Source organism: Lagenorhynchus albirostris, chromosome 4, assembly GCF_949774975.1.
Source record: "Lagenorhynchus albirostris chromosome 4, mLagAlb1.1, whole genome shotgun sequence".
Lineage (NCBI taxonomy): Eukaryota > Metazoa > Chordata > Mammalia > Artiodactyla > Delphinidae > Lagenorhynchus > Lagenorhynchus albirostris.
The window spans coordinates 50,285,557-50,357,645 of NC_083098.1; positions in this window are offsets into that span (position 1 = coordinate 50,285,557).

A 72,089-nucleotide genomic window follows, 5' to 3' on the forward strand; every position below is an offset into this window, starting at 1 on the left:
TCTGTTTCTCATGCCTTGTCTCAAAGCAAATACTGTCTTAGCAGAGTGGTAAAACATTAAATTTCCCCTTTTTCCTTAAGTGTTATTTCCAAAGAATGAGATTTTGCTAAATGACAGGATTGTAATAAGAAAGGAGAATGTACTTGAAATCTGGGGGAAGGGGTTAAACTGAGGTTAAAGATAAACCTGTATTATAGTGTTATTAAGGGATAATCTTACTGTTACAAAATATGGATAAAAGGAATTCAAATAAAAAGCATGCAACCAAAGGGCATATTTACACAAACAATAATGATAATTGCATTGTTATTTTTAAATTGGCATTAGAAACTTCTGACATTACACTAAATTTCATTTTGAATTTAACTTAATATTTAAACATTCTTATATTTGACCATGATCAGATCTGTCAATATAGATGAAAACAGAAAGCTCAGTTCACAGTGGCTCATTTATTCAGCATATTTCCTTACAGTGCTGTTGAAACTGCTCTTGAGCCATTCCAGATTAAAAATTAGCTAAGATCACCAAATCTAGTGATGTGATATGTTTGTACAACAAAGTTTATAAAGTCAATATATTAGTTTCTTGGGTTTAATATTAATTTTTCCTGTATTTTATCAACACCTATTATTCCATTTTTCTTTACCTTACCAGAACAAATAGGTAACAATGTGATCTTATTATAATTTTTAAATCATGGTTTCTTTGGAAAAACAAGTATCAAACACATGTTAAAAAGAAAAAACAGTTCTGTCAATGGACTTAAAATATGCTTTAGTTAATATTCCCAAATAATTTAGCATATATCTTTTATTATAACTTGTCTATACTTTTCTATGTTATTTTAGAAGTACATTTCTTTACAAACATAAATTTTCATATATGAAACATGAAAATAATATTTAATATAAAGATAAATTCAGGAGTGGGGTTTTCTCAAAACCTTTTGGTTTGGTGAACTACTTGTTGTGATTGCATTTAATATTTTTCTTATTTTAAAATAGAGGGAATATTTTCAATAAATATAGGCAATTTAGTTAAGGCCAAAATGTGATTCAGTTATAAACAATGAAAAATCTCATTGCTTTAGAATATGATCATTTGTATATGAATAGATATAAAATGCTCCTAGATGGTAAGCTTTGAAGTCACAAATAAAACCAATCCTTTGTACATTAATTCAATATAAAATTTTCCCTAAAAAAAAAAAATGATCATTTGAAATAGATTTTCCTTCATATATACGATGGTTAATTTTATGTGTCAATTTGATTGGACCACAAGGTGCCCAGATATTTGGCCAAACATTATTCTCAGTATATCTGTAAGGGTGATTCAGGTTGAGATTAACATTTGAATCAGTAGACTCAGTAAAACAGCTTGTACTTTTTATCATGTGAATGGGCCTTATCCAATCATTCAAGACTTAAATAGAACAAAAAGGTTGAATAAGAGGGAACTCGTCTCTGATTGGTTTAGCTGGGACATTGCTCTTTTCCAGCTATTAGTCCCAGAGTGAGACATTGGCTTTTCTTGGTATTTGAGTCTGCAGGCTTTTTATTGGAACTTAAACCATTGGTTCTCTTGATTCTCAGGCCTTAGGATTCAGACTGGAACTACATATTGAATCTCCTGGGTCTCCACTTGGCCAACTGCAGATCTTGGACCTTCTCAGCCTCCGTAATTGCATGAGCCAATTCCTTACAGTGTGTGGGGGGGGTGTGGGTGTTAACTTTTAAATTTATTTAATTCTGTTGGATAAAGAACAATGATTAATACAATATGTAAGGGACTTCCCTGGTGGTCCAGTAGTTAAGACTTCACCTTCCAATCCAGGGGGTGTGGGTTCAATCCCTGGTTGGGGAGCTAAGATCCCACATGCCTTGCAGCCAAAAAACCAAAACATAAAACAGAAGCAATATTGTAACAAATTAAATAAAGACTTTAAAAATGGTCCACATCAAAAAAAAACTTTAAAAAAGTATAGGGCTTCCCTGGTGGTGCAGTGGTTGAGAGTCCGCCTGCCAATGCAGGGGACACAGGTTCATGCCCCGGTCCGGGAAGATCCCACATGCCGCGGAGTGGCTAGACCCGTAAGCCATGGCCGCTGAGCCTGCATGTCCGGAGCCTGTGCTCCGCAATGGGAGAGGCCACAACAGTGAGAGGTCCGCGTACCGGAAAAAAAAAAAGTATAATACGTAACATAATGTAGGCAACCACATATTTCAAATAAATTTTATTTTTGTGAAACTATAAGAGAATGTTAAATGAGAGAGTCAAACTGAAAATTTTAGTTAACAGTTTGATATTCTAAACTCATGATGCCAAATATCAGGTATTTGAAAGACCTGACCTAAATTCTGCATTTTCAACTTATCATTTGGCAATATGAAAAATGGTGAACATAAAATACTGGAGATATTTTTTCTTGCTTGCTCATTTTGCACTGACTTTGATTTGTGAGATTTTCAAGGCATAAATTTTGGTAGTTTAGAGTGGATTGTTGGGGAGTAGGGTAAAGTGACCATCTATGCTTTAATTTAACCAGAAAAAAATTTTACAACATGTTTTATTTGACTGAGTGTTGCCTACTTTAAGTGATCCGCTTATGAGGGTAAAATGTCGGTATGGTGATGCTTTTTAGATACAATACCAAAGACACAATCCGTGAAAGAAATAATTGGTAAGCTAGACTTCATTAAAATCTAAAATTTCTACACTGTGAAAGACAATGTCAAGACAATGAGAAGACAAGCCACAGACTGGGAGACAATTTTTGCAAAAGTCATATCTAATAAAGAACTGTTACCCAAAATACACAAAGAACTCTTAAAACTCAACAATAAGAAGAAAAAAGAATCCAGTTTTTTTAAAAGGGTCAAAAACCTTAAGGACAACTCTCCAAAGAAGATATACAGATGGCAAATCAACATGTTATGGAAAGATGGTCCATAAACATGTTATCAGCAAAATGTAAATTAATACACCAATGAGATACCACTATACACTTACTAGAATGGCTGAAATTCAGAATACTGACAACACCAAATGCTAACAAGGATGTGGAGCAACAGGAACTCTCATTCATTGCTGGGGAAAATGCAACAATGGCACAGCCTCTCTGACAGTTTGGTGGTTTCTTACAAAACTAAACATTCTCACCACATAATCCAACAATCACACTCCTAGGTATTAGTCAAGGAGGTGAAAACTTATATACACTCAAAACCCTGAACATAAATATTTATAGCAGATTTATTCATAATTGCCAAAACTTGCAGGCAACAAGAATGTCCGTCAGTAAGTGAATGGATAAATAAGCTGTGATATATTCAGACAACAGAATATTATTCGGTGCTGAAGAAAGGAGCTATCCAGTTACGAAAAGACATGGAGGTACCTTAAATGCATATTACTGAGTGAAAGAACCCAGTCTGGAAAGGCCATACACTGAATGGTTCCAACTCTATGAAATTCTGAAAATGGTAAAACCATGGAGACAATAAAAAGATCAGTGTTTGCCAGGTGTGGGAGTGGGTGGGAAGCACGAATAGGAAGAACACAGAGGAATTTTAAGGCTGTGAGAATACTCTGCTTTATATTATCATAATAGGTCATTATACATTTGCCCAAACCCATAGAATGTACAACACCAAGAGTGAACCCTAAGACATACTATGAACTTTGGGTCATTATGATATGTCAGTGTAGATTTATCCTTAGTAACGAGTGTACCATTCTGGTAAGTGATGTTGATTATGGGAGAGGCTAAGCATATGAGGCAGTTGGGGGTACATGGGAAATCTCTGTCCCTTCCTGTCCATTACATTCTAAGCCTAAAACTGCTCTAAAAAATTATCTTTAATAATTTTTTAAATCAATTCATTGGACTTCAGTTTTCAGCTTTGACAGGTAAAGAGTTAAAAGTTGTCATTCTTGTCTTTACAACAAGAAAATACTGAACAACAACTTTTCTTGGACCTGTCACAAAGTTGAAGGTGCCTAGCAACTGCCACCCTAGAATATAGAAAGGGGAAGTCAGAAGCTCACAGGTGAGATCAGCTTATCTAGAACAGAAGCCACTGGAGCCATAATATAGGAACACTTAAGTGGTAATGTTAATTAATAGTTAGATGCAGAGTGTGGATTAGCATGCAAATGAAAAACTCTGGGTTCCACAATCTTGGGAGAGGGACATATTTTGATGGTTTTTACCTTCAGAAATCCCACCAGGTTCTCACAGTGAATAGACAAGATAATCTTATGTGTTTGGCAAGGGGAGAAGGTAATCATTTTCAAATACACCCTGAGCCTTCTCCATGATAAAGACCTCCTTCTCCAGGAGGAGAGCTCACTGTAACATCTTCCCCTAATCCCTGCAATTTTAGCACTCTTTCTCACTTCCTTTCTACCCACTCTGAGCTGTCGGTCTCAAAGTTTCTTTCAGGCAGACTGAAGACAAATTCCATTGTACTTCTATATGTATTCATATCTGTGGCTTCCTCAACTCAGTGTATCTAATTTTTGGAATAAATTTTCGTATTTTCCACCTTTCATAAACTGGTTAAAATCCTTCCATAACTCAAAGGCTTTAATCCCATTTTTACCGTGGGTTATTTTTCAATGTGTTTTCAAAATGATTATATGGATATATAGAATAGCACTGATTTTTATATAGGTATTTAACAAATGACTACCTTAAAAGCTTGAATAGTTTCCCTATTGCCTATATTTGCTTCTCTAGATAAACATATGCTGTGAAAATATTTTTCAAAATCTATTCATTATTTTTCTTGTAATATTGAAGAAACAGTACTTCCAAAGTATAAAAACTTTTGATGAAAGCAGATATCCAAGTCTTTTTATTAACTTTAATGGGAAGATCTTTTTTTATTTTAATATATTCATAAGGCTAACTTTTGCTTTGAGATGGTATTTTTATCGTATAAAGTATGTCACTTCTATTCCACATAACTGAGGTTTTTTTAAACAAATGGATGTTGAATGTTGCCTAACATTCTTAAAAGGATCTAGTGAGATGTTTATATTTTTTTCTCCTTTAAATATATTTCTTTGATTTATATGTATTTTCTTATATTTCCTAATTTTGAACTTTTTTCATTCCTTGAATCAACATTTTGAATTTCAATATGTTGCTGTTTTTATACTCTCATTTTGAAATAAACACAATGTTCAAGGATAATACAAAGAACATCACCGAAATTCCACAGTTGTTTACTGTATTTACTTTCTGTCTTTCCATTATGGTAATTTTCACATTCCATCATTGCTTTATTTGTTCATTTATTGATTGATATAAGTATATAAACTCATGACTTTTTATTTATTCAATGGATTTTAATCCATTACTAGCAGTTCTTTATTTCAAAGCTTAAATTGTCCTAGCTTTGGCCAGTGTGAGCCTCTTCAAGCTGCCTCCTCTGTCCTATTTAAAAGTCCCTGGTTTTTGAGCACTTGTTTATTTTGTGGCACAAAATATTCCAAATACATAACAATGACAGATATGTGTAATTTTTTTGAAAAATCACTACGTTCAAATCAAGCTAAACACCTCTTTGGACTAGAAATACAGACCAATAAATTGAGACTGATGTCAAAGCCTTGATAGACCTAGGCCATAAAACCAGTAGAGGCAGGTGTGAGTTTGTATAATATAATTAATAGAGACTATCACGGAGGTCAAATTAAGTGTCACTCCATGAATGTAAGGATTGTGGCAGAATTTCCTGACTCATATAATAAGTGAAAAATGTTTGATACCTACTCAGGGCTGAATTGTATATCATCTGCCAGGAGGAAACAAAGATAACTTCAATCAGGACTGGGCATAAATGCCAGCTGACTCACTTGCTGGATCTAGAAAATAACTGTGGAATGGAAGTGCTGAGCCACTTATGTAAGACCTGCTTCTAGACTGGAGCCTCAGAGGCCTTGTGAAAACAGCCACAGAACTGCCAGACAAGGAAGGGTGAACATAAAGTCAAATAGACAAGCAGACAACCTCCCACTCAAGACCAAACTGCAATTCTAAATCATGTAAAGAAATCCGATGTCTAGGCAAAAAACAATTGGCGCTAACAAATTTAAAGTAATAGATAACAAGAAGGACTTTAAAATACGTATGCCTAAAATTTGCAGAGATCAATGTGGAATATTGTGGTTTTGCTTCAAAGACCTGTTCCAAACAGAAAACAGTGTTGGCTAAATGAGATAAAAAAGAAAACCATAGCAACACAGCTTGGGAGGAGCTCATCTGTGGGTTTACTAGAGTGTTAGTACAGAAGCAGGCAGTAGGAATTTGGCTCCTAGAGGGTAAAGGGGACCAAAATTTTACAGTAGGAAATGGTGGGCCCAAAGCAAGATCACTGCTTGAAGCTAGAGCTAGCAAGCCCCACGACATGTCAAAGACGACTGAAAAATCTCTGCAAATCTCTGTGCCTACTAGCTGGGGCTAGATAGGCAGACAACAGTCTCCCTTCTAGGAATTAAGCCAAACCACCTGCTGTCTCATGACTGCATCTGTCAGAGCCCCAAATTCCCACAGAGCCAGAACTCTAAGCCATGATTATTTGGCCTGGTTGTATCTTATAAAGGGGAGTTTACTAATCAATATCCTAGTAGGATTTTTTTTTTTTTTTTTTTTTGCGGTACGCGGGCCTCTCACTGTTGTGGCCTCTCCTGTTGCGGAGCACAGGCTCCGGACGCGCAGGATCAGCGGCCATGGCTCACGGGCCCAGCTGCTCTGCTACATGTGGGATCTTCCAGGACCAGGGCACGAACCAGTGTCCCCTGCATGGGCAGGCGGACTCTCAACCACTGCGCCACCAGGGAAGCCCTAGTAGGATATTTTATTTAATATTTTTAGTTGATTGGTTGATCAAGCAGCAATAAATTAGTAGTGTCACACAAACAAGGGCAAAAGACTACATGGCAGGTACATAAGGCTTGCTAGACTGGCATTCATTGGGGGAAACTCAAGAAGACAGGATCAGTAGCAGGCTTGCATGGCCCCCATTGCCTGTCACAAGATGGCAGCCCAGAGCAATCTGGCAGGGCCAGACATCAGAGGGAACCTGCTGATTGGGCCATGGGGCTTCAAGCTGGCTCATTAAAAAAGTTCTAATTATTCCTCTGGTATTATCATGGGTTATGATATAACAGCAATACAGTGTGAGAGAATGTGGATCCAGCTCTTCCTCCTGACATCCCCACATAAGAGGTTGGAAGGATAATCAACCCACCTCTGGCATGATCAGAGGCTAGCATCTAAGACTAGCGATACTGCCACACATGATGGAAACAAGTTGCAGGATTCACCACACTGGTGTTCACGGCCAGGCATGCACGAGCCTCCTTCCTCTTGGCACTATCAGGGAGCTGGGGCCCGTGTTTTGTGGTTAGCTAGGATCTGTTGCCTTAAGCAGCTGGCTTTACTTGGTTTATGAGGAGCCTTGCAGGAGGTATAATCCTCCTCCAGTAGGCTAGCTGAACGAAATCAGTCTTGGAAAATTTGACTCTCACTTCTCGGAAAGGACAGAGAAAATTTGAACAATACCATTTATAAGTTTGATCTAATGAACATCTGTAAAACACTACTCCAAAGAATCAGAATATATGCAGTATTTTTAAAAACACAGGAAATGTTTTCTAAATGGCCAAGTTTTTAAATGTTACATACAATTCATTTTCTGCTCAACTGCAACTTATTTTAAAGATCACGAACAAAACAATGACTTTAAAAGCCATAGATGCAGAAATTTTGAAAATATTCTTATAAAATATAAAATAAATTTAAGTCAAAATTTAAAAAGTGAATTTGGAAGAAAAATGAAACACATGGCCCTGTGTATCTAGTTGGTAGCATAATCACAGAGAAAAATATCTCAAGTTAGTTTAAAACTGTATATCTCCAGTGTGACATACCTTGAGGACAAGGAGATCTGCAAGAAAATCTTAAGTTGTGTTCGATAATCATATTGTTAAAAACAATACTTGTACTGTTAATCTGAAAATATTTTGTGTGTGTGTGTCTGTGTTATGTGTTCCAAGAGAGGAGACTCTCTTGGCCAAAGATGAGGCAATTTAAATATCAAAAAGAATAATACTGGTATGAATACTTTGGAAAACTTTAGCAATATGTAGTATGACTGAAATATAAATATACACACACATATATGTATATACACACATATATATCCACTATACTACACTATATATACCTTATAACTCATAAATTCCACTCCTAGGTATGTCTCCAATGAGTACATATGTTCATCAAAAGACATGTACAAAAGTGTCCATAGCAGCACTATTCTTACAGCCTAAACCTGAGGATGACCCAATACTCATCAACATAGAATGGATAAAGAGTGGCATATCCATACATGGAATATTATACAAAAATGATTTTTGGCCACATGGAGCAACAGAGATGAACAACACAAAATTAATGTGTAATGAAGGAAAACAAGTACAAAAGGGTACATACAACATGAAGCCACTCTATTAATATAAAAATGGTCAACAGTAAGCTATGGAGAAATAAGTACAGGTTGCTCTTGGAACACTACTGAATGTAAGAGGTACTGCTTGAAGTTACTGAATTGTGTACTGATAACTTGTAGACTTATATACCTATGTTATTTTTCAATGTAAAATTGACATTAGAAAAGAATCATAGGGCTTCCCTGGTGGCGCAGTGGTTGAGAGTCCGCCTGCCGATGCGGGGGACACGGGTTCATGCCCCGGTCCGGGAGGATCCCGCATGCCGCAGAGCGGCTGGGCCCGTGAGCCATGGCCGCTGGGCCTGCGTGGCCAGAGCCTATGCTCCGCAACGGGAGAGGCCACAGCAGTGAGAGGCCCACATACCACCAAAAAAAGAATCATAACTTTCACTACTAGGTGAAATGAAATAGCTAGCAACAGAGCAGCACTTTCACCAAAATCAACTAGGAAAAAACAGAATAACTGCAGTGAATTGTAGCATATCAGATATGCTAAAATTCAAAAATTCATAATGAAACTTATTTTTAAGTTTATTGTTCATATTTAGGGATGCCAAAGAATCAAATTATTATTCTGAAACTGATATATAAAAGGAAAATATTAAGCATTTATGCTGCCTTTCCTACACAAAGTATACCATAACCAAATAGTTAATGACAGAAAGTTCATCTCCATAGAAATATCGCAGCTAATAAGAAGCTATAGAATTAGAATATTAAAAGTACTAGAAGGCTAGAAAAAGAAGTGCTAGAAAGTGCTGAAAGAATTGCTAGAATTAGAATATTATCACTTTGTAAGATCTAACGAAATAGAGGACCTACGTAATGATGGTTAGTGGGTGCTAAAAACACAGAAGAGCAGACTTTATAATAACAGATCACACTGAAAATACCTGAATTCTCTGATCAATTTTAACATTTTAAAAAGAGATAATCATACATTATACACCTCCTGATATGATGAAATATGAAATATACACCACCATAGTTGATATACTCTGAAGAAAATCAAACCTTATAAAGCCTCAAGATCTAATTATCAGTTTACAGGAAATACCAGACACAGAGCAACATGCAATCAGCAAAATCCATAACATGGGAGATTACACTGGACAAATGACTAGTTTCTTCATTACAAATAAGTTGAAAGGAAGAAAAAGGGGAGGGAGCATATAGGTTAAGAGATATGCGTCACATCAACAAAATGCAACATGTGAACTATGTTTGAATATTGAGTCAAGCAACGCACTTGATAAGGAAAAATGTGAGACAATAGGAAAGATTTGAGCACTGACTATTTGATAATATTAAGGTACTTTGGTTAAACTTTTAGCTATGATAATGATATTGTGATTACATTATAAAAAAGTATCTTTTGAACTTCATACTTAAGTATTTAAGAATGAAATAATTTGAAATCTTAGATTTGCTTCAGAATAATTAAGTAGAAGGGAAATAATGAGTAGGGGTATTTGAAATGTCATTGACAAAGTTGATAATTATTGAATCTGATTGATGGTCCATGGAGATTCATTATACTATTCTTCTATTTCATGCATGTTGAAAAGATAATACCACTAAATAAATCTTAAGAGAACTACAAATTTTTAGAACTGAATGATAAAAATACATCATTTATAAATTAATAGGATGGCTGAAAGCACCTAAGGAACAAATTATTACTTTTTATTCATAAATTAGAAAAGGAAAGCAAAATAATTTGAAAATAAATCTCTAAAATACATGAATAAAGAAACTATGGGGGGTTTCCCTGGTGGCGCAGTGGTTGAGAGTCCGCCTGCCGATGCAGGGGACACGGGTTCATGTCCCGGTCCGGGAAGATCCCACATGCCGCAGAGCGGCTGGGCCCATGAGCCATGGCCGCTGATCCTGCGCGTCCGGAGCCTGTGCTCCGCAACAGGAGAGGCCACAACAGTGAGAGGCTCACGTACCACCAAAAACACTAAAACACAAAAAAAGAAACTATGGGTACGAGCAGAAATTGTTGCAACAGAAAACAAAGATGCAGTGAAGATATTCAATAAACACACAAAAAAATTAAATCATTAATAAAATTGGCAAACATTTAGAAAAATTGATCAAGAAAAAATATTTCAATTGAGATAGGACACATAACTAGAGCTGTTAGAACAGAGATAAAGAGAAAATAATAGGAGTTTCTGCCTGTATGAATTAAAGACCAGATAATTTAGACTCCTTTTCTGCTGAATGGTATACGAAATGCTTCCTTTCCAATTGTTAAGAAGATTGTAAACAATTAACAGGCTAAAATCTAGGAGAAAATATATTCAGAGAGGTAAACATGGCTCCAAGCTTCATTTGCATATACAGAAACTGAGCTACATTTTTGTGAAGGATCAGGGAATCCATCAAAGTCCAGTGTCAACTTAAAGAGGAAATTTTGATAAACCACCAGCCATTTTAGCCAGGACTCTGAACCCTAGAGGGTGATGATGAACTGAAAGTAAAACAGCCTCTAAAGGACTTTCAGCCCACTTGTAATCATTAAGTGGTCCAAGGAACCTCAAGACTACAATGTTATTTAAAGTAGATATGGTGGATATGGATATATAGCATCTCCAGTACCTGGCAATAGCCAATAAAAATCTTAGGCTTTAAATTATTTTTACATTTTTTCAAAAAATATAAGGTTTAACACACAGAGACGTATTGGAATGCAAGGAACCACGACATGATAAGAAAATAAAAGCATAGACATCAGAAAAGAAACCAGAGATATAAAAGTTTGGCAGGAAATTAGAAAATATAAAAAATGACAAATATTAAAAAAATAATACAAATTATAGGACTGAGGACTACAGTGATTAAATTAATGCAAATTTTAACAACTGAAGAGAATTAGTCGTACAAGTACAGAAACAGACATATTGATCAATGGAACAGAATAGAGAGCCCAGAAATAAACCCAAACACCTATGGTCACTTAATCTTCAACAAAGGAAGCAAGAATATGCAATGGAGGAAAGACAGTCTCTTCAGCAAGTGGTGTTGGAAAAGCTGGACAGCAACATGTAAAGCAATGAAATTAGAGTACTCCCTCACACCATATACAAAAATAAACTCAAGATAGTTTAAAGGCCTAAATATAACACATGACACCATAAAACTCCTACAAGAGAACAAAGGCAAAACATTCTTGGACATAAATCATAGCAATATATTCTTATTCAGTCTTCCAAGGCAAAAGAATAGTAAAAATAAGCAAATGGGACCTAATCAAACTTAAAAGCTTTTGCACAGCAAATGAAACCATCAACAAAATGAAAAAAGAATGTATGGAATGGGAGAAAATATTTGCAAATTATGCAACTGACAAGCAGTTAATGTACAAACAGCTCATACAACTCAATCTCAAAAACAAACAACCCAATCAAAAAATGGGCAGAAGACCTAAATTGACATTTCTCCAAAGAAGACATACAGATGCCCAATAGGCACAAGAAAAGATGCTCAATATCAATAATTATTAGAGAAATGAAAATCAAAATTACAATGAGATACCACCTCACACCTGTCAGAATAGTAAATGCTGGAAAGGATGTGGAGAAAAGGGAACTCTCATACACTGTTGGTGGGAATGTAAATTGGTACAGCCATTATGGAAAACAGTATGGAGGTTCCTTAAGAACCTAAAAATAGAACTACCATATGATCCAGCAATTCCACTCCTGGGTATATGTCTAGAAAAAGTGAAAACAATAATTCAAAAAGATACATGCACCCCAGTGTTTATAGCAGCATTATTTTATAATAGCCAAGACACAGAAGCAACCTAAGTGTCCATCAGCAGATGAATGGATAAAGAAAATGTATATACACACACACATATACACACAAAATGGAATATTATCAGCCAATAAAAAGAGTGAAATATTGCCTTTTGCAGCAACATGGATGGACCTAGAGAATATCATACTAAGTGAAGTCAGAGAAAGACAAATATATGATATTTGATACATGTAGAATCTAAAAAATGATACAAATGAACTTATTTACAAAACAGAAACAGACACACAGACATAGAAAACTAATTTATGGTTACGAAAGGGAAAAGGGAGGTGAGGAGGGATAAATTAGGAATATGGTATCAACAGATAAAAGCTACTGTACATAAAATAGATAAGCAGCACAGGGAACTGTATTCAATATCTTCTAATTACCTATAATGGAAAATAATCTGAAAAAATATGTATAACTGCATCACTTCACTTTACAGCTGAAACTAACACAATATTGTAAATCAACTACACTTCAATTTTTTTTGAAGTGACAAATATTAAGAAAAATAATATAAATTGTAGCACTGAGAAATATGATTGAAATTAATTACTCAATGCAAGGCTTGACACCTGAAGAGGGTTAGTGAACTTGAAATTAAGAACTAGAGCAATGGAAAATAAAATGCAGAAAACTGTGTAAGAGACATAAAATTAAATTGAAGGTCTATAATGCTTTAGTTTGAATGCTAGGAAAAAAAAGAAAAAAAATAGAACATATTTGGAGATAGCAATTTTGAGAATTTTTTAGAATGATGAAAGATATCAATACAGGATTCTAGAACTCACAACATAAATAACAAGAAATTTAAACATAGAAACATCACAGTGAAACTACAGAAAACAAAAGATGACAAAAAGCTGCAAAAATAAAGGAAAAGTTAATTTTAAAAATGTGACAGATTGCAATTCACTTCTCAACAGTAACAAAACAAACCAGAAAATAGTGAAATTATATCACCATATTTGCTGCAACAAAGTAACTGCCAACCTAGAATTATATGCATAGCAAAAAAAAAACCCTTCAATAGTTAAGTAAAAGACATTTTCTAACAAAATTTGGATTTGCCACCAGCAAACACAGTCTAGAGTAACTTCTAGAGGATTCTACAAGCAAGAGAAAAAAATGCCAACTGGAAATTCTGAGATGCAGGAGGTAATAAAAAGCCTCCAACATGGTGGTATATGTGGCTAATTTCAAAGGACACCGACTGTAAACAATAATACTGATGACATATTTGGAGGTTTATAAAATACATTGAAATAAAATACAAGTCAAAAATAATTATGTAAGTCAGTAGAGGAATAAATGGAATTAAGTATGCTATGATTCCTTCATTCTTTAATAGAGTAAAAGTATTAATATTAGATTATTGACAAGTAAATGATTTGCTTTAGAATTTCTAGGTTAGCCTGTAATGAATAGAAAGAGTGCATAATGCCCAAAATAGCAGAGAAAAAAAATTGATAAACAGTAAATGTATAAAGGAGATGAAGAAGAAATAGAAAAGTTAGGATAAGAAAAAACAAAATTTGAAAGTATATTGAAATCCCAATGTATCAATAATTACAATAAATGTAAATTATATATACTCAAATTACAAGTTAAAATTGTTAAATTGGATTTGTTAAAACTGTATGCTATTAATAAGAAATATCTAAAATAGAACAGAAAATTTGAAAAAAGTAAAATGATTAATCAAGCAAATATTGTCTGAGAGAATGCTAGTATTTTCTATTAATATCAAACAAAATAATCTTGAAGGCAAAAGGTATTACTAGAGATAAAGGTGGTTAATTAAAGATGTTCCATTTTATGGACCAGGAATATTTAACTATTTTAAATTTGTATGCATCTAATCAAATTTATTCTAAATAAGTCATGGAAAATTTTATAAAAACGGACAAAAAATCAGAATCACAGAATGCAAGGAGAAATAAATAAATCTATAATTAAACTGGGGAGATTTTAACAAACCCTTTTCAGTTATTGATAGTTGTTAGAATAGGTTTTAATAACAAGATTTTTGAAATATGATTTATTAACATTATATGTATACATATAATTTCATCAAGAGCTGAAGAATACACATTCTTTTCAACTATAAAAGGAACTTTTCTAAAAATTGACTATAAACAGGACATAAGACAAAGTAACAAATTTAAAATGGTGAAATTAATGTAAGATGTTAATAATAGAAGAAAATGGGTGTGGGGTATATGGGAATTCTGTACTGGCTTCACAATTTTTTGTAAATCAAAAACTGTTCTAAAATAAGTTTAGATAGATATAGAGAGTACATTCATAGACCTAAGAGATAAATCAATAACAATAAAAAAATATAGGAAAATTTAGAACGTATTTCCTATCAGATTGAGTTCCAGAGAAGTTTAGGATAAAAATTATATGGTGTTGAAAACTTACCAATAAGTTTACAAGCGAATTATGAGTACTATAAGGTCAAAGGAACAAAGTTACAAATGCATAAACTTCTGGTGACTTCAAAGATACAAGTAACATGAATAAGAACAGACAGTAGTCAGATACCCCTTAGAAATGGAGATTTACTTTTCTCCAACTATATTTTGTAGAGAAGACAAAAATAACCCCAAACTATATTTACAGTTACAGTATTTACTACTAACTACTTAGAACACAGATTTTAATGGAAACAAACTCTATACAAACAAGCTATGGGAAAGCTATGGGAAATCATATCATTAGTATGTATGTTTCAAGGTGCATGGTAAAGCTATGGGAAATCATATCATTAGTATGGGAAAGCTATGGGAAATGGTAAAGCTATGGGAAATGGTAAAGCTATGGGAAATCATATCATTAGTATGTATGTTTTAATATTCAATGAAAATGGTAGCAAAGATTATATATCCAAAGTTTAATAAAGTATAAAATACGTATAAGGGTCATAGTATCAATAGATTAATCAGATCATAGGCTAAGAACTTGATTAATCTACCAGATGCACTAACATTCATAAAATGTGTAGTAAGTCACAGCCCAAAGAGAGACAGTCAACCACCTCTTTACAGTCACAGTTAAGGGCAGAGCACATTTTTTAAAAAATCATTACTCTGCCAAGCTGAATTATCATCACTGTTCATGGCCTGGTGATTCAGAGTGTCAAAGGAGTACAGGGTCTGGTTTGTATCTTCAGTACTCTCTACTTCCAGTTATACCATGGGCCTCAGGTAGGTAAGTGGTAGATGAATGGAAGGAAGGAAGGGAGGAAGGAAGATAGATAATAGAAGATATATCATTCCTATATGTGTGTTTGCTTTTAATATTTTTTCATTCACTTAAAATATTCCATAATGCCACTAAATAAGTATATCTTTATTATATTTTTATATTTCTTGAATGTATTCAACAAAGCTTTTGTCTTCAGGTTTTTTTGGGTGCTCACTATTCTACAGGAACTGGTTTAAGTTCTGGGGCATAAGAGTAAACAAAACCATGAAAGTGAAAAAATTCTTAGTCTCACAGCTTACATTCTAGTTGTGAAAACAGACAGTAAACCAATAAATAAAATCCACAGAAAGTCTGCATTATGTTAGATGCTAATAAGTACTATGGAGAAAGTAAAATCAAAGAGAGTGCTGGGAAAGGGATTGCAATTCTGAATTGAATGGTCAAGGAAAGCCTTGCTGAGATGGCTACCTATGAGAACTGCAGGAGATGAGGGAGCCAGCCAAGTGCAGAGGTGTGGGAAAAGTGCTCTGGGTCCGTGTAAGTATCTCAAAGAGGGAACAGCTAGGCCAATGAGGCTTGAATGGAATGAGCAAGGGGAGAATGATAGAAGATAAACTCAGAGCATAGGCCAGCACCTGTAAACCTTATAAGCCGTTAAAAGACTGGACTAGGACATGGTTTGACTCGTATTTTACACTGCCTGCTGAGCTAGGAATAGGCAGAAGGGGCAGCCTTCCACAGAAGAGGCTATTGCAATGATACATACGAGATATGATGTTGATCAAGGTGGTAGCAGTGGAAGTGGTGAGAAATGGTCAGATTCTGGACGTTTTGGAAGTTGAGTCTATATGATTTGCTGAGGAATTCGACTTAAGAGGAAAAGCGTAGGGCCTAATTGGCCTGAAATACTAGAAGAAATGGATTGCCGTAGACTAGATTTTTTTTTAAAGACCAAAAACCATTTTTGAACACAACATTAACAAGAAACTACTGAGAGCCACCCTTCTTTTCCCCACAAATAACTGTTGCTCTCTTTCCAATCCCATTTATTCAGGGTGCCTGTAAGTAAATGGGAGCTCTGAACTGATCACACCTTCAGCAACTTCTTCAGTTATAGAATAGTATGGGAAGTGAATCTTGAAAGATTCTCAATCTGGAAATGTTGAGAAGACCAACAAGAGTCCTTAATCATGAAATCTTAACTGCAATTCCCAGAGGAATTCACTTTGCTTCTTTAAGTCAACTAACAACAAAATACTGAAAATGAGAAACTTATTGCCAAGTATGGCCAGACCACTTCTCTTCATTATGTGAATTTTTATATTCCAAGGGAATTGTCTGGTTTGAATCATCAGTTAATATGATCTGCTTACATAAGTCAGTTTCAGTTTCCAAAGTTATGCCTGGGAGGTTTTGACATAACTCTACAAACTTTCTACTTCATATACAAAACCTAATCAGAAATTTTTATATCCATTGCTAGAGACCTAGATGATTTTTAGTTGTATGTATTTTGTAAGGTTTTCATTAACTTAGTATTCAAATTTCATCAAGAATTTACTGAAGCTACAGAAGGAATAAGTTTATGAGAGAGTACAATCTTCTGATTGTGAAATCTGAATCACAGAACACAGAAAATTGGGTAACAGAATTGCAGATATATAGATTTGCAGGATTTTAATTCTGGCCCAATTATTTTGTTAATAAAATAGGTTTCCAGGCTTCCCTGGTGGCGCAGTGGTTGAGAGTCCGCCTACCGATGCAGGGGACACGGGTTCGTGCCCCGGTCCGGGAAGATCCCACATGCTGCGGAGCAGCTGGGCCCGTGAGCCATGGCCGCTGGGCCTGCGCATCCGGAGCCTGTACTGCGCTATGGGAGAGGCCACAATAGTGAGAGGCCCGCGTACCACAAAAAATAATAATAATAAATAAAATAAAATAGGTTTCCAAGTTCTATTAAGATATCACTTCAAAATATCTTTTCTACCCTGCCTTTGGCCAGAGCTTCCTTATAGTTTTCTGGTTTTAGTTCCCTGCCATTCACCTTCTTGTATTATAGATGAGAACATATTGTTACCCTTTTCAATAGCCTTTGGTTGTTCACTGTTCTAAACATTCTTTGATTCTCCAGCTCTTCTTCACCTACTCTATACCACTAGGCTGAGTATGGACTCTACACAATGGATCTCCTGTTGAGATTAATCCCTGGGAAAGGAACACCAGACATTCTGATTCAGAGTGTCTGTGGTGGAACCTATGAATCTGTATTTTTAAATGCTCCAGATGATTCAGGGAGCATATCAGCAGGGATTGACCCACTTCTCTCACCTGTGAACCATCACCTAAAAGCATAGGACTAGAAACCAATGAGATTAAGGCTTAAATTCTGTTTTACAATTGAGTAGTGTGACCTTCAACAATTTATTATTCTCTTTAAGTGTCAGACTCCCCATTTGAAAAGGGGAGTAAGAACACTGATCTGTCAATGAAGAATAAATGGTGAAGTATATTATGAGAACCTAAAATTATTCCAAGTGCATTATAGGTAATCAATAGAGGAGACTGGAGATGATGAATCAGCAGGAGCAGGGGCAATGATGATGAATATATGTGGAAGGATCTATAGGAACTTGGGAGATAGAGTCAAGAATCAACAGGACCTGTTGACTGACTAGACGAGGAGTATGAAGGAAAGGGACAGGGCAAAAGCAAAGTTGAAACCCAGGATCAGGCTTGAATACTTGATCATTCACTGAGATATAGCATATGACAGAAAGGAGTCATGTGAGTATGAGGTGCCTGTAGTATCTCCGGGGGAAGACATAAGGGTGGCAGTTAAATACATGTGTCTATTGTCCATAAGAGAGAAAAGGGCCAAAAATAAAAATTCTGTATCAGCAAATAAGAGGACCTGGAAATTGTAGCAGATGATCAATATTGGCTCATTCAATTTAAATTCACCACCCTTGCAGTGTACCTTAAGCTAGAGGCTAGAAATCTGAAGACATTTCATGGATCCCTTTGCAGCTTAGTTTCAACACATGACCTAGATTCCGCTGAACAAATTGCATCCTCAAAAGGTCTGGAAGCAGAATTCAGCCTTATGAGTGGAAGATATACTTTTGCTGTTTCTTGGCAAGCCCAATTTGGGGTATATTTGGTTTTTGCGTTGCAATTATAGCAGAAGTCCCAGTTTCTAGTCCTTAGCTTAATGTGTGTCAAGAGTTAGGGCATGGGACTTCCATTATGCCGGCAAAGATAATGCAGAGGCCACGTGACCCTGTAGTCACCATCTGTAGTACTGGTTTCCTGTTTTCCTTGCTTGCTAATCTTGGCAAATGTAGTAACCCTTGATGGACCAGTTCTATCATGCTGTTCTGAGAGTCATTCCTACAAGTTCAACCTATAACTTGACCATCTAGGCCAATAGAATATTCTGTCATGAGGAAAATGTTCTATAAATCTGTGTTGTCAAACATGGTAGCCCCTAGTCACAGGTGACTATTGATCACCTGAAATATGGTTAGTGCAACTAAGGATCTAAATTACTGCTTTTATTTAATTATAGTTAATTTAAATTTAAACTTAAATAGCCACGTGCAGTTAATGGCTACCATGTTGGACAGCACAGCTCCAGACCATCCAATGATTTTGTAAGCAATTAATTCCCTGGATTACATTTCTTTCCACCTGAAGAAATTAGAGTGGTTTCTGTTATCTGTGTTTGAAGATTGATTAATATATGAAAGCTTGCAATTCCCCAAGGTAAATGCATAGAGTGAGAAAAGTCCTAAAATAATACCAAGGGTAAACCTTGGAAAGAATGGCCAGAGAAGGAAATAAGTGAAAATAGAAAACAAAAATATAGAAAGAAGTGCAAGAGAAATTGTGCTATATTAACCAAGAGAGGAGAGTCTTTTAATAAGAGAGAAGTGGTCCATAAGAGAAAAAAAAGAGTATCCAACATATAGTGGGCCAAGCAGTTGGCCATAGATGACCCAAATTGCATCACTGGATGAGTTTTGCTTTATCCTCTTGTGCATGAGTGTCTCCATCCCCAATATCTTCAGGGCTTTAGAGACTAGTTATGTTCATGTTAGTCTGGTGTTTGGGTGTGACAATGTGGAGGTGCCAGGAGAATAGCTTATAGTACAAATTCTGCTGCTTACTCTTCATGTCCTTGAGTAAATGACTGCTACTTTCTTGTCTTCAGTTTCCCATGGGGAAAGAAAACAGGAATAATAATACCCCTTGTGAAGAGTAAATGAAATGTTGATGTGAGAGTGTTTGCAAGCTGGAAAGAAATGTACATGATATGAACCATAAACATCTATCTCAAAGCCAGTCTTAAAGCATCCCCTGATCTCACATGGAACACTGAGGTATCTATAGGAATGAATGAATGAGTAAATAGAGGTCTGATTATAGGAAAACAAGAGCGTTTGAAAAAAAACTTGACAAATTGAATTTTGATAGAACAAGGACAATGTTAGTGTGAGAGATATCTGAAGAAAGCAATCTCACCGAAATCTGAGAAATATGAAGAAATATGAACTTGCAGCATAGGGCAGGTATCAAAGAAACACAGCACACATTTGTGAACAAAACAGGCAGAGAGAAAGCAACTATACGGTATTTGACCTAGAAAGGTATTCTATGCAATAATTAAGGAGCTTGAATTGTTTATTCTTACAGTTAATATCTATCTCAATGTTTTGATTATGTATTCCCTAAGGCAAGCTTTCTTGAAATAGGCATTCAGAGGATGGTACATAGAATTCAAAATGATTCTGAAAATGTCATAGAATAACCAAGAGACCAGAAGAATTCAAGACTGTAGGTAAAAAGTCAAGGCCTGGAATATTCAGATAACATATTGAATAAAGTAAACAAAGAGATAAAAAGGACAAAACCCACAATATTAGAAAATGGCAGCCACAATTTATATATTATAATTTTCTTTATAATATTTTCTTTATAACCAATTTCTGCAATAATTGATTTTAACCTCAATCCTCATTCTAATTTTCTGCCTCTCAGAGGAAAGCAAATCAGGTATCAGAGTCAGTTTGACTTTTTTTTTTTTAATTCCTTTAAAATGCAGCAAGGGATTCAGTTAAAAGTGGTGGGAAAAAAACTATTTCTATTCCACTCCATTATGAAACCAACCAAAATCAATGCAAAGACTGAAAAACAGAAAATATTCCATTAGGAAGGTTAAAAAGCATGAATTGAATTGTGATGAATATTTGACAAATAAAATAGAGGTCCTCCTGTCTTTAGATATAAGCCCACAGCATTTCCTTAAGCTTGATTTCTCTGATTGGAGATCCATGTTGATGTGTCTTTCTTGAGTAGTTTACCCCCACAATATACTATCTATAATTTCAAATTTCAGTTCTTTAAAGTGGAGCAACAAAGTAAAGACACTTATGAAACAATCTGAGTTCAGAATCCTTCTAGATTTCTTTGGTTTCTTATACCTAACTTAGAGTAATTTTTAGTGATTCCCCCTTATCACTTTTTCCAAAAGCATTCAATCAAGTTTCAGTAAACAACCCTTCTTAAAAATATTATTTTACATAGAATTTTACCTAAGTTACCAGATACATAAAAATATAAGTGATGTAAACAGATTTGCATACAAACACACTGACTTTGATAAGCACACAAAGCAGCTACAGAGAGCAGGAGAGCATAAGCACGCTAGAGCATTACCCTCTGGCCATTAGCCATAAAATCAGACCAGCCCGGATTATGAAGTCACCACATGGGAGAGAGCTACACTGAGTAATCATATGGACACACAAATTTTGTGTAAGCAACGAATAAACTTATGTTATATCACGCCATTGAGAGTTTGGGGTTGTATGCTAATTCAACATAACCTAATTTATCCATTATATTATACCAATCCTGAAAACACTATGTCTGCCCCATATTAGATTTCTCATGTATTCTTGCAGCTAAGTATGTCACATTTCAAGGTTCTGTCCAATGAGAGTTAAGATAATACTTATAGGTGTATTCTGGGAAAAAACTTTCACTTTCCTCATAAAAAGGACAAATGCAATTGGTTCTGTATTTTACTTACTTGATTGTAAACATCTTATGATCACAGGTGACAATATGAGGACGAAGGCCAGCATGCTAAGGATGATAAAGAAGAAAAAAAAAAAAGAGTCAATCTGTTGAGTAGTTCTACCAATATCAGCAAGCAATTATCTACCTACTTCTGGATTTCTTGTTATGTGCAGAAAGGAGATTTTTTTAAAAGACTATTTGATAAATAGTCTTTTATATATATATATATATATATATATATATATATATATTACTCAACCATACACACACACACACACACACACACGCCACATCTTCTTTATCCATTCATCTACTGATGGACACTTAGGTTGCTTCCATATCCTGGCTATTGTAAATAATGCTGCAGTCAACATAGAGGTGCATGTATCTTTCCTAATTAGTGTTTTTGTTTTCTTCAGGTACTATCATATGGTAGTCCTATTTTTAATTTTTTGAGGAATCTCATACTATTTTCCATAGCAGCTGCACTAATTTACATTCCCACCAACAGTGTGTGAGGGTTCCCTTTTGTCCACATCCTTACCAACACTTGTTATTTGTTGACTTTTTTATAATAACTGTTCTGACAGGTGTGAGGTGAAAACTCATTGTGTTCTTGATTTGCATTTCCCTGATTAGTTCCATTGAGCATCTTTTCATGTGTCTGTTGGCTAATTATATGTCTTTGGAGAAATGTATTCAGATCTGTCCATTTTTTAAAAATCAGGCTGTTTTTTGATGTTGAGTCATGTGAGTTCTTTTTATATTTTGGATATTAACCCCTTACTGGATATATCACTTGCAAATATCTTCTCCTATTAAGTAGGCAGTCTGTTCATTTTATTGATAGTTTCCTTCTCTATGCAAAAGCTTTTTTAGTTCGATGTAATCCCATTTGTTTACTTTTGCTTTTGTTTCCCTTGCCTGAGGAGACATATTAATCAGTCTGTTAGAACTGAAAACATTCCTAACAGATACAAGAATCTAAGCCCATCCTTTTTAAAGTTTGATCAGCCCATAAGGAATTAATAAGCTGTGTCAGAGAGTAAATCATCTACATCCTTAAGCACACTGTTTTTACATAGCAAGGCTTTCTTGATGAACCAAACAGTGTTTTGATTTACATTCCAGTGCAAGCTCCTTATAATTTTGAAACCAGTAACAACCAGTAGTGGACTGGCTACTTAAAGTAGCACAGTTCTAAGCAATTACTCTGAATAAAATTTTGAAATACTGCTTTTGTAAGCTGTGCTCCATTTTTAGTACTAGTCAAGCTGATAGCATAGCTTCAAGGCATATTGAACAATTCACCATAGAAAATCCTGCGATTTTTTTTTTCTGATAGAGTTGACAAGTTTCACTGTCTTTAATTGTACTTTCTGTAACAAGTGATATTTTCATACACAGAAATTTTTCATTTCTCTACATCAGACATTTTAAAGACATTTCAAGTACAAATTAGGGTGTCACATTTAAGAAAAATATGACAGAAATTTAATACAACTAAGATGACAGTTGGCTCATATTATGCAAGCAATGACAACTATATCACAATGAACTCCTCTGCCAAGTGTCTGGAGATTTTTCTCTAATATAAAACAAAGGATATATCCTTATATCAGAAACTTAAAAATGGAAAAGAAAATGTGTCCTAAAGATGAGACAATATGATTATGTTTTTCAAGAATTTTGCCCAAACAATTCAGTGAAAAAAAGGAAACTTCATGATTTTAGAGTCTTAGATTCCTTGTTTAATCATAGTCATTTAAGTCTTTAATATTATAATCACAGTTAAGTTAAATATGAATATTTAAATATAAAATGTTGGCCATATCACCAGAACTCCTAGAATGTAAACATCTCTGTGGACAAAAGGAGCATTGCTCTGATAAAGTGCTCTCTCAAAATGGGATTTGATAATAGAATTACATATTCTTGAACTAGAGTAATACAATTTTCCCCAAATAAGAAAATAATTATTTATAATTGATTTCAAAATAAGATTGTTAGTTCCACATTTGTTGATAGAGATAAGTACTTCTTAAACTATCTATGCTGAAAAAGACCAATTTCTTTGTGTAATTTGTAATCTCAAGAGCACCTTTGTAAAACACAATAAAAACAAATTTCTAGAAAAAAAATCACATGCTTTTATGTCACAACAAAGTCAAATTTCTTTAAAAGTTTCTAAATGCTTATGTTCCATTTCTACACTTATATTGCCATGAACTGGGAACAAATAATTTGCAGACTGACAACACACAACTTAGTGGTGGTTTGTTACTATTGTTGACCAAAGAACATTGATGATCCTTACAGATTTTTTGTTATTATTGTCACATTTGTGTTCTTTGTTTCTTGAAAATAAAAATATACAATAGGCGATGATTCTTTCCATGGGAATCTATGAGGTAAAATGTTGGTTATTTTGTCTCAAAAAGCTGTACAGCAAACAATCAACAAATTGAAAAGGCAACCGACAGAATGAAAGTAAATATTTGCAAAAGTTAGGATAGCCAATATCAAAAGAATTAAATAAGTGAATTTAATATGGCAAACATTTGGAGAAATTGGAACCCTTGTGTGGTGTTGGTGGGAATGCAAAATGGTTCAGTTGCTATGGAAAAGAGTACGGAGGTTCCTCAAAAATTAAAAATAGAATTATTGTATAAGCCAGCAATCCTAACTCTGGGTATTTATACAAAAAAATTTAAATCAGGATCTCAAAAAGATATTTGCACTCCTGTGTTTATTGAAGTATTATTTACAACAGTCAAGATATGGAAGCAAACTAAATGTCCACTGACAGATGAATGGATAAAGAAAATGTGGTATATAGATACAATGGAATATTCTTCAGTCTTATAAAGGAAATCATGTCATATTCAACAATGTGGATGAAACTTGAGGACAGTATGCTAAGTGAAATAAGCCAGTCCCAGAAAGACAAATACTACATAATCCACTTATAGGAGGTAGCTAAAATGGTCAAACTCATAAAGGAAAAAGTACAATGCTGGATGCCAGGGGTTGGGAGAGGGAGAAGTGAAAATTTCCTGTTCAGTGCATATAAAATTTCAGTTATGCAAGATGAAATGGTTCTAGAGATATGCTGTACAACGTTGTGCTTATAGTTAAATAATACTGTACTGTAGACTTAAAAATTTATTAGGAGGGTGTATCTCATATTATTTCTTTTACCACAGTTTAAAAAATAAAACCATTATCAGTAATACAAAAAAAAAAAGATTCAGAATAGAAGGGATGAGAAGGAGCCTTGACTTTCAGCTCTATTGTAATCTCTGAATTGATATTTATCCTTAATGATAAACAAAAAGAATAAGAAGAACATTGAAGAATGCTTTGAGAAATACACTTCTTATATTTAGGAAGGTGGAAGAAATTATGAACATGTTAAAGAAAGAAATGAAAAATATATTTTTAAAAAGACACAAAAAGAATTCCAAGAAATAAAATATATCTGAAATAAATATATGGGATTAACAACATATTAGAAAAGGAAAAATAAAATATCACTGAACTTGAATGTATAACAACAAAAACCATCAAAAATATAGCACAATGAGAAAAAAGAGAAAATGAACAGAGTTTAGTGACATGTTTGACAATATCAAACAGACTAACGTACATACAAATGGGATCCCAGGAGGAGAGAAGGTGGAGGGACAGGACAAATATTTGAAAAGTTTCAAAAACCTGTTCCAAACTCTATGAAAAGGATAAACCCACAGGACGAAAATGGTCAACAAACCACAAGCAGAATAAAATGTAAAGAAAATCACACTAAGGCACATCACAGACTGCTGGAAAACAGTAAAAATTCAAACATCTTAAAAGCAGCTAAAGGAAAACAATATATTAGGTACAGAGAAACAAACATAAGAATGACAGTAGAATTTCTCATTTTATTTTCATGAACAGTACTAACAACTAGCTGGATCTAATTGATAATCAAAGAACACTCAGTCCAACAAGAGCAGAACATGCATTATTTTCAGCTATACACAAAACATTTACTAAGATAAAACATATTCTAAGCCATAAAATAATTCAATAAATTTCTAAGTATTGAAATCATAAAATAATTGTCATAAATATAGCAGAATTAATTTGTTAAAAAGATATTTGGAAAATTATCCATTATTTAGAAATTAAACAAAAAACACTTCTAAATAACCCACAAGTCAAAAAAGAAATCAGAGGAGAAAATAAAATATATTTTAGGCAGATCTAAGTTTTTTTTTAAGTCTAACAAAAGTTGGCAGGTGCTCCAAAAGCAGTGTTCAGAGGGAAAAATTATTGCATTAAGTGCTTTTATTATAAGAAAAGAGAAAGATCTAAAAATCAATGGTAAACACTTCTTTCTCAAAAAAACTTGGGGAAAAAAAGCAAATTAATACCAAAGTAAGCAGAAGAAAAAAATAAGAGCAGTAATTGATTAAATTTAAAAGACAGGAGAAACACAATGAAATCAAATGCTGGCTTGTAAAGATCAATAAAATTCATAAACTTCTAACCAGAGTGATAAGGGAGAAGAGAGAAGACAAAAATCACCAATATCAATGAGCGAGGTGATCACTATATATTCCACAGATGTGAAACACATAACAAGAAATTATTATGAAAACTTTATGCCAATATTTTTGACAGTTAGATGAAATAGGAAAATTTCTTAAAAGACATAAACTACCAAAGCTTAAACAAGAAGATACAGTTAACCTGAATAGTCCTATATCTCTAAAGAAGTTGAATTTCTACTTAGAAACATCTCCACAAAGAAAATTTCAGACAAATTCACTCATGAATTCCGCCAGATATTTAAGGAGAAAGTAATACTAATTCTACAAAAAGTCTTCCAAAAAAATTAAGAGGAGATAACACTTCCCAACTCATTCTGTGAGGCCACCTTTAGTAATTAGACAAAGTAATTACAAGAAAACTACAGAGTAATATCTATCATGACCATAAATGCAAAAATGTTTAATAATGTTTCACAAGTTCAGCCCATCAATGTATAAAAAGTAACACATCCAAATGCCCATATGGGACTTATCCAAGGCATGGTTTAACACTGAAAATCAATGTAGTTTGCTATATAAACAAATTTTAAAAGAAAACCATATAATCGTCTTAACAGAAGAAGGAAAGGCTCGAGCCCTGGTGCTGGAAGATCCCACATGCTGTGGAGCAACTAAGCCCCGTGCACCACAACTACTGAGCCTACGCTCTAGAGCCTGTGCTCCAAAACAAGAGAAACCACTGCAGTGAGAAGCCTGGGCACCTCAACCAAGAGTAGCCCTCACCCACTGTAACTAGAGAAAGCTCACACGCAGCAACAAGGACCAAACACAGCCAAAAATAAATAAATTAAATAAACAAATTTTTTAAAATTTAAAAATCCTCAGCAAACTAGGAATGCAAAGGAAGTTTCTCAACATGAAAAACTGCCATCACTTAATGTTAACAGTTAATGATACTGACTGAATGTTTGCCTCCTAGTATAAGGAACAAGGCAAGTTCTATTCAACATTGTACTGGAAGATCTCGCCAGTGCAATCGGGCAAGACAAAGGGAAAAAAAAAAGATATTCATACTGGAAAGAAAAAGTAAACTCTCTTTACAGACAACATGATTGCATGTATACAAAATCCAGTGGAATCTATAAATAAACTACTAAAGCTAATTAGCATGTTTACAAGGTGTTAATTACATACAAAAATCCAGTTTATTTCTATGTACCACTAATAGTTGGAAATTGAAGTTTGAAAAATATAATTTACAATAACATCCAGAAATATTAAATACTTAGGAATCTGATAAAAGATGTATGGTATATGCACACTGAAAACTAATACATTGATTAAAAATTTTAAAATACTCAAATGGAGAAATATGCTGTGTTCATGAGTCAGTAATGTGAAAATGTCAACTGTCCCTAAATTTATCTACAAAGTCAACTTAACCCTAATTAAAAATCCTAGCGGGCTTCCCTGGTGGCACAGTGGTTGAGAGTCCACCTGCTGATGCAGGGGACACGGGTTTGTGCCCCGGTCCAGGAAGATCCCACATGTCGCGGAGCGGCTGGGCCCGTGAGCCATGGCCACTGAGCCTGTGCGTCCGGAGCCTGTGCTCCTCAACAGGAGAGGCCACAACAGTGAGAGGCCCACATACCGCAAAAAAAAAAAAAAATCCTGGTGAGTACTATTTTTGGTAGAAAATAAATTGATTCTAAAATTTATATGGAAATGCAGAGGACCTAGTATGACCAAAACAACACTGAGAAAAGAACAAAGTTGGAAGACTAATACTATCTGATTTCAAAACATATAAATCTACAGTAATAGAGAAAATGTGATATTAGTATAAAGACAAGTATATCAATGAAAACAGAATAAACAAACCCACAGATATATGGCCAACTGATTTCTGACAAAAGTACTGAGTAAATAATGCTTGTGGAGAAATAATGTTCTTTTTAGCAAATGGTGTTGGAAAAATTGTATATCTATATGCAAAAAAAAAAGGACTTTGATACAGCACCAAATACAAATAGTAACCCAAAATGGATCATAGACTTAAATGTAGAAATGAAACCTTTGAAAAAATGTTTTAAGAAACATAGGAGAAAATTTTTGATTTTGGCATTCAAGACTTCTTGGATACAACAGCAAAAGCATGAGCCATAAAAGAAAAAAACTAGTAAGTTTTATCAGTTTAGAAAACTACTTGTCTAATATGATTAAAGTTAAATTTTATTTTGAATCTGCTCTCTTTGTTTCCTTCTATGAAACTATATATCAGACAGCACAGAAGAGGCAAGGTGCATAAGTAAATATTTAATCTCTTTTCTACAGTATCAATGTCTAAAGTTCACAAATGGTGAAATGGGTTTACTATTGCATATTTGGTAATCAATAAGCTCACAAGAGCCTAGGCTCAATTTAATCCTTTTACTCTTAACTAAAAATCTCCTAATTAACTCATCCTTTATTGCATAAACCATTCCCATGAACTTCCCCAGAACTTTGTCCAAGGGGGAAGTATTAAACATCTGCACTTGTCTCAAATGCTTTCATTTTCACATGCTTTTTACAGTCTACACGTACGATGAAAATTAATTCTATGGTCAAGGCTACTGAGTTATTCTCTGTTAGATCAAACATAGACTGTGTTTCTTGTTAGTTCTGCCCTTGTAGTGGTAAGAGTTCAAATATTTTGCAGTCTTCTTATTTGGTTTGTTTCCATAAGATCTTGCTGATTTGTCCACATTCCTTGAACTCGCTAACTTCACACCCTCTAATTCTACCAAAATCTTCTTGTGCCACTCCCTTTTCCAATTCTGCTGTATCTTCTACTAGCATTTTGATTGAGGCTACAGTGAATTTATTGCTCAAATTCCAGAGATAAATATATTTAGACTACTGAATGTTCTAGTCCATAAACATTCCTTAATTTACATAGGTCATCTTTTTCTCAAATAGTAAGAAACTGATATTTAAGATATTGTAATAGTGTTGTTTTCTAAACATTTGTTGCTTACATGTCAAAGTATAATGGATTTTTTGCATGTTGACCTGTAAAAAGTATCCTTGTTAGAGACATTATAAGAATGCATATATAATAATAATTCATATGTAGATACTTATGTTTTTATGTACAAAATTATATCTTTGAACACTAAGTTTATTTTGTCCTCTTGTATATTATTCCTTTTGTTTCAATTTCTTGATTTATTGCACTGGTTAAACCTTCAGTACAATTATTTAACAGGGTGATAGCAAGCACTCGTCTCCCTTTTTTTTTTTTAATTGAAGTATAGTTGATTTACAATATTATATTGGCTTCAGGTATGTGACATAGTGATTCAATATTTTTATAGATTGTAATCCATTTAAAGTTATTACAAAATAATGGCTATGTTTCCCTGTACTATACAATATATTCTTGTTGCTTATTTTATACATGGTAGTTTGTATCTCTTAATTCCATATGCTTATCTGATATCCGCTATCTCCCCTCTTCCCACTACTAATCACTAGTTTGTTTTCTATATCTGTGAGTCTGTTTCTGTTTTATTATATTCATTCATTTATTTTTTTAGATTCCACTTATAATTGATAAAATACAGTGCTTGTCTTTCTCTGACTTATTTCACTAAGCATAATACCCTCTAGGTCCATCCACGTTGTTGCAAATAGCAGAATATCCTTCTTTTCAGGGCTGAGTAATACTCCACTGTGTATATTATATATATGTATATATATATATGCATTCCACATCTTCTTTATTTGTTCATCTATTGATGGACACAGGTTGCTTCCTTATCTTGGTTATTGTAAATGATACTGCTATGAACGTTGGGGTGCATGTATCTTTTTGCATTAGTGTTTTTATTTTCTTTGGATATACTCCCAAAGGTGGAATTGCTGAATCACATAGTTGTATTTTTAGTTTTTTCAGGGACCTTTATACTGTTTTCTATGGTGGCTGCACCAATTTACATTCCTACCAACAGTGTACCAAGGTTTCCTTTTCTCCACATCCTCACCAATATTTGTTAGTTGTAGACTTTTTGATGATAGCCCTCTGACAGCTGTGAAATGGTATCTCATTGTGGTTTTGATTTGCATTTATTTAATAATTAGCAATTGAGCATTTTTCACGTGCCTGTTGGCCATCTGTATGTCTTCTTTAGAGAAATGTTTATTCAGGTCTTCTGCCTAGTTTTTAATCAGGTTGTTTGTTTTTTTGATATTGAGTTATATGTGCTGTTTATATATATTTTGGATATTAATCCCTTATTGGTCATATCATTTTCAAATGTTTTTCTCCCATTCAGTAGGTTGGCTTTTCATTTTGTCAATGGTTTCCTTTGCTGTGCAAAAACTTTTAAGTGGGTCCCATTTGTTTATTTTTGCTTGTGTTTCCTTTGTCTTAGGAGACAGATCCAAAAAAATATTGCTATGATTTATGTCAAGGAATATTCTACCTATGTTTTCTTCTAGGATTTTTATAGTTTCAGTCTTACATTTAGGTCTTTAATCCATTTTAAGTTTATTTTTGTATATGGTGAGAAAGTGTTCTAATTTCATTCTTTTAAATGTAGCTGTCGGTCTTCCCTGGTTGTGCAGTGGTTAAGAATCTGCCTGCCAATGCAGAGGACTCGGGTTTGAGCCCTGATCCAGGAAGAGCCCACATGCCACGGAGCAACTAAGCCTGTGCCCCACATACTGAAGCCTGCGTGCCACAACTACTGAAGCCTGTGCACCTAGAGCCTGTGCTCTGCAATGAGAGAAGCCGCCACAATGAGCAGCCCACACACTGCAATGAGGAGTAGCCCCCACTCGCTACAACTGGAGAAAGCCCACATGCAGCAGCAAAGACCCAACACAGCCGAAAATAAATAAAATAAATTTACTAAAAATAAATAAATGTAGCTATCTAGTGTTCCCAGCACCACTTATGGAAGAGACTGTCTTTCCTCTATTGTATATTCTTGCCTCATTTGTCATAAATTAATTGACCATGGGTGCATGGGTTTATTTCTGGGCTTTCTATCCTGTTTCATTGATCTGTATTTTTGGTTTTGTGCCAATGCCATACTGTTTTGATTAGTGTCATTTTGTAATATTGACTTCAAGTTCCCTTTGAGGTCATGGCACATGATACCTCCTGTTCTGTTCTTCTTAAGATTGTTTTGGCTACTCAGGGTCTTTTGTGTTTCAATATAAATTTTTTTCTAGTTCTGTGAAAAGTGTCATGAATATTTTGATACAGTTTGCATTAAATCTGCAGATTGCTTTGGGCAGTATGGACGTTTTAACAATATTAATTCTTCCAATCCATGAACATGGATATATTTCCATTTCTGTGTATCATCTTAAATTTCTTCATCAGGGTTTTATAGTTTTTAGAGTAAAGGTCTTTCACATCCTTAGTTAAGTTTATTCCTAGGTATTTTATTATTTTTGATGTTATATTAAAAGGGTTGTTTTCTTGATTTCTCTTTCTGATAGCTTCTGCAGAAAAATCACTGATAGCCTTATGGGTGTTCCCTTTCATATAATTCTTTTTTCTCTTTCTGCCTTTAGAATTATTTTAACTTTTGCCATTCTAATTATGATATGCCTTGATGTGAGTCTGTTTGCATTCATCTTGTTTGAGACCCTCTGTGCTTCCTGTACATGGATCTCTTTTTCCTTCTTCAGGTTCAGGAAGTTTTCATCCATAATTTCATCTTATATATTTTCTATCTCTTTCTGTCTCTCTTCTCTTTCTTGGATCCCTGTAATAAGAATGTTGGTATGCACAATGTTGTTGCAGAGGTCTCTTAAACTGTTCTCATTTTTTTTATAATTTGCTTTTCTTTTTGCTGTTCTGATTGGGTGATTTCCATTATTCTATATTCCAGATCACTTATGCTTTCTTCTGTATCACCTAGTCTGCTGTTAATTTCTTCTAGTGTGTTTTTCATATGTTATTTTATTTTTATATCTGATTGGTTCTTTTTTATATTTTCTAGTTCCTTGTTAAAATTCCTTCTGTGTTCATCTATTCTTTCCCTGATTCAGCTAGCATTCTTATTACTAATGCTTTGAACTCTTTATCTGGTAAGTTATTTGTTTCATTAGTTATTTTTTCCGGGTTTTTCTCTTGTTCTTTCAATTGCAACAACTTCCCCTCTCTATGAAATTAGATAAAACTGTTACAGTTTTGGTCTTGAAGGGGGTGTTCTTGTGTGAGTGTCCTTATACAGTCTGCATGTGCTCACTGGCTTTGGTGGGAGAGCTGGATCTGATGTGAGCATGAGTCACATCTTCCTCTAGGGTGTGCTGGCAACTATTACTTTGGGAGGTTGTGGAGCTAGAGACGAAGGGGCTAGAGCCAGAGCCAGGTGTGAGCTGGGGCTTCTCTGATCAGTGGCCAACTCCATTGGAGTTGGGATCAGGTCACAAGTTGCTGCAGCAGAAGCCCTGGGGGTCAGGTCCATGCTGGCTCCATTCCCTTTAAGTATGTGCTCTCCCCGTTCCCAGCACCAGAACACTTGTCCCAGAGAGTAGCAGTGCTGGAACGAGAGGGGCTGGAGCTGGCAGTCAGCATGGGTCTGGGTGTGGAGTGTGAAATCCAGGACCACTTCTGATGTGCTGCTTATGTAAGCTTCAGTAATGCTTGCCCCTGCTCCATTCATAGGCTGGGCTCCATTCTGGGTCTGGGCTGGCACTGTCCCTCTCAACTGAGCACTCCCCTGGGGCACAGCAGCCCTTGCCTTAGTGTGGAGCTGTATAATGAAGCTAGTGGGGTGGAGCTGGTCCTCAGCTCAGGCTGGAGCACACACAGGAGCAGTTGTGGGAAACCAGCCAGAGTTTTGTGCAGTCAATTTGTTTCTTCTGCCTTGTTTCTGGAGTAAGCATGTGTGTTCATGCTGTTCACAAGTGGAGTCTAGGTTTCCTACTGCCTTCTTGTTAGTTCCACTGGTTTTCTAACCAGCTAAGGGGATTCCCCTCCCTTCTGTGTCCCCCTTCCAAGGGCACAGGTCCTGACCTCAGTTCTTCTCTTCCCTTTCTACCTGGTACCATGTGGATTTTTCTTACAGCCTTGATTGTACAGGAGTCTGTCAGTCTTCAGTTTTCAGTGAGAATTTTTTCACATATGGATAGAAGTGTTTTTGGTGTGTCCTTGGGGGGAGGTGAGTTCTGCATCCTCTTACATCACTATCTTGATTTCTTCCTGCTTGTCCCATTCTTTATGACAGAGAAAAAGCTTTGTGTATGATTACTTTTTCTTCCTTAAAAGTTTGGTATAATTCTCAACATAATCCTTGAATCTTATTTGGGAAATGTTTTTAATTTTGGTTTCTTCTTTTAATAATTACCAAGGAATTCAGTTTTTATATTTTTTCTTATGTGAGTTTTGATAACTTGCATGTCCTTATACATATTTGGGGAATTTTCTATTTAAATTTATTAAGAAAAATTGTTAAAATTAAAAATTAATTTAAATCCCAAAGATTTTGTGGTTATCTCCCTTTTTCTTCCTTACATTTATAATCAATGCCTTCTTTCTTCTTTATCAGTCTTGTGAATAGTTTATTAGTATTATTTATCTTCTGGCTTTGAGTTTTTTTTCTATCCCTACAACTCTGTCTGCTCTTAGGGACATATTTAGGAACACATTATTATTTCATCATACGCACGAGAACAGCCCTTGGTTTCTTCGACTTTCCATTGCTATGGAGATATTATCACTCTATTTACAGTCCTGATAAAACAGGAAAAACTCCTTACTGAAACTTTGATTTGTTATTAACTCACAGCGTATATTTTTTATAGAAAAAATTGTCTTAAAAATAATTTTCACAAAATTTGCACATTTTGACCCAATTGTCTCGTTATTTTCTATAGTTTTTGGTTTAGATTTTCTCCTTGCATGAAGGTAAGTTGAAGTCATTTGGCAACAGATGAGAATTGGGATGTGTATTAGTCATTATATGCTAAGTTATGCTATGATAACAAACCTAAAAATCCTAATGGATTAAAATAACACAGGCTTATTTTTTGATCATGTTATATGTCCTTTTCTGGTCAGAAGGGGACTTTGTTCATCTAACTGATGACAGATTCAAATCAATGAAACATTAATTTAAATGCTGTTTGCTATGGTGGTTGGGAAAATAACTGTGGAGGGTCGCTCATTTACAAATAAATGATCTGGTTTTATAATGACATACATCATTTCTGATCGTAACTAATTGCTCAGAACTTTCTCAGATATGATCCCATCTGACTAAAGATAAACAGAAAGTGAAATACTCCCAAATGCTCAGAAGTGAGGAGAACCAAAATTATTTGACAAACAGTACTTGTTGGTTCAAAGGGATACACTTTTGTTTCCAACCAGAAAAGATGTGGAGGAGATAAGAAAAAATAAAGTTCTCACCAATTAATAACTGTGATCTATATTTATATTTTTGTAAAAATGATCTGTATATGTGATTAAGAGAAAAATGGAAGTTAGCAACCATTGCATTATTAATAATTATTTCTGTCAAAGATATCAATGATTTTTTTTTTTTTTTTGCGGTACGCGGGCCTCTCACTGTTTTGGCCTCTCCCGTTGTTGAGCACAGGCTCTGGACGCGCAGGCTCAGCGGCCATGGCTCACGGGCCCAGCGGCTCTGCGGCATGTGGGATCTTCCCGGACCGGGGCACGAACCCGTGTCCCCTGCATCGGCAGGCGGACTCTCAACAACTGCGCCACCAGGGAAGCCCTCAATGATTTTATATATATATATACACACACACACACACACACACACACAATACACACACACATATTAGGTGTTTTTCCAAAATTTTATAATAAATACATTAATTTTTTAAAATAAAGTTAATGAAATTGACAATGAAATCAAGTGTTAAGTTTTTCTGCATATATCTCCATTTTTCTCCTTTCATCATCCTGACTTTAATAAATTTTAACCACTGGGGTGAATGTGGAGTAGAGGAAACCCTCAGGCATAGACTCAAAAGCAATCAGTGGTCAAGATAATAAAAATTCACTTTCAGTTAAATATTATCCACCATTACACACAAAGAATATTTGAAAGAAAATACTTTGCTCTATTTCAAGCATACAGAAGGCATTTGTAATTGAAATTTAAATTAATATGAGCTCAGGAGAAACATCAAGCATTTTGAATATAATCCATAGTAAAAATTGAGAACTAAAAGTTGAGCTCATGTCTTACATTTGAATGGAAATTATTATCGATCAACTGCTGCTTTTTGAGTAGCTAACACTGTTATATTAAAATTTGGATTTACAGATTTGTCCTTTAATTGCTGACTAAATTATAAATAGTGGGGATTTTCATTGACCCAGATGCACATTCTGTGGGATGACTTTGGAAATTGTGTGACAATGTAATATATGAGCTCGCTCAAAATAGTGTTATTCTGAAATATAGAAACACAATGCAGTAATTCCATAGAAAGTCATATACAGTTGGTCCCTCAAACAAAGTGGGGGTTAGGGGTGCCCATCCTCCACATGGTTGAAAATCAAAGTATAAGTTTACAGTCAGCCCTCCCTATCTGCCCCTCCTCCATATCTGCAATTTCACATCCTCGGATTCAACCAACCTTGGATCATGTAGTACTGTAGTAGGGGTTTGTTGAAAAAATTCTGCATGTAAGTGGACCTGTGCAGTTCAAACCCACATTGTTCAAAGGCCAACTGTACCTTTTTAATTTTTTAAGGAAAATATTAAATAGTTCCTTCCACACTCAGCTAGTTTTATTCAACTTTCACCTTAACATTAAATTCTGCACCCCGACAGAGATTTCCAAATATCCATCTGATGAAATAAAAATTCATATTTTAAGGCAAGACAAGAAAAATTTAAACAGAAAACTTTTTCCCTGCCCACTGGCCTCCTTCCTTCCTTCTAGTGTGCTTTGTTCATCTGCACTATGAATTAACCAGACCTCCTCAATGACAGAAATACCTGCTCAACCATGAAGATCGATTTTCTTCTTCTGGCACCAGCCATGTAACTCCTTAGGAGATAATATTTCTTTCTCAGTCCTCTAAGGGGTCTTTTACATGCAAACATCTTTGGTGAACTTTATGTAAAATACCAGTATATCATTTCCCTTAAAGATAGCATTTGGTGCACAACAGATCAGTCAGATGACCTGGGGAGATGCTGGGCCACACCTAATGGAAGTTCTTAGCTTAATACTTACTTATGACCTTATTAATGTTACTAGTTATATTTCTTGTATTCTGCCTATTTTATAAGATTACTGTTTCTTGCATTACCAAATGTGTGACTGAGCCTCAGATAAAATGAATGATGATAGCTGACTTGAAACAACTGACCAAATATACAGTCCTATATTTATAGGACTGCACCCCTGACAGAGATTTCCAAATATCCATCTGATGAAATAAAAATTCATATTTTAAGGCAAGACAAGAAAAATTTAAACAGAAAACTTTTTCCCTGCCCACTGGCCTCCTCCCTTCCTTCTAGTGTGCTTTGTTCATCTGCACTATACTGAAAATATACTGGAAATGAACACAAAAAACTGCACTAACCCCCACTTTACAATTGATTGTAAAAGTATAACTCTACACATGGGAAGAGGCAACAAAAGGGAACCATTTCCTGGACCATAACAGACTAGGAAGACAGGTAGTCCAGAGGTTTTGGCTACTGTTAACAGGGCCTAGTCCAGTAAAACACACTGAGTGTCCTGTCAATTAAAACTTCACCTGATCTGGGAATGAGCATTGCTAGCACCATGGGACAAAATGGTCATGAAATGCTCCCAAACCTTGGTCAAAATTAAGACCAAAATGTAAAGAATTATTAGATAAAGAATAATGTCCACTATTCAGTTCTACAAGAATCAGATCACTAGCCACTACAGTCACTGACCTACAGTACACCCTGAAAGGTATTCAGGTGAAGGTCAGGATGAAGCACTCTGTGCTCTTGAAGAAACTGGCAGAACAGACCTTCAGATAGACAGACATTTTCAGAAGAAATTTTTTGTGAACCTGTATTCTTGCATTTTCCCATACTTAGGAAAGCACTACAGCCATTAACTAAGATTTCGGTTCCTCATGACTAGAAGCAACTTTCAACCAAGGTATGTGCTTGACTGCACGTACCCCCTTTACTAAGATCACATAGATACTGGCCTCCCCCCCTTCCCTCTTCATAGCAGTTCTCAGAGCTGTCTGAGACACTGTCTCCCAGGTTACAGTCCTCAGTTTGGCTCATATAAAATATTCCATTTCTTTCTCAGATTGACTACTGATTAAGTTTTTTTCATCTAACCTTTTGGCAAAACAAGCTGGAGCTAAAGCCAGTTAAATCAGTAAGATAAGTTTTACCCTTTTCATTTCCTTTAATTATTATTTTGTGTTGTGTGTGTATGTATGTATGTATATGTGTGAAATTAGAGAGAATTTGAGTTTACTTATGAGACTGGAATGTTTATTACTGTTTGGAAGTTCATGGACTTTCCTACCTGTAGTCTCTATGACTATATCAAACAGATTTGGATTCAGGTCCTCTGGCTCAGTATCTTACAACCTAGAAGAAGTTACTTAACTTCTTAAAGTCCTATAAGGGAAAAGATACCTAATCTGTTTCACTGATTTGAAAATATCAACATAAAATATATAACATAGCTATCATGGTACCTAAAATAGACTAAGTTCACCATAAATTTTATCTATATATTACCAATAAAAATAATTTTTTATTAATAGGCTGAAAAATGTTCTTAGTGGTTTCTACTGAAGCAAAGAAAATATGAATTTTTTTCAGTCCATTAATATTTACCTTGATTAAAGAATAATACTTAGAAGTCTCAAGTTTCTTTTTCAGAGAAAATGATTTCCAATATATGGCATTAGTTTTTTTTCTTTTCTTTTCTTTTCTTTTTTGGTAGGTAATAAAACTAAGTTTTAATTGGCTTTTTCCACTCTACCTCTGGTGAATCAGGATGTCTACAATATTTCCCTATTTTAAACCATATTTATTAAGTGACTGCACAAATGGCTTATAAAGACATTTTTAAGGCACACTCAAGAAAATTTATGACTACAGCTGCTACTTTGGTTGCATGTGGAAAGAGGGTAAAAAAATCCATTAGTGACCAGGGAAAACTTGTCCTGAAATAGAATGTTCAAAACTGATTTAGGGGAGGACCTTCAAGATGGTGGAGGAGTAAGACATGGAGATCACCTTCCTCCCCACAAATACATGAAAAATACATCTACATGTGTAACAACTCCTACAGAACACCTACCGAACACTGGCAGAAGACTTCAGACTTCCCAAAAGGCAAGAAACTCCCCACGTACCTGGGTAGCGCAAAAGAAAAAGACACAAAAGAACAGGGACACGACCTGCACCTCTGGGAGGGAGCTGTGAAGGAAGAAAAGTTTCCACACACTAGGAAGAACCTTCACTGGCGGAGAGGGGAGTGGGCAGGGGCAAAGCTTCAGAGCCATAGAGGACAGCACAGCAACAGGGGTGCAGAGGGCAAAGCAAAGAGATTCCTGCACAGAGGATCGGTGCTAAGCAGCACCCACCAGCCCGAGAGGCTTGTCTGCTCACCCGCTGGGGCAGGTAGGAGCTGGGAGCTGGGGCTCCAGCTTTGGAGATCAGATCCCAGGGAGAAGACTGGGGTTGGCCGTGTGAAGACAGCCTGAAGGGGGTTAGTGCACCACAGCTAGCCAGGAGCGAGCCCAGGAAAAAGTCTGGAACTTCCTAAGAGGTGAGAGAACATTGTTTCGGGTGCGCAAGGAGAGGGGATTCAGAGCACCACCTACACGAGCTCCAGAGACAGGCGCAAGCCACAGCTATCAGCGCAGACACCAGAGACTGGCATGAAACACTAAGGTTGCTCCTGCAGCCACCAAGAAGCCTGTGTGCAAGCACAGGTCACTATCCACACCTCTCCTCCCGGGACCCTGTGCAACCTGCCACTGCCAGGGTCCCGTGATCCAGGGACTTTCCCAGGAGAAGACATGGCGTGCCTCAGGCTGTTGCAATGTCAAGCTGGCCTCTGTGGCTGCAGGTTTGCCCCACATTCTGTACTCTTCCCTCCCCCTGGCCTGAGTGACCCAGAGCCCCCAGTCACCTGCTACTTTAACCCAATTCTGTCTGGGTGGGGAACAGATGCCCTCAGGCGACCTACATGCAGAGGCAGGGTCAAATCCAAAGCTGAACCCCAGGAGCTGTGCAAACAAAAAAGAGAAAGGGAAATTTCTCCCAGCAGCCTCAGGAGCAGCAGATTAAATCTCCACAATCAACTTGATGTACCCTGCATTTGTGGAATACCTGAATAGACAACGAATCATCCCAAAATTGAGGCGGTGGATTTTGGGAGCAACTGTAGACTTGGGTTCTGCTTTCTGCATCTAATTTGTTCCTGGTTTTATGTTTAGCTTATTATCATTGGTAGATTTGTTTATTGTTTGGTTGCTTGCTTCCTTTATTTTATATTTTTATATATACATACATATATATTATTTTGCTTTCTCTTTTTGTGAGTCTGTATGTGTATGCTTCTTTGTGTGAATTTGTCTGTATAGCTTTGCTTTCACCATTTATCCTAGGGTTCTGTCTGTCCATTTTGTTGTTGTTGCTTTTTAGTATAGTTTTTAGTGCTTGTTATCATTGGTGGATTTGTTTATTGGTTTGGATGCTCTCTTCTTTTTTATTTTTAACAATTTTTTTATTTTAATAACTTTATTTATTTTATTTTATTTCTTTTTTTCCCTCCCTTTTCTTCTGAGCTGTGTGGGGGACAGGGTCTTGGTGCTTTGACCAGGTGTCAGGCCTGAGCTTCTGAGGTGGGAGATCCAAGTTCAGGACATTGGTCCACCAGAGACCTCCCAGCCCCAAGTAATATCAAACAGCGAAAGCTCTCCCACAGATCTCCAAATCAACACTAAGACCCAGCTCCACTCAACGACCAGCAAGCTACAGTGCTGTACACCCCATGCCAAATAACTAGCAGGACAGGAACACAACCCCACCCATTAGCAGAGAGGCTGCCTAAAATCATAATAAGGTCACAGACGCACCAAAACACATGACCAGATGCGGTCCTGCCCACCAGAAAGACAAGATCCAGTGCCATCCACCAGAACACAGGCACCAGTCCCCTCCATCAGCAAGCCTACACAACCCACTGAACCAAATTTACCCACTGGGGGCAGACACCAAAAACAGGAAACTACAAACCTGCAGCCTGCGAAAAGTAGACCCCAAACACAGTAACTTAAGCAAAATGAGAAGACAGAGATATATGCAGCAGATGAAGGAGCAAGGTAAAAAAACACCAGACCAAACAAAGAGGAAACAGGCAGTCTACCTGAAAAAGAACTCAGAGAAATGATAGTAAAGATGATCAAAAATCTTGGAAATATACTGGAAAAAATACAAAAAAACGTTGAACAAGGACCTAGAACAAAAGACCAAACAAACAATGATGAACAACACAATAAATGAAATTTAAAAACTGAACAAGGAATGAATAGCAGAATAACTGAGGCAGAAGAAAGGATAAGTGACCTGGAAGATAAAATAGTGGAAATAACTACCACAGAGCAATTTAAAGAAAAAAGAATAAAAAGAATTGAGGACACTCTCAGAGACTTCTGGGACAATATGAAATGCAGCAACATTCATATTAATCAAACTATCAAAAATTAAATACAAAGAAAAAATATTAAAAGCAGCAAGGGAAAAGCAACAAATAACATACAAGGGAATCCCCATAAGGTTGACAACTGATTTCGCAGCAGAAACTCTGCAAGCCAAAAGGGTAGGCAGGACATATTTAAAGTGATGAAAGGGAAAAATCTACAACGAAGATTACTCTACTCAGCAAGGATCTCATGCACATTTGACGGAGAAATTAAAACACTTACAGAAAAGCAAAAGCTAAGAGAATACAGCACCACCAAACAGCTTTACAACAAATGCTTAAGAAACTTCTCTAGGCAGAACACAAGAGAAGAAAAAGACCTACAATAACAAACCCCAACAATTAAGAAAATGGTAATAGGAACATACATATTGATAATTACCTTAAATGTAAATGGATTAAATGCTCCAACCAAAAGGCATAGACTGGCTGAATGGATACAAAAACAACACCCATATATATGCCGACTACAAGATACTCACTTCACACCTAGGGACACATACACGTTGAAAGTGAGGGGATGGAAAAAGATATTCCAGGCAAATGGAACTCAAAAGAAAGCTGAAGTGACAATTCTCATATCAGATGAAATAGACATTAAAATAAAGACTATTACAAGAGACAAAGAAGGATACTACACAATGATCAAGGGATCAATCCAAGAAGAAGATATAACAATTGTAAATATTTATGAACCCAACATAGGAGCATCTCAATACATAAGGCAAATACTAACAGCCATAAAAGGGGAAATCGAGAGTAACAGAGTCATAGTAAGGCACTTTAACACTTCACTTTCACCAATGGACAGATCATCCAAAATGAAAATAAATAAATACAAGCTTTAAATGATACATTAAATAACATGGACTTAATTGATATTTATAGGACATTCCATCCAAAACAACAGAATACACTTTATTCTCAAGTGCTCATGGAACATTGTTCAGGATAGATCATATCCTGGGTCACAAATCAAGCCTTGGTAAATTTAAGAAAACTGAAATCCTATCAAATATCTTTCCTGACCGCAATGCTATGAGACTAGATATCAATTACAGGAAAAAAACTGTAAAAACTACAAACACATAGAAGCTAAACAATTTGCTACTAAATAACCAAGAGATCACTGAAGAAATCAAAGAGGAAACCAAAAAATACTTAGAAACGAACGAAAATGAAAGCATGACAACCCAAAACCTATGGGATGCAGGAAAAGCAGTTCTAAGAGCAAAGTTTATAGCAATACAATTCTACCTCAAGAGACAAGAAACATCTCAAATAAACAACCTAACCTTACACCTAAAGCAATTAGAAAACGAAAAACATAAAAAACCCAAAGTTACCAGAAGGAAAGAAATCATAAATATTAGATCAGAAATAAATGAAAAAGAAATGAAGGAAATGATAGCAAACATCAATAAAACTAAATGCTGGTTCTTTGAGAAGATAAACACAATTGATACACCAGTAGCCAGACTCATCAAGAAAAAAAAGGGAGAAGACTCAAATCAATAGAATTAGAAATGAAAAAGGAGACGTAACAACTGACATTGCAGAAATACAAAGGATGATGAGAGATTGCTACAAGCAACGATATGCCAATAAAATGGACAAACTGGAAGAAATACACAAATTCTTACTTAAGCACAACCTTCCCAGACTGAACAAGGAAGAAATAGAAAATATAAACAGACGAATCACAAGCACTGAAATTGAAACTGATTTAAAATCTTCCAACAAACAAAAGCCCAGGACCAGATGGCTTCACAAGCAAATTCTATCAAACATTTAGAGAAGAGCTAACAACTATGCTTCTCAAACTCTTCCAAAATATAGCAGAGAGAGGAACACTCCCAAATGCATTCTATGAGGCCACCATCACCCTGATACCCAAACCAGAAAAAGATGTCACAAAAAAAGAAAACTACAAAAAAAAAAAAAATAAAATAACTACAGGCCAATATCACTGATGAGCACAGATGCAAAAGTCCTCAACAAAATATTAGCAAACAGAATCCAGCAGCACATTAAAAGGATCATACACCATAATCAAGTGGGGTATATCCCAGGAATGCAAGGATTCTTCAATATATGCAAATCAATGTGATACACCATATTAAAACATTGAAGGAGAAAAACCATATGATCATCTCAATAGATGCAGAAAAAGCTTTTGACAAAGTTCAACACCCATTTATGATAAAAACCCTCCAGAAACTAGGCATAGAGGGAACCTACCTCAACATAATAAAGGCCATATATGACAAACCCAGAGCCAACATCATTCTCAATGGTGAAAAACTGAAACCGTTTCCACTAAGATCAGGAACAAGACAAGGTTGCCTACTCTCATCTCTATTATTCAACATAGTTTTGGAAGTTTTAGCCACAGCAATCAGAGAAGAAGAAGAAATAAAAGGAATACAAATTGGAAAACAAGAAGTAAAACTGTCACTGTTTGTAGATGACATGATACTATACATAGAGAATCCTAAAGATGCTACCAGAAAACTACTAGAACTAAACAATGAATTTGGTAAAGTAGCAGGATACAAAATTAATACACAGAAATCTCTTCTATTCCTATACACTAATGATGAAAAATCTGAAACGGAAATTAAGGAAACACTCCCATTTACCATTGCAACAAAAAGAATAAAATACCTGGGAATAAACCTACCTAAGAAGACTAAAGACCTGTATGCAGAAAACTATAAGACACTGATGAGAGAAATTAAAGATGATACAAATAGGTGGAGATATATACCATATTCTTAGAATAGAAGAATCAACATTGTGCAAATGACTATACTACCCAAAGCAATCTACACATTCAGTGCAATCCCTATCAAACTACCAATGGCATTTTTTACAGAACTAGAACAAAAAATTTCACAATTTGTATGGAAACACAAAAGACCCCAAATAGCAAAAGCAATCTTGAGAATGAAAAACGGAGCTGGAGGAATCAGGCTCCCTGACTTCAGACTATACTACAAAGCTACAATAATCAAGACAGTATGGTACTGGCACAAAAACAGAAATATAGATCAGTGGAACAGGATAGAAAGCCCAGAGATAAACCCACACACATATGGTCACCTTATCTTTGACAAAGGAGGCAAGAATATACAATGGAGAAAAGATAGCCTCTTCAATAAGTGGTGCTGGCAAAACTGCACAGCTACATTTAAAAGAATGAAATTAGAACAGTCCCTAACACCATATACAAAAATAAACTCAAAATGGATTAAAGACCGAAATGTAAGGCCAGACACTTTAAACTCTTAGAGGAAAACATAGGCCGAACACTCTTTGAAATAAATCACAGCAAGATCCTTTTTGAGCCACCTCCTAGAGAAATGGAAATAAAAACAAAAATAAACGTATGGGACCTAATGAAACTAAAGGAAACTACAAGCAAGACAAAAAGTCAACCCTCAGAATAGGAGAAAATATTTGCAAATGAAGCAACTGACAAAGGATTAATCTTCAAAATATACAAGCAGCTCATGCAGCTCAGTATCACAAAAACAAAAAAACCCAATCCAAAAATGGGCAGAAGACCTAAATAGACATTTCTCCAAAGAAGATATACAGGTTGCCAACAAACACATGAAAGGATGCTCAACATCACTAATCATTAGAGAAACGCAAATCAAAACTGCAATGAGGTATCAGCTCACACCAGTCAGAGTGGCCATCATCAAAAAATCGACAAACAATAAATGCTGGAGAGGGTTTGGAGAAAAGGGAACCCTCTTGCACTGTTGGTGGGAATGTAAATTGATACAGCCACTATGGAGAACAGTATGGAGGTTCCTTAAAAAACTAAAAATAAAACTGCCATATGACCCAGCAATCCCACTCCTGGGCATATACCCTGAGAAAACCATAATTCAAAAAGAATCATGTATCACAATATTCACTGCAGCTCTGTTTACAATAGCCAGGACATGGAAGCAACCTAAGTGTCCATCGACAGATGAATGGATAAAGAATATGTGGCACATATATACAATGGAATATTACTCAGCCATAAACAGAAACGAAATTGAGTTATTTGTAGTGAGGTGGATGGACCTAGAAACTGTCATACAGAGTGAAGTAAGTCAGAAAGAGAATAACAAATACTGCATGCTAACACATATATATGGAATCTAAAAAAAAAAAAAGGTTCTGAAGAACATAGGAGCAGGACAGATATAAAGACACAGATGTAGAGAACAGACTTGAGGACATGGGGAGGGGGTAAGGGTAAGCTGGGATGAAGTGAGAGAGTGGCACAGACATATATACACTACCAAATGTAAAATAGCTAGTGGAAAGCAGCTGCATAGCTCAGGGCGATCAGCTCGGTGCTTTGTGTCCACCTAGAGCAGTGGGATAGGGAGGGTGGGTGGTAGACGGAAGAGGGAGGGGATATGGAGATATATGTATACGCATAGCTGATTCACTTTTTTATTCAGCAGAAATTAATACACCATTGTAAAACAATTATACTCCAATAAAAATGTTAAAAAAAATCATCACATTGTATACCTTAAACTTACACAATGTTAAAAGTCAATTATATCTCAATAAAGCTGGTAAAAACTTGCAAAAAAAAGTGATTTAGAATATCTGAAGAAAGGCTATGTTACCCATTTTGATCATAAAGCCATTATTATTGTCTCTTTTATTGCACTTCCTCACCAGAAATGTTTTTTTCTTCTTCTTGACCTAGTTTCTGGAAATTAAATTGATTTTACATTATATCACTGCACCAAAGCTTCTAGGATCATATCATCTCCGGTAATTTTGTTGTTGATTAAATCAAATCAAATCAGAGATTGTCTTGCCACTGTGTGCTGACATTGATTATGACTTGATGGCAATTATCTGCAATAATTATTGTCTGTACACTATAATTGGAAGAATCAGAAATTGAAATAATATAGATTATATATTGCTTACATTATATCATCCTCAGCTTTGCTCAGCTTTCATTACTATTTTAAAATCAAATAGAATTTAGGTGGTGTCCAATCCCTGAACAAATTACTGAGCACTTGTACTGACACAGTACTAGGCTCTGTGACTGCAATAATGAGTAAAGCCACAACACCTGCCCTGGAGTTACTCACGGCTTCAAGGAGTGGATTAAACAAGAAGATGAAAGCGATCATAGAGTGTTTTCTGATGCAAACCATATTGCAAGCATATAAATAAATTTCCTTCTAAATCCCAGCAGTGAAAAAAGATTAAAAAGGTCAGAAAAAAATAAAAATTGTTGAGAAATTTTCCATGCTAGGAACTATGCTAAGTGTTTTAAATACAATATTTCAATTAATACTATGGCAACATTGCAAGACAGAGATTATCATCCTTATTTAATAAAGAAGCTTTCTTATTTAATAAATGAGGCACCCAGCAATCCCACTATTGGGCATATACCCTGAGAAAACCGTAATTCAAAAACAGTAATGTACCAAAATATTCATTGCAGCTCTATTTACAATAGCCAGGGCCTGGAAGCAACCTAAGTGTCCATCAACAGATGAATGGATGAAGAAGATGTGGCACATATATACAATGGAATATTACTCAGCCATAAAAAGAAACGAAACTGAGTTATTTGTAGTGAGGTGGATGGACCTAGAGACTATCATACAGAGTGGAGTAAGTCAGAAAGAGAAAAACAAATACCGTATGCTAACACATATATATGGAATCTAAAAAAAAAAAAAGAAGGAAAAGAAAATGGTCAGAAGAACCTAGGGGCAAGATGGGAATAAAGATGCAGACCTACTAGAGAATGGACTTGAGGATATGGGGAGGGGGAAGGTAAGCTGGGACAAAGTGAGAGAGTGGCATGGACATATATATAGACTACCAAATGTAAAATAGATAGGTAGTGGTAACAGCCGCATAGTACAGGGAGATCAGCTCGGTGCTTTGCGACCATCTAGAGGGGTGGGATAGGGAGGGTGGGATGGAGGGAGATGCAAGAGGGAAAAGATATGGGGACATATGTACATGTATAACTGATTCACTTTGTTATAAAGCAGAAACTGACAGACCATTGTAAAGCAATTATACTCTAATAAAGATGTTAAAAAAAATAAATGAGGCAACTAAGACTTAAGTATTTAATAAATTTAAATAACTTATTTAATAAATGAGGAAAATAAGGATTAAGTTACTTGTCCACAATCATGAAGCTAGTAAATGGTAGACTGAGAATTTGAATTGCAGGTGTGGTGTAGTAACGGGAGAAGAAAAAATTAGGTTACAACTTCTACAGTCATGTGAGGGGACAGAGGAGTGGAAATAAACACCAACATATTCCCCCAAAGCACAGTAGTCACCTCACCCTGTGTGTCAAGTACCTAGATCACTGAATTATAACTTCTGGTTTATTTCTCTCTTCACTAAATCATGAGTGCATGTCATGCTCATTTTTTATTTCTTTGCCTTGAATTCTGCTCAGCTAATGGCTACTGAATGGTAATATTGTAAACAGTTAAGAATTCATCCCATATAAGGGTTATCTTTTGATATTTCAAAGCAACCACTTGAAATAGTTGATGCCAGTTTCAGCAGGCCAATTTTCAGGTCACAATTTTATTCTACTGTAGTACTTAAATGCGTAATTGAAATGCAGCAGAGAAGTTCTGACTTCCCCAGTAAAAGGAAGTGAAATATCTGTCTGAAATATGACAGGTATCAAGTTCATTTGTTTATTTTATATTTATTGCATGCAGTCATAATTTATGCTACAAATTCCTTCAGAAGTTCACTATTTTAAAAATCCCTTCAAATTTTTATTAGTCAAATGAGTATTGACATATTTTTCTCATTCTCAATTTTCCCCAATACCTCTTATATTATAAAAGTAACTAGGTCCAAATGTTTAAGAAGAGGTTCTTATAGCCATAGGTTTTAATACAAAGTCGTGGAATTCAAGTAGATGTCTCTACAATCCCCTATAGTTCTGCATTTTCTTATTAGTCTTTCTTTCTTTTTTTTTTTTTGATTTGGACCATTTTTAAAGTCTTTATTGAATTTGTTACAATATTGCTTCTGTTTTATGTTTTGTTGGCCCCGAGGCATGTGGGATCTTAGCTCCCTGACCAGGGGTCGAACCCACACCACTGCATTGGAAGGCGAAGTCTTAACCACTGGACCTCCAGGGAAGTCCCTTTCTTATTAGTCTTACTGGTGATTTTGAATCTACACATATATCAATGAACATTTTATTGAGCTATTTATACGGATGGAGCAAGAAAAAAGTAAAAGACATTCTCCTGCCTTAACTAAGTTCACAGTGTAGTTAACAGAAGCAGACAATACAGTGAATACCATAAGGTAAGGTATGTGAATAAAGGAGTGAGAGGAAAACAGAAGAGAGTTTCAAGCTTGATGGGGGTTTTAGGGAAATTCCAAAAACCAAGTAAACTGAGTCTTGGAGGATGAAGAGGAGTATGACAGGTAACAAAAGGGAGTAAAGATAATCTAAGCAAAAGGGTCAGAATGCACAAAGGCACAGAGGCATGGTGAAGAAACCCATGAAACATAAAAGAAAGGTGAGATTTTGTGCCATTCTGAGCAGGTAGCTTACTCCCTTACTAAGGGAGTAGGCCTTATCCATTCCTCACACACAAGAGACATTTTTCTTATCTCATTTTGAGCCTTAATCAGAATCAACTTATAAGCAAAGGAAGGTTATGGAGATGCAGGTATCAGGGTCTTCCTATACTCCTGAATTGCATGGGGATGGAGCAGACATGACACCCAGGGAATGGACATGTGTGCTGATTTAAAGGCTTGCTCTGCCAAGCCACCTTGGAGGGGCACTCTGCTGGTGCATCAACTAACAAATGAACCCTTGATCCTGCCAGCCTCTTTTGTTCTCCCTTCCACAACAAAACCCATACTGACAATCCAAAGTGAGTTTACCAAATAGGCAAGACTTCTCTCTGTAGTGTTCAGAATTGCACTATACATCCTGATGTGGCAACATAAGTCATCGATTCATTAAATACACTGCTGTGTACCAGACCCTGTGCTCAGCGCTAGAGTCACAGACCATGGTGGCATTTATAGTTTATTAGGAGATACAGATAACTAAATGAGAAATCACAATCTCATGTGAAAGTAATAGAGGAGTTTTGAGAAGTCAGGAAATGCTTCCCAGGAGAGGTTATATCTAATCTGGGACCTGAAGCTAGGAGAAGAGATTCATGGAGAATAGGAAACAATAAACGAGTTTACCAGGTTCATGAGAAAATATTGAAATCATTCACTTGTGGAATCCAAAAAAGCCAAACTCATGGAAGTAGAGTAGAATGGTGATTGCCAGAGGCTGGGGCCGGGGTGGGGGTTGCAGTGTGGGATGGGGAGATGCTGGTCAAAATGTATGAACTTCCACTTATAAGAGGAATAAATTCTGGGGATCTAATGTATAGCATGGTGACTATGATTAACAACACTGTATTGTATACTTGTTAAGAGAGTAGAACTTCAATGTTAACACACACACACAAAATGATAGTTATGTGATAGGATCAAACTGCTAAGTAACTTTACTGTGTCAGTCACTTCGCAATATATACATGTATCAAGTCATCACATTGTACACCTTAAAAGTACATGATATATATGTCAGTAATATCATGATATAGCTCGAGAAAATGTCTTCTGAAGTTACCTTTATATTTTGAGAGAGACTATAGCTTTTTCAAACTGTTACCAACAGACATTTTTAGAGTTTTCTGCTTCAGCCTGTCATGAAAAAGCAGCAGCTGGGAAAAGGACGAATTTGAATCTGATTTCATTTTTTTAAGGCTACCTTTACTCAGAAAACATAACTCTCCCCAGAGAGAAACTGGCAGTATCCAAATAGTACTTAATATATTATTGTTCCTCATTAATTTTGATTTTGGTTTCTTGGTCATTTTAGTATTTATTTTTCTAAATTATGTATTATATCATGTTCCTGGTTGCTTTCCATTTTATTGCTTATTATTTGTCATTTTTGCTTTTCTTCTTGTATTTTAAGCATGGAATGCACCTGCCTTTTTTCAATAGCCAAACTACCAACCACTATTTTAATTCTGATATAGATGATTTTTCATTTCTAATTCCAAAGGATGTACTTGTTGACAGGCCAGTTTCTAATAGATGAAGACTTGGCATTTTTCTTAGTTTCAGTTAATCTCATCTAGAATATGTTCCTTTTTGCTTTTTCTTTTGATCTAACCACAGATTAAGACCCCTAAGAATTTCATATATATACTACATTTCAGACATCGATATATTTAGTTCCTTTCTGTTTATAATTTGATTGTTTATGAACAAAGTTGTGTAAATTTGTAGTTTCTCAACATGAGATGTTATATGAGACATAAATATGGAAGAATTAGAAAGTATTAAAAAATATGAGTTAGCATTTTTGTGAGCTTTTTAGAGCAGAAAACTAGGAGTTCAACCATTACACACTGAAGTTTTATATACCTACATGCAATGTTGCATTATCTACCTAGAACCAGCTCAAAATTCCAGCAGTGGGGAGAAGTGGGGTGTTATTCCCAAGGCTAACTGCCTTATTCCAATTAGCTCTTTCTAAAGAAGAGCCTGACATCTACATGTTCCATAGTTTAGGAGCATACCCTGAGTATAGGATATTTGTGAATGTTACATGTTAAGATATAATCGAAGGAAATACTAGTCAAGAAGTGAGGAGGTCAGATGGAGAAAAGAAAAAGACTAAGCCATTGTGCAGTGGCAAGCAAAGTCTCATAGAGGGTAAATTTGGGTCAAATCCCACAGGAGTCTCTGGAGGCAATGCACATCACATTTCAGAGTCACTCCAGTGTTAGGAACGAATCTCAAGTTCCCATCAGGAAAGAAAAACATGTGAACAAATCATTATATTTAAGTAGGAGGAAACTAAACATTAAAGGATAAGAATTTGCCACTTTATATCAACATTGTATCTTCATTCTCATGTATTCTCCAGAATTGATTAAAATCACATGTATTTCCTTTCTTGATATTCTATATGTTTAATTTTCCATTAAGCTATAAAAATTACATTTGAGAATAAATAGAAATTAACAAATACAGTCTATATTTTTCTGTTTTAAATACCCATAGAATATTTTATTTTCTTTAATTTGTCCACATGGAATTATTTCCCTGCTCCTTCTTACGATTCTCAGAGTGTTCTATAAATCTTAACAATTTAAAAAAGAGGTTTCCCTTTACAATTATCCATCATGTGTAAGGCAAGCAGGTACGTGCAATCAACACAGGGGACACCCCTTGATCAGCTGGCATTCCTGAGCTCCACGGGGCTGTAACAATTGGAAAGACAGTTCTTGACAGGCTACCATACCCAGGGAATGACACAGAGAGCAGACTGAAACAACCCCAGTCTTCCCATGAAAAAGGCCTATTTACTTAGCCTGGAACTTTACCCTGAGGGACTGGCTTCAGGTTTCCCATATATTTAGTAATCAGGGAGATACCATCCTTGAACACACTTGGCCTTGCTATAGCTCAATGAAGGTCCCCAGAAAGGAACTTACACACTCATCAGGAGCCGCAATTTTAGCACTTGTCACCAGGAAACATTTAAAAATCTCCTAGTCTAGAGGCCAGCAGGAATACAATTGCAGTCCCACATGACTGTATTTATCTACATACTTTAAAAACTGCTGTCTGACAGTTTGGCATCCAATCAGCATGAAACTAGGTGCTAAATGAGATTCCACCCCTTCAAACACTGACAGGTCTCAGCACACCCTCAACAACAGAGGCATATCAAGAATAAATCAGGTATTATAGACAATACAAAGATTTGAGAGACAATCAAGAATTAGGGGAGGGTTGAACGAGAAGGATCATCACCTACATAAGGCCAGTCCTTCAAGACAGAGACATAGCAGTATTTCCTAATACATAGAAAAAAACACAGAAAGCCAAGCAAACTAAGGAAACAGAAATATGTTCCAAATAAAAGCACAAGATGATATCTAAGAACAAGACCTTAATGATACAAATATGAATAAATCTACTTGATAAAGAATTCAAAGTGATGGTCATAAAAATATTCACCAAACTCAGGAGAAGAATAAGTGAACACAGTGAGCACTTCAACAAAGAGTCAGAAAATATAAGAAAGGATGAGTCAAAGTGGAAGAATACAATAACTGAAATGAAAAATGAGGGAATCAAAGCAGATTAGATTATTCAGAAGAGATCAGCAATTTGGAAGACAGGATAGTGGAAATCACCCAATCAGAACAACAAAAAGAAGAAAGGATTTTAAAAGGATAGCTTAAGGGACCTCTGAAACAACATCAAATATAGTACCATTCTCATTATAGGGGTCCCGGAAGGAGATGAAAATGAAAAAGGGGAAAAAACTTATTTGAAGAAATAATGGCTGAAAACTTTTCTAACCAGTGTAAGAAAACAGACATCCAGGAAGCATAGAGAGTCCCAAACAAGATGAACCCAAAGTGATCCACATCAAGACACATAATTAAAACATCAGAAGTTAATGATAAAGAGAAAATTTTTAAAGCAGCAAGAGAAAATGTATAAGAGAACCCCCATAAGACTATCAGCAGAATTTTTCAGCAGAAAGTTTGCAGGCCAGAAGGAAGAAACATGACATATTCAAAGTGTTGAAAGGAAAAAAAACTTACAACCTAGAATACTCTATCTGGCAAAGTTATCATTGAGAATTGAAGGAGAGAGAAAATTTCCCAGACAAGTAAAATCTAAAGGAGTTCATCACCACTAAACTGGCCTTACAAGAAATGTTAAAGGGACTTCTTTAAGCAGAAAAGATCATAACTAGAAATAAGAAAATATATCAAAGGAAAAAAATCTCACTGGTAAACGCATACATGAAGTAAGGGTAGTGGTTCAATCATTTATAAAGCTAGTATGAGGATTAAAAGACAAAAGCAGTAAAGTCAACTGTAACTAAAATAAATAGTTGAGTAATACACAAAATAAAAAGATGTAAAATATGAAATAAAATGTAGTGGGATAAAAATGCAGTACTTTTAGAATGTGTTCAAAATTAAGTGACTACCAACTTAAAACAGACTGCTTTATATATAGATTGTTATATAGTGATATAGACCTACCTCAAGAAACAAAAATCTCAAATAAACAACCCAACCTACCATCTAAAGGAATTAGAAAAATAAGAACAAACAAGCCCAAAGCTAGCAGAATGAAGGGGATGATAAAGACCAGAGCGGAAATAATGAAATAGAGAACAAAAAAATAGAAAAGATCAATGAAACTATGAGCTGGTTTGTTGAAAAGGTAAACTGATAAAACTTTAGCCAGACTCATCAAGAAACAAAGAGAAAGGGCCTAAATAAATAAAATCATGAATGATAAAGGAGAAGTTAAAATTGATATCACAAAAATACAAAGGATCATTAGAGATATTACTAACAATTATACGTCAACAAATTGGACAACCTAGAAGAAGTGGATAAATTCCTGGAAGCATACAATCTTCCAAGACTAAATGAAGAAATAGAAAATCTGAATAGACTGATTACTAGTAATGAAATTGAATCTGTAATTTTAAAAATTTCCAACAAACAAAATTCTGGGACCAGATGGGTTCACAGGTGAAATCTACCAAATAAATGGGATACCTCATTCACTGTTGGTGAGAACGTAAATTGGTTCAGCCCATACAGAAAACAGTATATGGTTTCCTCAAAAAGTTAAAAATAGAACAATCCTGCATTTCTACTTATGAGTTTTTAATCCAAAGAAAATAATTACAATAACTGGAAATGATATATGCACCCCTATGTTCATTGCAGCATTATCTACAATAGCCAAGATATGGAAACAACCTAAGTATCCATTGATAGATGAGTGGATGAAAAAGATGTGGTATACATATATAATTGAATATTATACAGCCACAAAAAAGAATGAAATCTCGTCATTTGGGACAACATAGATGTATCTAGAGGGTATCATGTTAAGTGAAATATCAAAAAGAGAAAGACAAATACTGTACAATCTCATATGTGGAATCTAAAAAACAAAACAAATGAACAAACAAAAAAGAAAGAGACTCATAGATACAGAAAAAAAATGAGTGGTTGCCAGAGAGAAGGGTTGTTGCAGGGAAGGTGAAATAGGTGAAGGGGATTAAGAGTTACAAATTTGCAGTTAAAAAGAAACCACAGGTGGAGGGTCAGGTATGTAATGTACAGCATAGGGAATATAGTCAATATTGTAATAACTTTGTATGGTGACAGATGATAACTAGACTTGTCCTGGTGACCATTTCAAAATGTATATAAAAAATGAATCACTATGATGTACACCTGAAACTAATATGATATTTCATGTCAGTTATAACTCAATGAAAAAAACTGTTAAAATTAATTTACAAAAATACTATTTACTATTTAAAATCCATTTTCTAGGCAATGTCTCAAAAAAGCAGAAACAGCCCAAGAGTTTTACTACATATCACACAGTTTCTTCAATGTTAGCTTTTCACAGTAAAAGTGCTGGTTTTTAAAGAGTCATAAATATGGAAACCTTTTATGTGCCATCTCTAAATGACTACATGGAGATTTAAAAAGTATCTTTCCCACTAAAGAGCAGAAAAGGGCCTTGAGACTTTTTTCTAGTTAGCCCTAGCTTTTGACTTTAGAAGAATGTGATACCAATGCTCTATACACGAGGAGGAGGTTAAGGCAGGACCCAGTCTTTGCCAACCACTGTGTGAAGGGCAGAAATGAGGAATCATAATACAGGGCTTCAGTCTTCTATTAGCTCATATGCTAAGATAATTCCAATATTTAATACAGGGACATAGTATAGCACAGTAATTAAGAACATGGTTTCTAGAGGCAGATTGCCTTACAACAGCATATTGTAAGGTATTAAAATATCACTACTACCCAAAGTGATCTACATAATTAATACAATCCCTATCAGAATCCCAATGACTTTTTTTTTGCAGAAATAGAAAAATACATCCTAAAATTTATATGGAATCTTAAAGTTACCCTAAATAACCAAAACATTCTTGGCAACAAAGAACAAAACTGGAGGACTGACACTTCCTGATTTCAAATCTATCTACAAAGCTACAGTAATAAAAACAAGGTAGTACTGACATAAAGAAAGATACATAGACCAATGGAATAGAGTCCAGAAATAAAATCTTTCCATATGTGGTAAAATGATTTTTGACAAGTGTGCCAAGACCATTCCATGGGAAAAAACAGTATTTAAATGAATGGTGCTGTGAAAACAAGATATCCACAAGCCAATGAAGTTGGGCCCTTATCTAACACCATTTATAAAAATTAACTCAAAATGGATGTGGACTTAAATGTAAGATCTAAAACAATAGAACTCTTAGAAGAAAACATGGGATAAAAGCGTTACAACATTGGAAATGGTAATAATTTCTTGGATATGACACCAAAGACACAGGTAACAAAAGAAAAAATAGACAAATTGGACTTCATGAAAATTTAAAAATTTTATGGAAGAAACGACACTATTAACATAGTAAAAGGTAATCTAAAAAATGAGAGAAAATACTTGCAAGTCAGACTAACAGATTAATATCCATAATACATAGAGATCTCCTAAAACTCAACAACAACAACAAAAAAACCCTGTGATTTTAAAATGGGCAAAGGACCTGAATAGACATTTCTCCAAAGAAGACATATGAATGGCTAATAAGCACATGAAAGGTGCTCAGCATCACTAATCATAAGAGAAATGCAAATCAAAACCACAAAGATAAATCACTTCACACCCAATAGGATAGCCACATTCAAAAGAATAGAAAACAAGTGTTGGCAAGGATGTAGAATACACGTAGAGTGCACCCTTGTGCACCACTGGTGGGAATGAAAAATGGTACAGCTGCTTTGAAAAACAGTATGGCAGTTCCTAAAAAAATTAAAAATAAAGTTACCATGTGATCCAGCAATTTCACTTATGTGTTTATAGTCAAAAGAATTGAAAGCAGTGTCTCAAAATGGTATTTTTACACCCACATTCATAACAGCATTATTCACAGTAGTTAAAATGTGGAAGCAACTTAAGTGTCCATAAACAGACGAATGGATAAGGAAAATGTGGGTCATTTAAATCTGTGTCCATGCTTGACCTTATCTCATTACAACTTATGCCTGTAACAAGCCAGAAGCTGATGTCGCTGGTCATTTAGTTTATTCCCAGCTTTGTCTCCAATATTTTCTTCTAGTTCTGTCTTTTTTTTTAAATCCCTTTCTTCTTTACTCCTTTCCCCTCAGTTTTGCTCTACTTCAAATCTCAAAGCCCAGTCATGCTTGTCTCTTATTTGCAATGCTTTCTCTTTATCTCAAAGTTCCTTATGAAAATATAAGGCCATATGAAATGTACTAGTTAAAATTCATGAAAGAATTAATAAATATGAAATCAACAAGACTCCACTTAGGGGAAAAAATATTTTTTCAGTTAAAAAAATTAATGTTTCTTTTTCATTCAATAGTTGACACCTGAATACCAAAGATTACCAGCAAAAATCTTATTAATGTAAAAGGTATTTAAAAGTTTGTATCATAATGGAATATTTTCTACATGAATACAATATAATAGAAAGCACATTAATTACATTCTCAGTCTGCAGAAGTGAGAAGAAAATTGGCACTTTTAAACACAGCTCCCAAAAGATTAAAATGTCAAATACACAATGTTCTTGCCAATTTGTCCTTCTCAGTGATCGTAAAAGGAGGTGGGGAGAAATGGTAGGGAAATTAGAATCTTTTTTAAGAGGTACTTTTTAAACTGTAGTTGACAGAAAAATTCTAAACCACAGTAACCTATGGGAGGTACCCCCAATTAACAACCACTGTGTGTAATGAGCTATGTTACTGAGGAGCATGAGTTGCGTTTGTCAATAGTTGAGAAACAGAAAAACATCGAGTCTCTATAGATTGTTACATCTTTGGGAATATAATTTTATTTGAGCAAGGCTAACCATAGATTCAATATGGTGAGTTTTCCTAATTGAAAAGTTCCTAGTTCTATTTACTATCTCAACCAGCTTGCAGAAGCTGGAACTCACAATTTGAATTGCCTACTCCTTGGCTTAATTCAAAAGAGACATTATCCTCTCTAAAAAGCAAAAGTTTTTGTGGAGTTAATTGCAATGAACTCATACCCTCCTACACAGGAGTGAAAAAAGCCAACAAATTCTCTCAAATGACGTGGTTTTGCCAAGATTGGGCGTCACAAAATCAGTAGAAGCAGTTATAAGAAACAAGTAAATGAGGGCTGCTGATTGAGAAGAGAATAAAGAAATGGAAGATCACTGATAAACTGCTCCCTTCATGTCACTGCCAATAACAAACTGCTTACAGTACAGCACTGCTGGAATTGGACCCCTTGGGAAAGGCAGGAGACTGCTCTGAGGCAGAGTAAGAGAAGGATTCCACCTGGTAGCAATTTAAAAGAAACATAAAGAATACAGATACGAATTCATTTGCCCCATTTATTTTATTGCAAACAGTTCACCTAATAATTATAGTGACCTTGAACTAGCTAAGTTTTCTGAAATTTTTTCTTCCTTTGATAAAAATTACAGTAACACATACTTTTCCATGTCTAAGAATTAAACTATATGGCGTACACAGAATGCACATTATTAGTATGTATACATATTGCATGAAGTAGTTAACTGAATAATTAGTTGACTATCTGCTATTAGTCATCAGTTAGGAAAAAAACCCATTAATATAGTGAGGTAGAATAAGCTTAGATTAGAAACAGAAGGTTGGGCTCTGCTCTATTTTTTCACTATCTAACCCTATCAACTCGGGCAAGACAACACACATTCTTAGTTGCTTCATCTGTAAAATGTAGAGAATGAACTATGTGACCACCAATTCCAGATCTCACAATGTATGTTTCCAACCATACTAAACATAAATACATTTATAAACAGACAAAAGAGACATAAGCATACCATTAAACATAATGGGTAAAGACTAAAAACCTATATTCTTGGCAGCTAAATTACAAAGAAAATTAACATTTATTATTTATTTCCTGCTACCCACTAAATGTCATAAATAGTATGTGTGCCATATTAATTTTTCCTTTTATTCATTAGCTGCTTAAATTTAGTTATAAGTTTAAAAGATCTTTATAGGGCTTCCCTGGTGGCGCAGTGGTTGAGAGTCCACCTGCCGATGCAGGGGACACGGGTTCGTGCCCCGGTCCGGGAGGATCCCACATGCCGGGGAGCGGCTGGGCCCGTGAGCCATGGCCGCTGAGTCTGCGCGTCCAGAGCCTGTGCTCCGCAACGGGAGAGGCCACAAGAGTGAGAGGCCCGCGTACGGCCAAAAAAAAAAAAAAAAAAAAAAAAAAAAGCCAGGAAAACACTGAACAAGAACAATAAGGAAGACTAGCTCTACCAGATGATAAAAGCTCCTCTAAATAAACCAGTGTGGTACTAGAACATGAGTAGACAGACCAATGGAATTAAATGGAAAATTCAGAAATAGATGTTATATATATGGATATTCAGTATATAATAAAGACGGTTTCTCAAAGCAGTGAAGGGAGAAAAGTGGATTTTCCAATAGTGTTGGAATAATTTGATAGCCACATGGACACAGAAAATAAATAGATTAATTCTTCACAGAGTATACAAGGGAAAATTCCAAATAAATCAAAGAATTCAGTGTCATTATTAAACTATACAATAATAAAAATAGATGAGTGAATTTTCCTATAAACTGGATGTGAAGGGACTTTCCTAATTAGAATTCAAAAATCAGAAGAAATATGGGGAAATGTTGACAAGTTTGTCTACATAAAAGCAAAAACATTGCATGGCAAAACACACCATAAGCAAAGGAAAATGACAAATGACAAGCTGGGAAAATTTACCTATAATTTACATCAGAGAAAAATGTTCCTAGTTTGTTAAAAACATCTAAAATGTAGAGGAGAGAAACAACAACAACCAAGGAAACAATTCCCCAAAAATGAAATGCTAGAAGTCCATGAAGAGATATGCAATCTTATTCATAATAAGAGAAATACAGATTAGAAGTATTCTCAGATATCATTACTCAGCTATCAGTTTGGCAAAATTTCTAAATTTTGATAACATACTCTGTTGGCAAGATTTGGGGAAACAGGAACTCTAATATGTTTCCTGGTGGGACTGCAAAATGATAAAACCCTATGGAGGGGAATTTGACAAGTAACAAAGTAAGCCTTTTCCTTTGACCCAGCAAATTTACCTACGGGAAACTTTTCCAAAGATGTATTCGTAAACTATTAAAAGACATATGTCCAAAGCTATTCACTGCAGCACTATTGGTAATGGCAAAATTCAAGAAGCAACCCAAACGTGGGGGGGGGGTGCGGTGAGGGCAGGGGGGAACTGATTGCATGATTCTGAATATCCAAACAATGGAGTAATACGTAGTGGTTAAAGAAATGAGAAATAGCTCTAAACTGGTAAGAAGTTATTTCTAGAACACATTGCTAAACCAAAACAAGAACACACACACACACACACACACACACACACCCAACAAAAAACAAGTTGGAGAAAAGAAGGAGGGGAACAGCCTTGTGGAATTTGTTTGGTTCTTGATTCAAACAAACTATTTAAAAAATGAAACATTTGAGGAAACTTAAGAGCTGACTAGATGTCTGTAATATTAAGGAATTATAGGTATGTATGATAATAGTATTGAGGTTGTGTTTTTAAAAATCTTGTGTTTTTAAAAATCCTTATCTTTTAAAGGTACTTGGAGAAACACAAATGAAATAATATGTATGGGATTTGCAATGAGTTGGTAATTTTTTGTATATTTCCGTAATAAAAATGTTTTAAGGAAAGCATACAATACTAATCATTCCAGTTTGCCAGAATTGTTTTTTTAGTAAAAAGTAACATCAATAATGAATTTATCAGATTCAACAAACAGCCTCAGAACCTCTCCCTTTCCAAGTTCATACATGTAAATTTCCACATTCTAGAAAAGTAAAAGAAGTACCAAAAAATTATGCTGTTACTTATTTTATAGGTAATGCATATGTGCTGCTTAGATGATCGAGATACTTGGAATATTTTCCTTAATTTATAAAAAATAATTTCCATTTTATTATTTGTTCACGATAGTGAGCTCCTTTTCAACATTACCCAAAGTTTATATAAACCATCTAATGCCTTCATTTATTTATTAAACAGCTACTCACTAGGTGACTACCATTTTCCAGCGACCCTTGTAAACATGGGGATACTGCAGTGACTGCAATAGACAGCAACCCTGCCTTCATGAACCTTATTCTGACGAGTGTGAGATACACCATAAACAAAATAAGTTTTTAAAAAGTATGTAACCACCACCACTAATGGAGAAAAATAAAGCAGGAAATGGAGTTAAATAATGGAGGAGAAAGGGAAGATACACATTTTAAAAGGATGGTAGTCACAGAAGGCCTTTTTTAAAATGTAGAATTTGAAAAAAAAAAAACCAAAAGGACCTGAAATACTGGCACATCTGTTGTGCGGATATTGCAGGGAAATGTGTTATGCCAGTGGAAACAGCCAGTGCAAAGAACCTGAAGTAGGAACACACCTGTTACGTTTGGGAAAAAAGAGAGAAGGACAGACTTCCTGGAGAAGAAAAAATGACAGGAAGAACAGAAAATAATGATAGAAAGTTAAAGAATGAGTTACATAAGGTCTGTTGATCATTGTTAGGACTTTTGCTTTTGTACCTATAAGAAGGGAGAACTATTGGATGAACATGAGAAAATGAATGGTAGAGTCCAAATAATACTTGGACAAGATCATTGTGTCTGCTTTGCTGAAAACAGTCACAGGTGATGCCAAGACGTGACCCATACAACTAGAGAAATGAGATCCTTCTTGCCTGAGATCGAGATGACTGTGAAAGAGCATGATCTTAACTTGGGACAACTTAGGTATGAGGTGCCTAATCCTTGGGGCCCATCCTTTATTAGGGATGAAAAGCAGCAGAACTCCAGTGAGTTCCTTCACATGTGATAGAAGCTACGCCACTGGTAAAGCGTACAAACCCCCTTTGCTGTTCACTTAGTTGCTCTCAAGAGACACCCCATGTAGCCAAAGTGATCTGGAAGAGGGGTGACCTCCTCCAAAACCATAGCATCTGGCAAGGGACTGAGGACTAGGGAGACCACCCCTCCTGCAGGTGACATAAGGCAGAGGGCCCAGGTTTAGTTCTGTCCTGCAGGTAACATTTCTGTTTTAGTTTAGAGGCCAGCAACCATTCTTAGCTTGCAAGGTGCTGTTTCCATGACCCAGGGCCTAATGGGTGACCTGGTACAGTGAGTGGGTCATGGACTCAGGACCTGTGAGAGTTGTTTTCAGGAAAGCTCGGTGAGCAGATAACAATTTCAACCCTACTGACTTACAGAATTCAGTTAAGGAGGACAGTTTCTTGCACTGGAAGCTCAGGGACAACTTTTGGCTGTCATGGATGGTCCAGAAACCCCAGGAGGCATACAATGGGAGTATACAATGCATGAGTTTCTTGATGGCACTAGTACCAGATTGTGTCAGATTCTAGATTCCCTTTTGTTGTGGGGAACCCCGTTCAATGTTGACAAATTTGCAAGTAACAACATAAAGGGCTTGAGTAGAATTTATAAATGAGAATTAGGTTGCCTCCAGAATCCAAAAGGCCTAAAAGATGTTAGGATTATTTTAACAGTGCTGGTGCTGAGAAGATCAATAGTGCTTGTTTGTTTGTTTGTTTTGTTTTGACAGCGCCAGGACTGAAGAGACCCTTACTGATCAAATAATGCCCAGAAATTTTATTGAGGTAGCAATGACCTTGTACTTTGTGTGTGGCAATGGTCCATTCCTTTTTGTGAGATTCTTTGTGAATGTTTATGTGTATCAAAGAGTATGTCAAATGAATGTCCTTGGAGGAGGATGCTAGCTGTGTGATGCCATAACTGTGCTCCTGGAGAGAGTTGAACAAGGTTAAAGTCCTTCCTACAAAGACTGCATGTGATGTTGATGTGTGGGCCCTTGAGATTCCCCATGAATAGCCAGGTGAAGGTATATTGTGTTCCTTCTAAGGCCAAGGTAAACTGCAGCTGAGGGGCTGTTGAAATACTGCATCATATCAGCCAAAATCTATGACTGAAAGGTATTTACTGGTTGTGGATTATACAGAATCAGTAATTTCAATAATATTGGGTATGGGGACCTTAATAGGTGGGACCACATCATTAAGATTGTGGTAATCTACTGTGAGGTGCCATTCATTGGTTTTTAAGTTAAGAGCAGGCCAAGTTGGACTATCAAATGGGAATCACTGGGGATAGTCAACCCTGCTCTCAATAGGTTCTTTATAATGGGCTTTAACAAGGCTTGAAAGCCTTGTTTTAACTTATATTGAGCTGTATTAAATTAACTGGTGAGGAAGATCCATGGAGTCCTATTTGTCAGCCAATTTTAAGCATCAAAGATTTAAAGTAATTTTTAATTCACTGTGTCAGAGATTCAGTGTCTGCTATGAGATATTTTAAGGCAACAAATGCTATGACTGTGGGTAAATTAGGCAAAGCAAGAGTTCTGATGGAGAACAAATAGGTATACCTCACCTTAACTCTTTTATGTTTAACTCCCCTAAAACCATAGGGAGTATCTTGTTTAAATTTAGTGGGGTCCCAAGTTATAACTGTAATTTGAGTACCAGTATCAATGAAGGTGTGCTAATGGGTACATTTCAGTAGATGTTAAAGTTGATGCAGAATATATTAGGCTAGCAGTGAAAGACCACTTTGCACCCTTTTATATTTTTGTTGTATGAATTCATTTAGCAAATTTTGGCTTTCCAGTTGGGTTAGGTTTTAAACCTCTGCTTCAGTTTCTGTTTCATCTCCCAATATCTGGGTTGGGTTTATATTGTTTGGTTTTTGTTTAGTCTTTAGTAGTTGCTGATTAGACCTGAGGTGAGGGGGTAGGTACTCTCCACCCTGCTTATATTTATAAGTTTCTTCTTCCAGAGAATCTCAAATCATTATCATCAGGATTAGGGGTCTCCCATGGCAATGGTGGCTTTGGTAGTTTTAAAGATCTCAGACTTAAATCAGGCTTAAATTAACCTCTTGGCTGAGCCACGGGTGTACCATGAGTACAGGGGCATTTTTCCCTGTAACCTGAGGATTAGAATTTTTTTGGCAAAAGAGGCATAGGCAGTAGCAGCAGCAGAGTATTTTGTAGGGTCCTAGTGAGCCATCTGCTTAGGAGTGTGGACCTCCGTGTGCCGTAGAGTGACCAACCAAAGAGCCCATATAATACACAGAGTGTCACTCTTTCCCTGAACACTCATTTCCTGAATGAAGACTCAATGCCTGGTTGAGACCCACAACCAGTGGTCACAGAGGTGTTCCCCTGAGCCCAACATCAGTCATAGCTTATACTGGAATTGATACACATGAGTCAATTTGGGGACACAGTTAGGTCCAGGCCATGGACTGGATTCCTGTGTCCCTCACTGACCTCAAGCAGGCTAGATTAGGCACGTTATTATAGCAAGGCTGAGATACAACAGCAAGCAAGTCCACCTGAGTCAGAGAGCAAGCAGAAGTGCACAAAGACTCAGAACTAGCACATGCCACCTCTGCCATATTCTGTTGGACAAAGAGTCACAAGACCATTGCAGAGTAAAGAGAAGGTAGGGACTACAAAATTATAGGGCAACAGATATGGGTATAAGATGGCCTTTCATTGGGGCCATCAATGTCATCAAAATATGGGAAAGTCATAGTTCCTTGGGCTAATCACCTGACTTCAATAAATCAACACCTTCACTTGTAATATATCCAAAAGTTTGTTGGATACAATATCTGACACACAGTAGGCCCTAAAAAAGAGCCATTTCTCTCTTTTCTCTATGTCCAGGGACATGCTGTACTTCTAATAAGAGTAATCTCCTCTCCTGACCAAGCTAAATGATGCAAAGATGAGCACCTGATGAAAGTCAATCCAATTACAACTATTCCTTCTTTTTTTTTTTTTTTTTTGCGGTACGCGGGCCTCTCACTGTTGTGGCCTCTCCCGTTGCGGAGCACAGCCTCCGGACGTGCAGGCTCAGCGGCCATGGCTCACGGGCCCAGCCGCTCCGTGGCATGTGGGATCTTCCTGGACTGGGGCACGAACCCGTGTCCCCTCCATCGGCAGGCGGACTCTCAACCACTGCACCACCAGGGAAGCCCCCATCTTTTTTTTAAATCAAGTTAGTGATAAGAATCAGTGCCAACCAAACTTTTGTGGCTATGAAATAGAAGTCTGGGGAGTTATTAGTGACTGTTTCCTACCATCCTACTAAAAGAGGCAATCTAGAGTACAAAAGAATAAAGTGCACACAGAATAATTTATGAACAAATGCCAAAGAGACAGAGGGTCTTGAGGAGGTTCAAGTGCTTATTTCTAGTTGTCTTTGGAACCTACCAACCCCAATGGCTTCTGTTAGTGAGATACTCCCATATACATGCAACAAATTTTCCTTTTACCAATGTCAAGTTGGATTTCTGATACAACTACCAATACAAAGGAATACCTAGGTTCCAGTCAAAAGTTGCCCTACTTGGAACTATTGCACAAGTAAACAAGAAAAACTAGAAACTGTTTTGATAGATTTCAAGGATTAATGAAAGAACATAAGACAAATAATTTAGGTGACAATAAAATTTAAAACAAAATAACATTTTCATTTTATACTTATATGAATTTTAAAAATTTGACATATCAATAGTATGCTTTGAAAATATTAATATGTTTGTTTTATACACAAGATTTGAGATAATGCAAATTCCCTTAAATGAAATCATGAATTTCAATTCCCAGCTGTGTTTATGCTCAACACATGGCAATGCCAACTTAACTGAAAAACGCAAATATTGATTATTCTTCCTTATGATTGATCTCAAATTTTGCACAATTTCAATTATGCAAGTTTTGAAGGCTGCAACCATCATGTGAAATATTATATTCTGTGTGATTGACAAATAGTCTGGTTGAAAATTGACTGAAAATTGTTATATGTTGGTTGGTCAAGAAATTTAAATTAGCGGGAATTTCCTGGTGGTGCAGTAGTTAGCACTCTGTGCTTCCACTGCAGGGGGCATGGGTTCGACCCCTGGTCAGGGAACTAAGATCCCACATACTGCTCAGTGTCTCCAAAAAAAACAAAGAAAAGAAAAGAAATTTAGAGTAGCATCATAAAAGCATAGTCAGACAACAATTTTCAAGTTGCTGGGTACAAAACATCTATAATTAACGAAAAAAACCTAGACTATTACAAAAATTTTATTTGAATATAATCAATTTTAAGCATTAATTATTAGAACATAATAAATGACTTGAATTATTGGGAGAATGGACATTCTCTTTTTTTTAACTTTGTCTAAGATCCTTAGGGTGTCAACGAAAATTAGTTAAAATTCTTTTTGTATTTACAGCAAAGATGACCAGTATGTAGTAGGTGTAATAACTGGTTAGATAGCTATTTACAGTATACACTGAAAAATTGAAACTGGATCAGAAATACAAAATATAATGACAAGCAATACAAACTAACACCTACTGAGTGTCCAGATGTCTTCCAGGGTGTTCTCTATGTATTAAATCATTTAATCCTTAAACATTGTATGTAGTAGATCTTATAATTTTAAAATGAAAAAACTGACACATAGAAGTGCTAAGTAACTAGACCAAGGTCAAATAACTAGTTAGTGGCCAGTACTTGAACTGGGTAGTCTGGTTCTGGGGATATGCACTCTGAACCACTATTCTATTCTGTCTCTCATTGTATTACTGGTCAGGAATTTTAGAAATTAAAGTGTTACGGGCTGAATATTTCTGTTACCTAAAATTTCTTATATTGAAATCCTAACCCACAATGTGATGGTATTAGGAGGTGGGGCTTTTGGAAGGTGACTAGCTCATAAGGGTAGAGCTCCTTTCTACCATGTAAAGACACAGAAAGACGACAGCCTTCTATGAAGCAGGAAATGGACCCTCACAAGATACCAAATCAGCTGGCATCTTAATCTTGGATTTCCCACCCTCCAGAACTGAGAAATAAATGTTTGCTTGTAAGCCACCCAGTATATTTTATTTTATGTTTTTTTATATTTTATTTTTGTTATAGCAGCCTGAACAGACTAAGATAGAAGGTAACCATTCTGGTCTTGGTAGTAAGAATATACTCTATCCCTACATTTGACACGAAGCTACATTTTGTGTACTGGTTGAAAGAATTAGGGTAGGGGAGATGAGGAGGGTTGGGGGCAGAGGTGGAGCATTTTGAGTCCCACAGAAACAAAAATCCAGAAACTCATGATATTCTGAATGACAATAAAACTGTAGGTCAGTCACTACTGGCTCTAGGGCCCAGTGGGTGAAAATGACTGGTGATACCTTCTAATAAAAGAACAAAGAACATTTACTATTTAGAAGCTACTAAAAAGTAGCTGGAATGTAGACACTGTTAAAGCTAGAAAAAAATATCAAGAGTAAGTAGACAGTGTATGAAATAAACTGCATTTAGTACTGTGCTCTAAGTAAAGGAATCTTGAATATGTAGGTCTGCTCACAGGTGCTGGGGAACATTGAAATCAGGCCACCCTGGAGTGGGAGAGTCCTAAAGGCTGCTGGAAGCAGTGTTTAGGCTAGAGTAGGAAAGCTTCAAGGCTCTCTTTGAAAGACAATGCCTTCAAACTCTGAAGGGTGAAGAAAAAGTAAAAATGAAAGACCACATGGCAATATCCATAGTTAACATAATTGAGAACAGGATGAAATGAGACTCAAGAAATAGCCTGAAATTAATTGTTACTTGGAGAAGACAATTAATTGTAAGTCCATACCAGTATGTCACTTTTATGTGGTTGTGGGGTATAACCAAGTACTACATCAGAGAACCCTAGACACTTGTCTTAGTCTGTTCTTGCTGCTATAAAAAAATACCACAGACTGGGGAGCTGCCCAGTAATAAACAACAATCATTTATTTCTCACAGTTCTGGAGGCTGGAAGTCTGAGACCAGGTGCCAGCATGGTCAAGAGAGGGCATTCTTTGGTTGCACACTTTATCCTTATGTGGTAGAAAGGTCTAGGGGTCTCTGTGGGGTCTCTTTTACAAGATTATTAATTCCATTCATGAGGGTCCATCCTGACGGCCTAAAAATCTCCCAAAGGACCCTCCTCTAATACCATCACAATGGAGTTAGGATTTCCACTTGAATTTGGGGGTGGGGGTCACAAACATTCAGACCATAGCAACACTCTTACAATCATTTTCCGATGTATGTGACTAGGAGAAATAAAAGCAAGGTGTTCTTACTGTAAGAAGCTCACAAAATAGTTGAGCAATTTCTGTGCAACCTTGTCCTATATAAAAGTTTAAATTGTTTTGAAAGCAGGTACTGTCTTGGGATTCTCAAGAAAAGGTTAAAAAAATCTTGATTTCCTGACAACAGAGGAATCCTAAAAATAGACTGAGATGCAATTCTAGGAAATCATCTTTTCAGCTTTATTCTTCCTGTGGTGTGAAACAGCACACCCTTTCCACCTCCCTTTTGTAGGGGATGAACAACGGGTCAGTGCACCGAGTTCTGAGTACACCTCTGCACAAGTTTCCATGTTTTTTATACTAGTGTCTTTGGTTAGAACGTTAAATTCTAAATTTCATCAAACATCTATGGGTGGGAATAGATGGACCTGACGCTTCTCACAGAGCCCATTGAGCTCTCTCTATAGGCCAAAGGCCAGACATGCACTTGGGCCCCAAATATTCATATGCACTCATTTTGTGAGCATCTACTATGTAGAGAACCCAATTCTAAGTATTTGCTAAACCTCAATAAACAAAAACGTCCTTTCCCTCACACAGCTTACCTGTAGTAGAGAAAACAGATTATTAAAAAATATACACATGAATGTATAAATTATCAAATGGTGGTATTAAGAAAACAGACAAGGAGGATTGGTTCAAGATGGTGGAGGAGAAGGACGTGCTCTCACTGCCTCCTGCAAGAACACCAGAATCACAACTATCTTCTGAACAATCATTGACAGGAAGACACTGGAACTCACCAAAAAAGATACCCCACACCCAAAGACAAAGGAGAAGCCTCAATGAGACAGTAGGAGGGGCACAAACACAATAAAATCAAATCTTATAACTGCTGGATGGGTGACTCACAAACTGGAGAGCACTTATACCGCAGAAGTCCACCCACTGGAGTGAAGGTTCTGAGCCCCATGTCAGGCTTCCCAGCCTGGGGGTCCGGCAACGGGAGGAGGAATTCCTAGAGAATCACACTTTGAAGGCTAGCGGGATTTGATTGCAGGACTTCAACAGGAATGGGGGAAACAGAGACTCCATTCTTGGAGGGCACACACAAAGTAGTGTGCATATCAGGACCCAGGGAAAGGAGCAGTGAGCCCATAGGAGACTGAACCAGACCAACCTGCTAGTGTTGGAGGGTCTCCTGTGGAGGCGGGGTGTGGCTATGCCTCACCGTGAGAACAAGGACATTGGCAGTAGAAGTTGTGGGAAGTACTCCTTGGCCTGAGCCCTCCCAGAGTCCACCATTAGCCCCACCAAAGAGCCCGGGTAGGCTCCAGTGTTGGGTCACCTCAGGCCAAACAACCAACTTGGAGGAAACCCAGCCCCACCTATCAGCAGACAAGTGGATTAAAGTTTTACTGAGCTCTGCCCACCAAAGCAACAGCCAGCTCTACCCACCACCAGTCCCTCCCATCAGGAAATTTGCACAAGCCTCTTAGACAGCCGCATTCACCAGAAGGAAGACAGCAGAAGGAAGAAGAACTACAGTCCTGCAGCCTGTGAAACAAAAACAACATTCACAGAAATATAGACAAGATGAAAAGGCAGAGGGCTATGTACCAGATGAAGGAACAAGATAAAACCCCAGAAAAACAACTAAATGAAGTAGAGATAGGCAACCTCCCAGAAAAAAAATTCACAATAATGATAGGGAAGATGATCCAGGACCTCGGAAAAAGAATGGAGGCAAAGATAGAGAAGATGCAAGAAATGTTTAACAAGATCTAGAAGAATTAAGGAACAAACAAACAGAGATGAACAATACAATAACTGAAATGAAAACTGCACTACAAGGAATCAATAGCAGAATAACTGAGGCAGAAGAATGGATAAGTGACCTGGAAGAAAGAATGGTGGAATTCACTGCTGTGGAACAGAATAAAGAAAAAAGAATGAACAGAAATGAAGTCAGCCTACGAGACCTCTGAGACAACATTAAACGCAACAACATTCGAATTATACGGGGTCTCAGAAGGAGAAGTGAGAGAGAAAGGACCCAAGAAAAAATTTGAAGAGATTCTAGTCGAAAACTTCCCTAACATAGGAAATAGCCACCCAAGCCCAGGAAATGCAGAGAGTCCCATATAGGATAAACCCAAGGAGAAACATGCTGAGACACATAGTAATCAATTGGCAAAAATTAAAGACAAAGAAAAATTATTGAAAGCAGCAAGGGAAAAATGACAAATAACATACAAGGGAACTCCAATAAAGTTAACAGCTGATTTCTCAGCAGAAACTCTACAAGCAAGAAGGGAGTGGCATGATATAGTTAAAGTGATGAAAGGGAAGAACGTACAACCAAGATTACTCTACCAAGCAAGGATCTCATTCAGATTTGATGGAGAAATCAAAAGCTTTACAGACAAGCAAAAGCTAAGAGAATTCAGCACCACCAAAACATCTCTACAACAAATGCTAATGGAACTTCTCTAAGTGAGAAGAAAAGGACCTACAAAAACAAACCCAAAACAATTTAGAAAATGGTAACAGGAACATATATATCAATAATTACCTTAGGGCTTCCCTGGTGGCGCAGTAGTTGAGAGTCCGCCTGCTGATGCAGGGGACGTGGGTCCATGCCCCGGCCCGGGAGGATCCCACATGCTGCGGAGCAGCTGGGCCCATGAGCTATGGCCGCTGGGTCTGCACGTCCGGAGCCTGTGCTCCACAATGGGAGCCACAAGAGTGAGAGGCCCACGTACCGCAAAATAAAATAAAATAATAATAATTACCTTAAATGTGAATGGATTAAGTGTTCCAAGCCAAAGACACAGGCTTCCTGAATGGATACAAAAACAAGACCCATAAATATGCTGTCTACAAGAGACCCACTTCAGACCTAGGGACACATTCGGACAGAGAGTGAGGGGATGGAAAAAGATATTCCATGCAAATGGAAATCAAAAGAAAGCTGGAGTAGCAATACTCACATCAGATAAAATAGACTTTAAAATAAAGAATGTTACAACAGACAAGGAAGGACACTACGTAATGATCAAGGGATCAATTCAAGAAGAAGATATAACAATTATAAATATATATGCACACAACATAGGAGCACCTCAATACATAAGGCAACTGCTAACAGCTATAAAAGAGGAAATCGACAGTAACACAATCATAGTGGGGGAATTTAACACCTCACACCAATGGACAGATCATCCAAAATGAAAATAAATAAACAGAAGCTTTAAATGACACAATAGACCAGATAGATTTAATTGATATTTATAGGACATTCCATCCAAAAAGAGCAGATTACACTTTCTTCTCAAGTGCGCATGGAACACTCTCCAGGATAGATCACAACTTGGGTCACAAGTCAAGCCTCAATAAATTTAAGAAAATTGAAATCATATCAAGTATCTTTTCTGACCAAAATGTTATGAGATTAGACATCAATTACAGGGGAAAAAAACATAAAAAACACAAACACATAGAGGCTAAACAATACATTACTAAATAACCAAGAGACCATTGAAGAAATCAAAGAGGAAATAAAAAAGTACCCAGAGACAAATGATAATGAAAACACGATGATCCAAAACCTATGGGATGCAGCAAAAGCAGTTCTAAGAGGGAAGTTTATAGCTATACAAGCCTACCTCAAGAAACAAGAGAAATTTCAAACAAACAATCTAACCTTACACCTAAAGGAACTAGAGAAAGAAGAACAAACAAAACCCAAAGTTAGCAGAAGGAAAGAAATCATAAAGATCAGAGCAGAATTAAATGAAACAGAAACAAAGAAAACAATAGCAAAGATCAATAAAACTAAAACCTGGTTCTTTGAGAAGATAAACAAACTTGATAAACCATTAGCCAGACTCATCAAGAAAAAGAGGGAGAGGACTCAAATCAATAAATTTAGAAATGAAAAAGTAGAAGTTACAACAGACACTGCAGAAATACAAAGCATCCTAAAAGACTACTACAAGCAACTCTATGTCAATAAAAGGGACAACCTGGAAGAAATGGACAAATTCTTAGAAAGGTATAACCTTCTAAGACTGAACCAGGAAGAAATAGAAAATATCAACAGACCAAAATCACAAGTAATGAAATTGAAACTGTGATTAAAAATCTTCCAACAAACAAAAGTCTAGGACCAGAGGGCTTCACAGGTGCATTCTATCAAACATTTAGAGAAGAGCTAACACCCATCCTTCTCAAACTCTTCCAAAAAATTGCAGAGGAAGGAACACTCCCAAACTCATTCTATGAGGCCACCATCATCCAGATACCAAAACCAGATAAAGATACTACAAAAAAAGAAAATTACAGACCAATATCACTGATGAATATAGATGCAAAAATTCTCAACAAAATACTAGCAAACAGAATCCAACAGCATATTAAAAGGATCATACACCATGATCAAGTGGGATTTATCCCAGGGATGCAAGAATTCTTCAATATATGCAAATCAATCAATGTGATACACCATATTAACAAACTGAAGAATAAAAACCATATGATCATCTCAATAGATGCAGAAAAAGCTTTTGACAAAATTTGACACTGATTTATGATAAAAACTCTCCAGAAAGTGGGCATAGAGGGAACCTACCTCAACATAATAAAGGCCATATAAGACAGACCCACAGCAAACATCATTCTCAATGGTGAAAAACTGAAAGCATTTCCACTAAGATCAGGAAAAAGACAAGGATGTCTACTCTCACCACTATTATTCAACATAGTTTTGGAAGTCCTAGCCACAGCAATCACAAAAGAAAAAGAAAC